General features: G+C 37.6%; 1 long non-coding RNA gene and 2 pseudogenes across 1 annotated transcript; 1 reads left to right on the top strand and 2 right to left on the bottom strand.

Annotated features, from left to right (window-relative positions):
- Positions 1 to 26,727: 26,727 nt before the first annotated feature.
- On the top strand, positions 26,728 to 27,456 carry LOC138834435 (ankyrin repeat domain-containing protein 49 pseudogene; annotated as a pseudogene).
- A 10,329-nt stretch (positions 27,457 to 37,785) lies between these two features.
- Positions 37,786 to 71,455, bottom strand: LOC138834441 (uncharacterized). The gene is made up of 3 exons (XR_011374107.1): positions 71,189 to 71,455; positions 50,673 to 50,789; positions 37,786 to 38,175 (listed from the first exon to the last, which is right to left on the bottom strand). It is a non-coding gene; the product is annotated as an uncharacterized lncRNA (long non-coding RNA).
- LOC138834455 (U6 spliceosomal RNA) lies at positions 38,793 to 38,892 on the bottom strand (annotated as a pseudogene).
- Positions 71,456 to 72,089: the final 634 nt, after the last annotated feature.

Genomic DNA, 72,089 nt, shown 5'->3' with positions numbered 1-72,089 from the left:
CTGGAGTATATTAAGTTCAAATTTCCTAAGTGCTCTGGGAAGAAGGTTCTCAGAAACATTTTTAGTCAGTGTTTGTGTTGTGCATTATTACCCCAAGTGTACATAAGTTAAAAGAAGGTGAAATAATAGGAATAGGAGAAAGAGAAAAGTTCTGTGTTTAAGTATAATGGTTCAATACACTATAGAAGACTCTGCAAATAAGACAGCTTTGAAGCAATAAAGCCAAGGCCAGTATGTAGACTTATGGGAGTGATATAGAGAAAGCATTACTCCTAAGTGGAACATGATGAGGCCACTCTCTTTCTTCTACTAGCTCTAAATCATGGTAGCTAATCATTCAAATTTGTAAAAAGGAGAATGGAAGAATAATTCCAGTTCCAATCAAGTCAGTTATAAGAGCATGGACTTAACTGGAAAAAAGGCCATGTTGAGAGAGCAGGAATTATACAAGCAATGAACTGGTGGCTAAGATCACATTTCTTTTCCTTTTTTTCTTTTTCTTTTTTGTTGGTAGTGGGGCCTGAACTCAGGGCCTGGGCACTGTCCCTCTACTCTTGAGCTCAAAGCTTGTGTTCTACCTCTTGAGCCACAGAACCACTTCCACTTTCCTGGTGGTTAATTAGAGATAAGTGCCTCAGAAACTTGCCTACTCATGCTGGATTTGAACTGCAATCCTCAGATCTCAGCCTCCTGATTAGCTAGGATAATAGGCATGAGCCACTGGCACCCTGCCTAGGATTACATTTCTAAAAGTGTACACTCAGCGTATGTTATGTGTATGTTCATCTATCTTTATATGAACTCGATTTTAAAATCTGGGCTACAGCTCAGATTTTACACTCAAAAAATGTTTGCAGTTCAAAAGTTGATACTGCTTGAGAAATAAAACATAAGAATGTAAAGGAGTCTGTGAAGTTAGGTTTGTATCCAGCCTGGAAAGAACAGTCTTTGAGACACTATGTATAATTAACCAGCCAAAAGATGCATTGGAAGAATGGCTCAAGTGATGGAGTACTATTTATGAGCAATATTGCTGAATAAGAGTTTGAGGTTTTTGCATACATATATACATACAAACATGCACATACACACATAGGCACTTATATGTTCAAACACACATATGAAACAATTCTCAGATTCTGTAGAAAAGTTAGAAAAAAATAGAAAATATGTCCCGAGTAACAATAGAATCAAGTGATAATTTTTAATATTAGAAAGTCCTCAAGAGAAATTTCCCCCAAAAAGCTTGAGAATATTACATAGGGGGGAACAGAGATAGTAAGAAACTCAATCATCATTAATAAATTATACTTCATCAATTCTTGGCACATTCTACTTTAGGCCTTTTTCTTCTTTGCACATTCCTTTTGTGTTCGTAGTTGCTCTATTTCCATTTTATCTGTAAAAACTGCTAAGAAAATTGTTCAACTTCCACTTCTTCTTTGCACACTCCCAGTCTATGTATGAAGGAGGTACTTTGTCCATGTTAAGCAATGGGGTAGTACTCACTTTCTAAGGAGAAAAATTCCACAATTTAACCCTATGCCCACATTAGAGTGTGTAGAATTTAAAGCATTTTGAGACAAACAGTAATATTAGAATTGAAAGAATATCCTTAGGGACATTTCCTTGGAGCTCATTAGTTTTCCCAGAAGAAATATAAATATCCACAAAATTTGGAGCTAATTAGTTAAGTATCTGAATTAAAACTAGATGTTGTGTTATACAAGTCACTACTCTATTATTGTTACATCAGAATTCTTCACTACTTCACAATATGTATGAGTAAATGAAAGAGAGGCATTAAACATAATATATTATCTTTTTAAGCATTTAATCCAAGTGGTGAGGGTAATGTCTGAACTCTATTCAATAAAAGCTTGAAGTTTATTGAAGCACTTCCTACATATAAGAATTTGTGGCAGGTTGATTGAAAGAGTTATTTCAGGATGGAGATATCCCTAAAAAGAACTACACTTAAAAAGAATATGTGGCAGTTATGATGTGTCAATGCCTATTGAGGCATTTTTTATTCTAAAAAGAATCAATTTGAGGAGTCTTCAGTCACATCCATAAAGCTCTATGTTCAACCTAATACCTGATGTTACTTGTCCTACATTTATAATGAGTAGTTGATAAAATATACAAACATATCTAAAATATTTCAATAAAATTCCAACCTGATATATATTCATTGGTCACTCACTGGAACTGTAGGATACGTTAGGCTTATTTGTGTTGTAATTCAATCTATGGTCTCTTGCCTAAACAAATCTTCAAAAATATTCACAGAATACCTCTAAGTAAAGTTCATGACAGTTATATCTGTATAATTCTTCTAAGGTTAGGATAAAAGCATTTTGTCCTAACATTTAAAATCAACAGGATCTGTTGAATTCATGGATCCCCAATTTTATGGCTTCACATTCATATCTCAAAATTTTATTAATATGACTTTCACCAAAACACTGTTCTTATTGAACTTGTCTATGTCCCTTTAGTTTTCAAATCCAGATAATATATTTCCTACAATATCTTCCTGAAAATTCTTTCCTTCTGCAAATCTGTGTTTATTACTTTTTTGTTTCCTTATTTATCTGTTTCTTCCTGTCTTGTCCACACTGGTGCGCACATTGCTCACACTTGTGTCAGAACTTTCCTTTTCCCCTTCCCTCCAATAATGCCCCCGATTTTATTATTCTTTTTCACATTAATGGTCATGGATATATTGATGATGTCTAAACAGACCTATCTTTGCATCTGTTTAACATAAATTTTGGAACTATCAGAATTTTTACCTCTAAATCCATCTTTTTCACCTGTAATCCTTATCACAAGAATATCACTAACACAGTTGCCAGCCAGAGATGTGGAAGCACTTCAGATTTCTTCTTATCCTTCTACTCTCGCCATTAGATAAGATAAATGATCAAGATGTTCTCAGTTTCTGTCACTAATATGATTTCTATGTACTCCTTTATATGCCCCTAACACCAGCGTATTTCAAATACTTATCACTGGTCACCTAATCCTAAAACAACCATTTACAAAGTATGCTTTTCCCCCACAGTCTTTTCATATTTGTCCTCTCCATCACTAAATTACTCTCTTTGTAAGCATATGGAGTGAAGAGCTCAGACACAAATTCTAGTATCATTATTTACTCACTATATTGACTGTTAGCCTTACATTTCTCATCTGTAAATGGATGTAATTTACCAGAAATACTGTTGACTTCTAGAGCAGGAAATAGAAAAAGTGAAGATTCCTTACATTTTCCACCTTAGCTTGCAAATAATGAAAGAGTCAAATTCAGTTTGTTGGTATAAAGTTACAAATTGTTTCATGCAGAAATAAAAATAAATTTTACCTCCTTGCTCTATGGCCTGTGGCCTTTTAAGACAACTACACGCATGTAAGTGCTATTATGTAAATAGTGTCATGTGTTCACAGCTGTATTGAAGACCATAATCTTAACATATCATTTGTTTTTGAATAGTATCTATATGAGAATGTTATTTGAACTAATCACCATAAGTTGAAAACTATACTTTAGTCCATCAAAATGTGGAAATAAATTATTTGATGTATTAAAAAACAATACCACCAAGCCAGGCACTGCTGGCTCACAGTGAAGTGCCTAGATTTCAGATGCCCCCCTCTCAGACCACCAGAGACCATGATCAATGCAAACATCAACGAGTCTTTATTGCAAGCTCGAGCTTGGTCTTCCGCGCACTTGGTAACCAGTGATGCTAAGAGGCCCCAAGCTCAAAATTAGGACAGCTTTTATAGTATCAAACAAAAAAGTGTAGGGGGTTTCCACACAAGCAAGTTCACAAGTTCAGGGGGTTTCCACACAAGTAAGTTCACAAGTTAGGGGGTTTAAGTCCTCCCTGATCACACTTCCCTTTTTATGCTGGAAAACCTGGGCAACTGTTCTGTTCCTTAAGGATGGGCAGGGTTGGTGGCAACCTGCGGTTTTTCTGAGAACTATTTTTCTCTTTGGCAGCACAGCTCTCTTTGGAGGTTACTCTGAGGGCATCACAACTCAAGGGGCTTCATATTAAATTGGAGTTACTTTAGCTCTTCACATACGTGTAATCCTAGCTACTCAGGAGGCTGAGATCTGAGGATCACTGTTCAAAGCTAGGCTGGGCAGGAAAGACCTTGACACTCCTATCTCCAATAAAGCAAGAGAAAATCAGAAGTGGAGCTATAGTTCAAGTGGTAGAGCTGTCCCTTTAAGCTGAAAAGCTGAAGGACAGTGCCTAGGCCCAGAGTTCAAGCCCCAAGACTGACCAAAAAAACCCCAGAAAAACAACAAAAAAATATACGACCAAGAAAAGTGAGTATACAGGAGTATGTAGGAATAACATTAGGAATTCTCTTGTCCCTACATGTTTATATGATTGTATTACTTGATATTAAATCTCTCCTCTTGTTATTCTTTTTTTTTTAATTTTTATTTTATATTATGAAAATACTTTACAGAGGAGTTACAATTACATGAGCCAGATAGTGAGTACATTTATTATCAAGCATTGTAGCCTCTTCCTTTGTTTACACTTCCCATTCCTTCCCATCCTCCCTCCCCCCCCAATCTTTCCCCCCCAAGTTGTAAAGTTGGTTTTCGACATTACCACTTGTACTTGTCATTTTTGCAACAGGTCCAACTGTATCCTTATTTAAATGATTTGCTTTTCCCCATCCCTTCCACAAATTATACATACATCAAATACAGTAAAAGCAGGGGTTATACTGTGGGGGAGGGACATACAAAGCAACAAAGAAATAATCTTATAATTGCGTTAGAAACAAATGCATGAAAGAAAAAAACATTTAAAATACATATCTTAGGGTTCATTTTCCTAACATCACATTATCTGACCTTTTCTGCTTGACTCATACATATACTAGATATTGCAAATCAGGGAAATCATGAGACCTATGTTACTTTGGGCTTGACATACTTCACTTAATATAATTTTTTCCAATTCTTTCCATTTCCAAACAAAGAGGGCAATGTCATTCTTTCAGATGGAGGCATAGAATTCCATTGTGTATATATACCACATTTTCTTGATCCATTCATCTACTAAGGGGCATTTGGGTTGGTTCCAGATCTTAGCTATGGTAAATAATGCTGCAATAAACACAGATGTGCTGGTTGTTTTAGTGTGTTCTTGTTTGTAAGCATTTGGCTAAGCTCCAAAAAGTGGGATTGCTGGGTCATTTGGGAGCTCTATGTAAAGTCATTTGTGGTATCTCTACACTGCTTTCCAAAGTGGTTGAACAAGTTTATACTCCCATCAACAATGCAGTAAGGTTCCTTTCTGTCCACTTCCCCTCCTGCATCTGTTGTTATAAGAGTTCTTGATTTTAGCCATTCTAACTGGAGTGAGGTGGTATCCCAATTTTGTTTTGATTTGCATTTCTTTTAGGGCTAGGGAGGTTGCGCATTTCTTCATGTGTCTATTGGCCATCCTTCTTTCTTCTTCAGCGAAGTTTCTTTTTAAGTCATTAGCCCACTTATTTATTGGGAAGTTGTTTCATTGAGAATTTGTAATTGGGTGATGTAATTTTTTGAGTTCCAATTATATTTTAGATATGAGACCCTTGTCCGTTGTATGGCTAGTGAAGATCTTCTCCCAATCCGTGGGCTTTCTATTGATCTTGCTAGCTATGTCCTTTGCCATGCAGATGCTTCGCAACTTCATGCAATCCCATTTGTCCAACCTTTCTTTGATTCGTTGTGTTTGCGGGCCTCTAGTAAGAAAATTTCAGCCTGAGCCAAGGAGACCTAGGGTTTCTCCTATTCCATCCTATAATGTTTTCAGAGTGTCTGCTTTGACTTCGAGGTCTTTGATCCATTTGGAGTTGATTCTGGTGCAGGGTGATATATAAGGATCTAGATTTAGTTTTCTACAAGTAGTTAACCAATTTTGCCAGCACCATTTACTGAAGAGGCTGTGTTTCTTCCATTCTATTGTTTTAGCTCCCTTATCAAAATTAGATGGCTATAGGTCTGTAGGTTTGTTTCTGGGTTTTCAATTCTATTCTATTGGTCCTGAGGTCTGTTCTTCTGCGAGTACCAAACTGTTTTGATTACTATGGCTTGATATTAGAGCTTGAAATTTGGTATTGATATTCCCCCAACAATGTTCTTTCCGTTGAAGAGCATTTTTGCTATTCGGGGTCTCTTATTGTTCCATATGAATTTTTGGATTTCCTCTTCTATTTACTTGAAGATTGAGGTTGGCATTTTGATAAGTATCACATTGAATTTGTAGATAGCCTTGAGAAGTATTGTCATTTTCCTGATGTTAATTTTTCCAATCCAGGAGCATGGGAGTTTTTCCCATTTTCTAAGTCTGTTTTGATTTCCTTTTTCAAGTTTTTTAAAGTTTTGATCATAGAGGTCCTTCACTTCTTTGATTACCTTAATTCCTAGGTATTTTATTTTTTGTGGGGCTACTACAAATGGAGTTGCTTTCCTAAAATCAGCCCCACTTTTCGCATTGTTGGCATACAGAAAAGCGATTGATTTTTGAGGATTAATTGTATACCCGGCTATTTTGCCAAAGATTTGCATCAGCTTGAGTAATTTGGGAGTGGAGTCTATGGGATTCTTTAAATACAAGATCATGTCGTCCGCAAAGAGGGAGAGTTTTTATTTCTTCTTTCCCTATTTGGATACCATTTATGTCTGCATATTCTCTTATTGCTGTAGCTGGGCGTTCTAATACTAGATTGAAGAGAAGTGGAGAGATTGGTCATCCTTGCCTTGTTCCTGAGTTAAGAGGAAATGGCTTTAGTTTTTCACCATTAAGTACAATGCTGGCTGTAGGTTTGTCATATACAGTCTTTATTGTATTGAGGAATGTTCCATGGATTCCTAATTTTCCCAAAACCTTCATCATAAAGGGGTGTTGGATCTTGTCGAATACTTTTTCTGCATCTATTGAGATAACCATGTGGCTCTTATTCTTGCTCCTGTTGATGTGATGAATAATATGAATTGATTTGCATATATTGAACCAGTTTTGCATTCCTGAAATGAATTCTGTTTGATCATGGTGTATGATTTTTTAGATGAATTGTTGAAGTCGATGGGCCAAAATTTTGTTGAGAAGTTTTGCATCAAATTTCATCAAAGAAATGGGTCTATAGTTCTCTTTTTTGATGAGTCCCTGCCTGGTTTTGGGATGAGGGTTATGATGGCTTCATAGCATGTGTTCTGTAGTGAACTTTCTCTTTCAATTTCATTGAAGAGTTGGAGTAGTATTGGTGTGAGCTCTGCTTTGAAGGCCTTGTATAATTCCGCTGTAAAACCATCTGGTCCTACACTATTCTTAGCTGGGAGGTCTCTTATTGCTGTTTCTATTTCAATGCTTGATATGGGCCTGTTAAGATGGTTTAACTCATCTTGGTTTAAAAGGTCCGTTTCTGCCAACTTCTCAAACTTATTAGAATAACGTTTTGAGAAGTATTCCCTTAAAATCTTCTGAATCTTGGTTGTTTCCGTGGTGATGTTTCCATTCTCATCTGTGAGTTTATTGATTTGGCTGTGTTCTCTTCTTTTCATGAAAAGATTTTCTAAGGGTCTGTCAATTTTGGTAATTTTTTTGGATGAACGAAGTCTTTGTTTTGTTGATTCTTTCTTTTTTTTTGTATTCTAATTCATTTAATTCTGATTTAATTTTAATTATTTCTTTCCATCAACTGGATTGGGGTTTACCGTGCTGCTCTTTTTCAAGGAGGTTCAGATGTCTCATTAAATTGTTGGTTTCAGATCTCTCCAATTTGTTGATGTAGGAACTGAGAGCTATAAACTTGCCTCTGAATACTGCCTTTCCTGTGTCTCAGAGGAACTGGTAATTTGTTTGCTCATTTTCGTTGAATAGCATGAACATTTGAATTTCCTTTCTAATCTCTTCTTTGACCCTCTCGTGATTCAGCAGTGTATTGTTCAGTCTAGATGTGTTACCGGACTTTCTTTGGTGGCTTTTATTCCATTGTGGTCAGAGAGAATGCAAAGTATAACTTCAGTGTTTCTGAACTTGGACAAGTTGTCTTTGTGGCCTAAAATGTGGTGTATTTTAGAAAATGTTCCATGTGCTGCTGAGAAAAACGTGTATTCTGATGCTGTTGGGTAAAATATCGGTAGATGTCTGTTAAATCTAGGTGATTGATGCAGTTGTTTAGATCTGCAGTTTCTCTGTTGAGTTTTTGCCGAGTTGATCTCTCTAGTGGGGAGAGTGGTGTTTTAAAATCTCCAACAATTAATGTCTTTGGATGTATGTGGAATGAGGTAAAGTAGTGTTTCTTGGATAAATTTGTGTGTGCCATTGTTTGGCCAATAGATATTTAGAATTGTAATATCCTCCTGAAGGGGAGATCCCTTAATTAGTATGTAGAGACCTTCTTTATCTCTTCTCACAAATTTTAATTTGAAGTCTATTTTATCTGATATTTGGATTGTAACTTCTGCCTATTTATTTGACCATTTGCTTGGTAGATTTTGTTCCAGCCTTTAACATTGAAAATGTGTTTGTTTTTATGGGCAAGATGTGATTCCTGAAGGAAGCAGATAGAAGGATCTTGTTTTTTAATTGAACTAGACAGTCTATGTCGCTTAATTGGAGAGTTAAGTCCGTTAATATTAAGAGATAGGACAGAGAGGTATTTGGGAGTTCCTGCCAAGTAATCCACCTTCTTGGGAGCTGCGAATCTGGGTTCTTCCTATATTTCTTAGATTCTCAGTTTGGGTGTAGTTTCTTGGCCTTTTTTGTGGTCTTGTTGGTTTTCTAGGTTTAGGATATATTTAAGAATCTTTTGTAGGGCTGTTTGATGCAGATGTATTGTTTCAATTTTTCTTTGCTATGGAAGGTTTTTCTTTGGCCTTCAGTTATGTAGGAGAGTTTAGCTGGGTACAGTAGTCTTGGTTGATAGTTGTTTCTTTTTGGACATGGCATACATCATTCCAGGCTCTTCTTGCTTTGTTTCTGCTGAGAAATCTGAGTTCATTCTAATTGGTTTCCCTTTATAGGTGATTAATGTTTTCTCTTTGACAGCATTAAGGATCTTTTTTTTTGGTCTGAATTGATCCTGTGTGGATTATAATGTGACAGTAGGATGTCCTATTCTGGTCTCGTCTATTTGGAGTTCTAAAAGTTTCTTGTATTTGAATAGGCCTATATTTTTCATGTTTGGGAAGTTCTATGCTAGGATTCTGTTACACAAATTTCCTAGACCATTAACTTCTGTTTCTAGGTGCTCCACTACACCCATTTTCCTTAGATTAGGCCTTCTGATGGTTTCTTCCATGTATTGGCTAGATCTCTCATATTTCTTGGATTTGTCTAGGATGGTTGTATATTCTTCTCAATAATGTCTAGGCTGTCTTCAATCCCCGAGATTCGATCTTCTGCATGATCTAACCTGGTGTCGAGCCTTCTACTTTGTTTTTTTTTTTTTTTTAAATTTCTTTTTCTTCTAGTTGGTCAGCTTTGATGTCTTCAAATTCTTTGTTGAAGCTTTGTTTTAGATCTCGTAAGAACTCCTTTACTTCCTTAATTTGGTGTTCAGTGTTTACTCTCAAATCACTTAGTTGATTGGTTATGGTTTCCTTGGATTCTCATTCTTTACATTGGTTTCCATTCAGCATTCTCTTTGTGGTCGCCCTGACTTCCTTCAGCTCTTTGTTAATGGATTCCATGAATGCCTTTAGTAATCTTTGTGTATTCTCATCCTGCCCTCTCAAATCCTGTATTACTCTTTGATTATCTTCCTCCCATTCATGTGAATCCTGTAGTTCTCTTTGAGTCTTCTCAGCCTGCTCACGTCATCCCTGCCTTTCTCTTTAAGTATTCTCATGCTGCTTTCGCAAATCCTGTATCAGTTTTTGAGTAGCTTCCTCATGCTTATGATATTCCTGTATAAACTTTTAGATTGCCTCCTCTCTCTCCCTATCACGCTCATACAGAATCCTTTCTGTGTTTTCATCTATCCCAATTGCCAGCAGTGTTTGTAGAGCTATTTGGGAACTCTCCTCTGGATTATTCATTATCTGTTCTGTCCCTTGATTATCATGAGTGGGAGTTGAGATAGCCGGACTTGCCATTTTTCTTGTGTTTTTCCGGCTTACTCTGCCCATTTGCGATGAAATTAACACCAGTTTTGTGCTACAACACTGTCTTAAGGCAAGCATCAACTACTGTCTGTATTTCCACAGACAATAGTCTGCAGATACAATCTAGTTCAACAGATACACCTTTTTAACATCAAACAATTATATATTAATGGGCTCTGAACCGCAAAGAAAAATTTGGTAAATCAGAAATTATTAGTTTTAGGAGGAGATGTCGGTAAGAAATAGGAATAGAGTGATGTGGGAAGGCACAGGGAGTGTTAACTAAGTCCTAATCTCAAAGCAGGAAATAGGTTGCATAGGATGAAAGTAGATAGAGAGAGAGAAAAGAAGAAAGAGAAAGGGAACAAAAAGAAACCAGAAACAATAGAAAGGTTAAAATGAAAAATATAATACTGATCTAAAACAAACTATTCAGAGAAAAACATGAATATAATGAGAGAAGGGGAGGGATATAAAGGAGAGGTAACTTAAAAATAAAAATACTTAAAATATTATATAGGTATAAAGAGGTAGTACTGCTATTAAGGAATTTAAATCTAAGGGGTTTTGAATTGAGTAACAAATTTGTGGATTAAGTGTGTACACAATGGGGGATAAAGTCTAATAATCGACTCTGGGTTTATCTGAGGATGTGCAGAACAGCAATTAAGTCACATAAAGAAGAACGAAAGAGAAGAAAATGTGAAAAGGATAAGAAAGAAAGAAAAAAGATCAGAAGTTCAGTAGAGCTAAACAAAAAAAAAAAAAACCAAAACAAAAACAAACAAAACAAGAAAAAAAGGAAAGATAGAATAACGCACACACAATCTTATACCCCGAAAATAAAATTCTAAGAGGAAAAAAAATTACTAGAAAACAAGTTTTTTTTTCAAAAGAGGTAAAAATTAAAAATTAAAAATTTTTTGAAAAAAAAATTTTTTTAAAAGGTACAACAAAAAAAAATATTCTGTGATTTTTTTGGGAGGGGAAGGAAAAATCCTGTGTCTCCCCTGAGTCTGTAACCAGCCTCTTGTTGGAGTCTGTTCTGCTTGTGTTTCTGTGGCTTGGTTGGTTACTTTAGTCAGTTTCTTTGAACAGGCAGAAAAATGCTCTGCAATCCTCCTCCCAGATTAGTTCAATGGGAGGGAGATCTGCTTTGAGTATCACAAAAGAGGGAGATGGCTTTTTCCTCGAGTTTGGAGATGCTGTGATGAGGCTAGGTTCTGGGTAGAATTGAGGCCTTTCAGCAAACAGTAGCTTTTCCCGGGGGCCGGTTTGTGAGAAACTCACAGAGCCCAGCCTATAGCCACTCTCAGGGTTTCTGTTTACTGGATTTCAATTGATTGTCAAGGCTGCTAAAGGGAGGGGCAGCCTCTTGCTCTGACTACCCAGTGAAGAAACCCACTCCTGGGGCTGGTGCCCGAGATCGGTGACTTTTTCCTGGGTAGAGCTGAGTCTGGCAGGTCAGGTTAGGCTCTTGTGACCTGCTAGATGACTCCAGATTTATCCCAAGGCCTGAGTTGGAGTTAGCAGCTCCACCGAGCTTTGTCGGTATCCAAGATGGAGATCTCCAGTACAGGGAGTCGAGGGGTGGCCTTCTCTCTTCTGCTCCCTGAGAAGGAGTGAGGAAGTCAGGCTTCTACTCACACCGAGTCTTGGTTCCTGGGTCATCTCTGGTCTGGGAACTACAGGATGAAGATGTCCACTACTTGTCGGTTCTGGCTGGTGTTGAGTACAATCCGCTTGCCTGCCACCTCTGGCTCCTTTGTCCCGGACTCTCTGTGATTCAGGTATGGCAGCTGCAGTCGCCACCAACACCACTGCTGCTGCCATGGCGACTGCTGGCAAGAGCTCAGATCTGTCTCCTTGGCTGGATTTTCCCTCTCTGGCCTAACTCTCTGTCCTGTGATGGCACACTTGGTGTGATTCTCTGGCTTAGGACTGTTCACTGGAACTCTAAAATTGCTTTCTATGTGACAGCTTGTTTAGCCTCCAGCTTCTCCTCTGCCATCTTCCCGGAACTCTCTTGTTATTCTTATTGTATGTAATCCAATGCCATTTATTACCATGAATTCAATGTGACAATCTAGCTTTAAAGATGTCTAAAGTATCTTCCTTTTCAATCAGAACATTGTTGTCATTATCATGATACACTGTGGTCATCATCATCATCTTCATCAAAATTATTAGCATCAGAAGTGCTAATTAATGAAAGTCTTTTTTGTGTCTATGATTTTGTTATTATTTGTCTTTTTATTAATAAGTTTAATGTCACCACAGGGAATGCACCCATATTAAAATTTTGAACAAATATAGAAACAAAAACTAAACCATATCAGATAGCTTGACTCTGTGCTTATAACAAATTATGGAATAGATTTTTGAAACATTGCAAATTCCTAACCAATATGAATTAACTTCTTCTCTCCCCATCACTATACACAAATATTTAAGAGTTTCAACAGAAATTTTTCAAGTGATATACTTTAAGTGTTACTAAAATATCAAATGCATATTTAAAATTTCCTTGAAAGTAATAAACTCTACTTTCTATTGAAATATTTGTTATTTTATTCTAAGGAACTTTTAGAAAAATAGACTATATATCTTTGAAATGAAAAAGGTCAAAATAGTAGCATAAAAGTTTTAGAGGTTGTCTGTCTTCTCTGTCTCTCTCTCTTTCTCTCTCTCTCCATATATATATGTTATGTGTAGAAAGATACATTTTTAGAGATTATTTGTAAGAAATATATACATATATCTAAATTTATGTGTAGAATAATATACATTACAGTGAAAAAAACATAATCAATTTTTTTTAATTCATCAAACCAAGTGTCGGTAACTCACGCTTATAATTCAAGCTATTCTTGTGCTGAAATCTTAGAATTATAATCGAAACTAGTCCAGACAGAAAATTATTTGTTAGATTCTTATCTCCAATTAACCAATAAAAACAGAAATTAGCTCTGTGCCTCAAGTTGTAGAGTGCTTTCCTTGAGCATAAAAAGGCTTAGGGACAAGGCCCAGGCCTTGCAAACAACAACCACAACAAGAAAATGTATCACATTAATTTCACAAAAGCATCTTTTAACTGCTGTGAACATTTCTTAGAAACATGAATACATGCCCTTGGAAAATGTTAAGTTAAAATGTATACAATATTTATGTCTATGTTAAAGACATGACTATTTAGATTAAGATATTTAGGTAATGATTAGGAATTAAGAATAATGATGAGTAGGGAAAATATTGGGACTGGTCTTTTATTCTATTTTACGATAGTAATAAAATGGTATTTTTAATGATTATATAAAATTACTCTTGCTTGTTACTTGAATTATAATAAGTGATAAATGTTTTTAAATGATTTAGAATGCAAAGGAGTATCAATTTTTGTAATTTCAAAACAATTAAGAAAATGATTGCAAGACTGGCTCACTCTAAGAGTATATTTGTTTTCTTGTTCTAGTTTTTATATTTGAAAAAATTCCAAAAATTCAATAGATGTTGGCATTCAGGAACCGCTTCATTGATACTAATATTGGAGCCCCTTATGTGGAATTGTTTTTTTTCATTTGTTATTTTCACAAATAAATCAAGATGATTGTGTATTTTGTTTCTTTTCACTGCTTTTGGCTCTTGTCTTGAGAATAATTTGATTTCCTAGCAAAGTAGAGAAAAGCAATTTGATTGAGCAAGTAATGTATGGCTTTCATAAATTGCAGATGCATACATTTGTGTCTTCTGTCATTTGATAAAAGTTTCTTCCAGAAAAGGTTATCAATTACTTATAAATGATGCATAATTCCTAGGTATTCCAGTTATAACATAGATTTTTGATTGATTTATCTCTGTATAAACTCAAAATAACAGACAAAAAACCTCAAAATAAACAGAAATCACATCTTTGTTTTAAACGCTGTAGTTTACAGAGTTTTTAGCCAACACCAAAAATATCTTTTTAAATATTGTGGATTTTGTGTGAAGAATTTTTAACAATAGTTTTTTTGCTGACATGTAATTAACTTACAATATATTATATCCTTTTATTGTATACAGTTTAGTGCTTGGAAGTGAATTGTACCTTCATAGGTTTCAAAGCCTAATTTTCACAAACTTGCATTTTTTCAAATAGAAATGCTATAAATTTTAGAACAGACATTAAAATAGATATAAAATTCTGTTACAGGAATTTGTCCAGCATGCATCCTCTATAGTGTGTCTTTTCAAAATTTGTTTTTGGGGATTATTTCCCGGGTCTCATACATACTATTCAAGTGGACTATTCAAGTGTCTCTGTCCAAACACGTTTCTTATTTCTCTTTAATACATTCATAGAAGTATAATGATTGGATCCTATACAATTCTCTTTGACCTTTTGAAGTCTTGAAAACTTGCTTACTAAAATGATTGCAGTATTATACAAATAAAATCACTATGAGGAGTATATCAGTTTCTCCACAAATGCATTACTATATTTTGTGTCATCTTTTTATATTAGGGTCATACTAGTGAGTTTTCTTTTTCTTAGATACTAAAGAGGAGCTTATTTCATATGCTCCTCCTCTTGACTATTAATTTACATATGTTCTTTAAAGAAATATCCTATTCAGGCAAAACTTTATATAGAATTAGAAGATATAAAAATGCTTAAGGTTCAGAATCATTGTAGCATTAACATTATAGCATTAACAAATATGTTCCGTCCATCTGTTGGATGATTTCACTTGGATTATAGTGTCCTTTGAATTATGAAAGGTTATCACTTGATATAATCCAGTTTATTCTTGCTTTTCTTTAGCCACTAATGCTTTCCAGGACAAATTTTTAGAAACCTTTACGGATCCAATGTCATGAATTTTTACATTTATGTTTTATAGGCTTTTACATCTCACATTTATAGGTTGATAATCATTTTTTATTTTAAATTTTTGTATAAGGATTGAGGTAGGCCGGGTGCTTGTGGCTTATTCCTGTAATCCTAGCTACTCAGGAGTCAGAGATCTGAGGGTTGTGGTTTAAAGCCAGCCTGGGCAGGAACGTCCATGAAACTCTTATCTCCTGTAAACCACTAGAAAACCAGTAGTGGTACGGTGGCTCAAGTGGTAGGGCTCTGGCATTGAGCTGAAGAGCACACGTACAACGCCTAAGCCCAGAGTTCAAGCCCCATGAGTGACAAAAAACAAAACAAAACAAAACAAAACAAAACAAAAAGATTGAGGTAGTAGTCTAAGATCATTCTTTAAATCTCGAGAGAAAATAGTGCCAATACACTCATTTAAGATTCTATTTTTATTTCATAAAGTCATGGGATAGTTTTCAAAATCTATTCACCATAAAACTAAGAATTTATTTTTGACAAATCTGTTACATTCTTCTATGTGTCTGCTCTTATTGTAGAACTATGTTTCCTTCACTACTAAACATGGTAATAAGATTCAAAGCTAGTATGAAGGCTCAAGCTACACCATTTACAAGGTTGTTCTGACTGACCTGTATTCCTTGAATTTACATACGATTTTATTGAGCAGGTGAACCAATATTCTGCAGAGATATCTAGATATTTGATAGTCACTCATATTTTGTACCTTGTGAAAATACAAGACCTCAGATATTATATATAGAATATATATAGGGATATGCCTTTAGAGAATACTTGAAACAACTAAAATTAATTTAGGAATGAGTTAAGATTTAGATAATGCTGTAGCATAATAAAGCTGAATGATAACAACTTGAGCTGTAAAACAGAGGAGAATGAGAGTGGAAAAAATGATGGACCTTATAGGAACTATATGTCGTTGCTCTTGTGTTTCAAAAAACAGAAAGACTTCAGAGAAGAGAAGGAGAAAAATAAAGTGTCCTGAGTCAAGTTTCTTTTTAGCCCATCTAACAGTTTGGAATAAAAGTCAGTGAAAATGGAAAAAAATAAAATAGAAAACAAAGCATTTTATATACCTGTTACAATGTAAAGAAATTGTAATAGGAATATGATAATTAATTTCCAAAGATATAAGAGAAAGAACAGGTAATCACAAAAGGGCAAAAGAAAGAATAGAGGAAAGAAGCAAAGTAAAACCTTTATCAAATAACAAACACAAGATTTTGGAAGTGGAAAGGCAGTGGAAATATTCAAAATAGCAATAAAACTTGCTAGTGTGGATAGACCATGGATCACATTTTATTATATATAATTTTGAAAAAGCATACTAGGAATGAAAGTTTAAAAGTCATGATTTAAAATATTATTTGGATTATAACTAGACATTATAGCTCAGTGGTCAAACATTGGTCTAGCATATGTGAAGCAATGGTGTGATCTTGCACGCATTACAAAGGACACACAAAGCACACACACACAGAAACCACATAAACATGCGCATACACACACCACATACACACATTTGGAATGTTGATATTATCATATTAAACGGGGGAAAGTATCACAAATAGTAAAGGTATGTTAATATATGAAATCATTATATTGCTCGTACTATTTAAATGTTTAGTAGAAACAAAATAGTCACAATATACTTGGATTTTAATAGATTAAGAAAATTGAAATTAATAGAAGACATGAGAATCTTTGCAAATAAGTTTTAAATAATAAACATTTTGAATCATGTGTCCTTTTACTTTGACAAAAGATTGATGTTACTGGTGTTTTTTAACTAAAGATTTAGAATATGATAGCGAGGTGCTTTATATAACGCTATGGATTGCTTATCTCTAATCATTTCACTCTGAATAGTTTTATAATAAGGTCTTGTAGTTTCTGTCTCTCCTGAATTACAAACCCTATTTACACCTCCCACCATAGCTACAAAATGGATGCCACAAATCACCATGCTGAGCTCAAAAATTTCTTTTTAACACAAGTACAAATATTTCCAAAAAGAGACCAGGTAATGAAGCGTTTCTTAATAAAGTATGTGCTTCTTGAAAATACAGTAAGTATTTGCTACCTGTACAAATATGTTCATAGCTATAAGAAAATAAATTTATTTAAAACCACTAACCATATAAAAATTAAGAAAATAATTTTTAAATAGTCACATGTTAAATATTTTAAGAGCAAAATATATGTATCTGAATAATTTGCATGCGTAAAAATCATGCAAAATTAAATTAACTAATCCTACAACTCTTCAAAAAGAATTACCCTAAAGAAACAAAACATTTAAGCTCAAATTTGAAATTTAAAAAATAAAATGAAGTGTACTCTTTTTTTGGCGGGGGGGTCCGGTCGTGGGGCCTGAAATCTGGGCCTGGGCGCTGTCCCTCAGCTCTTCAGCTCAAGGCTAGCACTCTACCACTTGGGCCACAGCCACTTCTGGTTTTTTGCTTATGTGGTGCTGAGGAATTGAACCCAGGGCCCCAGGCATGCAAGGCAAGCGCTCTACCACTGAGCCACCTTCCCAGCCCGAAGTGTACTCTTTAGTTGACTTAATTAAGTGTAAAAGACCTGTATATCAATTTTATAATAAAAAATGCATGAACAAAGAAAACACAAGTACCCATTGATCAATAGCAACAGCAAAAGCATCAGTAGTTTTTGTTTTGCGTGTACAAAAAAAATCGATGGAAGAGATAACAATGTTTCTTCCCTAAGAAATGTACTCATTACCATATTTATGTAACTGTAACCCCTGTGTACATTTTTATTACAATAAAATTAAATTTAAATTAAAAATAAACCAAATAATATACCAATTAAGAATTCTTAGAAGCCATTGGTTAAAAACTTTGTAAAAAAAAAACTGCCCTAGGTACCCAAGGAATATACTTTGATGATACTATTTAAATATTTCAACTTCAGCAGAGAAGCAAAAAGTTTAAAAACTGTTACAAAGTTAAGCAATAAATGAGAATATATTACTATTAATAATAATCATAAGATGAATTTATAGTGGTAGTCAAATATGTAAGAAATGAGGCAATTTGTCATTCGTTTGCACTTAATAAGTGAGAAAGAATTTTCTAGGTCTTTTTAAATTATCATAAGTTTAATGAAGAAACTATACTATTACATCATATGATAATCAGATAAAGCTGATATTATAGCAAAGAACAGATTTTACTAAGTTTTGGGGTGTTAATGAATATACTTATTTTGGTTGTGGGAAATTGTGGGGATTTCAACTTGGGTATATTGTTCTTGCTAGGCTGGAGTCTTATCATTGGTGAATTTTAGGAGAGGGGTTCCCTTTCCAAAAGAACATGCACCTGATCTGTCCTTTTAACCTTCCCTTCATCAAGGCATCAGAGTTGCACACCAACATGTCTAGCTTGCTACCTTGACTGGTCTGGATTCCCAGCCTTTCCAAACTTAGTCTCTAGATTGTGCAGGATGGTGGAAATGATACAATGCACCCAGCTATAGACTGAGAAGGAAGTTCACTAAACTTTCTGCTTGGGTTCTGTTCTAAAGCCTCCTAAGTAGTTAGGAGTACACATGGGAGCCCCTGATGCCAAGCAGTAAGAGTATTTTTTTAAGCAACTAGACATATATATATGACTTAGGCTTGTGAATACCTCAAGAAAAGAATAAAAGAGCAGTGAAGCATAGAGGACAGGCAGAATTTTAAATAGCTACTCAGAGGCTGAATAAGTTTAGCTAGCTACTAGAGAGTCTGAGATCTGAAGACCACTGTTCCAAGCCAGTCCAATCATGAAAATACAAGCAATTATCTAAAAGAAATCCATAAGTGTAGCAGTGGCTGAAGTGGTAGACCACTATCCTTTGGCACAGAAGTTTAGGAATAGTTCCCAGACACTATTAAGCCTCAAGAATGATGAATGCATGCATGAGCACATGCACATGTGCGTGTGCGTATTCACACGTGCATGAACACAGACACAAATGAGTATTTCCATGTGAAATTCTTTAATTTTTTTCCTTGCTGTAATTTATTCCCCTGTATTATTTCACAAATTAACAAAATCAGCTAAGGACCTATTTGCATAAAATTCATGTTTCTCTAAAATCTACTCTCTTTTTGGAAGCCTGCTTTTATTTGACCCAAAAGTAAATTATTCAGGAAGTCAATCCATCACTCTCAAGTCTGTATTATTAGATCATTGTTTAGTTTCTTCCTAGCAATATGATTTTGTGAAATCCTGAATCAAGCCATATACTTCTTTCACTAGAAGGGAAGCCACTGTCAAACAATTAATTATAGGTTTTTCTCCTCCTGGCATGCATCTGTAATTTTATTATCTTCATATATTTCATAATCTGTCAGTGTATGCCAAAGGCTGCTGTCAAAATAAAAACACACTTCTCAGAGCTTAGCATTTGTATATCATTTATAGATATGAAAGTGTTTAAGTGTTACTGAAATTGCATTGAAATAAATAATGTTCACCCGGACTATCTTGAGAAAGAATTGGTTTCCAAGCATTTTAGATAAGAACTTGAGGGAAAGAAACAAAAGGAAAAGTGAGCAATTCAACACATAGATTCAAATGAAACAAAACAACCAAAGAAAACACAAATAAACTCAAGAACCTGTAGGAAATGTAAAGATTTAAAAATAATCAGCTATGACAAGCTTATGAAAATCCTGACTACATGGGAGTGCACTGTTGTGAGGACAGAGGCTAAAGCCCAGACTGGACAGAAAGATCTGTACACAATGCCATGCACCTGTTTTTCTGAATTCCAGGATTAATAGCATGAAGTGAACTGAGGCCAAGATCATACACAAGTAGGAAGCCAGTTTTTATCTCAAAAATAATCAAGATAATTTAGGGCTGGGCACATGAAAAAGTGGTAAGAACACCCATATAGGGAGCACAAGACACTGAATTCAAACTCTAATATTAGGGGTATTAAAGAAAAAAAGCTATGATTTTAAATACATGGAATAATTGTAGCACATGAGTATTTGAGTGGAGAAAAATCCATGAGAGAGATAGAATGAACCCACGTTCCAATGCTTTCTACTTAAGTAATAATATTTATTGGTACTTCAGACAAAGCAGAGTTACCTTGAAAATGAGCATGGATGTGCATTTGGGTGATGGAAATACTCTACTTACACAGGTGTAAGTTAAATAGATTTTCTTTGGTAGATTGTAGGTCTTGAACTAAGAGCCTCGGTGATGTTCTGAGCTTTTTCTCTCAAGGCTACAACTCTACTACTTTGAGCCACAGTTCCAATTCTTATTTTCTGTTGGTTCTTTGGAGATAAGAGGCTCATGGACTTTCCAGCCTAGTTTGGATTTAAACCATGATCGTCAGATCTCAGCCTCCCGAGTAACCAGGATTCCAGGCATGAGCCATCGATGTTTTTAATAATTTAGTAAATTGTACAGTTACAGAAGTTATAAATTATCATTGTAACCTGTGTAATAAATATGTGTATGTATGTATCAATGCATTTGAATAGAACTATTTTAATATATTTTTGTATCTACAGTAGATTTATGAAATCATCCTTCATTATAAAATAAAATGGAAACAAAAGTTAATAAAGTGCAAAACAAAGGGAATTGTTTCTTTTTGTTGACTGGAATATGAATTGTGAGAATCAGTTTGGGAAAATCATCTCTACTTTACCAAAATGGATAATTGCTATTAATTTCAATCCATCTATTTGCCCATATTGTGCATCCTCAAACATGAATGTCACAATCAAACCACACTTTTTGCCTTTGTATTTAACTCACCTGTTATAATTTAGGAGATAATCAAATAAAGATTAAAATAACAGTAAGTGAGGCTATGAGTTAGAGCTTAACAAGATTTTAAATATGATAATAGCTAATTAAATTGCATATACCTTACTTTTGCTCTGTTGTGATGTCCCTCATTCCCACATTAGGAAAGTACATAGAAAGTTCTCACTAAATTATATGTACAATTATTAAAAATGTATTGAAAGAATATGGGCACAGTGTGGTTTTAGCTTATTGAGACCTGTATGGGGTAGTGTGTTTTTGAGGACTTGCAATACGTTGTGATGGAGATGAAGGGAAGGATGTGCTTATTCTGGAAAACAGGTTAGAGGATTGCTCTCAGAAAGATAGTGATGAATTCTTCCAAAATGTAACAGTAAAAACACTTTCACAACCATATACACTACTGCACTATTCACCATAGCCACGTTATGGGAACAGCCCAGATGCCCTTTGGCGGAAGGATGGTTGGAGAAAGTGTGTCATATATACAAAATTGGATTGCACCTATCAATTATGAAGATTGTTACATAATTTGCAAAGAAATAGATAGATCTAAAAATATGTTAAGTAAACTAGGTCAGAACCAGACACACAAAGGACCGCTGTCCTGTCTCATATTTGGAAGCTAGAACTTTATACAAGTTTACACAAGAATATTAACCAAAGCATGCTAGTTGCAAAGGAGTATTTAAAAGGTGTAATTTTTTATAAAATTGAAATTTTAATCCAACAAAATGAATACCACGAAATTATCACATGGAAGATATGAGGGGAAATCAAAGGGAAGCAATAAACAGAGTTATGGAGGAAGAGAGTGAAGACAGTATATTCAATGCAGATAGTATTAAACTAGTAAAAATGAAGGTTGGGTGAAGTTTGGAAGGGTAGGGACAAGTTATATAAAGATCTATTATACTTAAAAAATGATTTATTGAATGGAAATTTCTTGTACAATTAGCTAAGATAATAAAAATATACTTAAAAACAATGGAGATATCTTAAACTGCGTTCTTTTAAACCATGAGTCAATATAATAGTTTTCGCCTCAGTAATTTTCTTTGCAGGACTGGGAAGGTGGCTCAGTGGTGGAGCGCTTGGCTTGCATGTATGAGGCGCTGGGTTCGATTCCACAGCCCCACATAAGCAGAAAAAAAGCCAGAAGTGCCGCTGTGGCTCAAGTGGTAGAGCGCTAGCCTTGAGCTGAAGAGCTGAGGGACAGCGCCCAGGCCCACAGTTCAGGCCCACGACCGGACACAAAAAGAAAAAAAAAAGAAATTTTCTTTGCAGGTATTTTCGTCATAGTGACAGAAAAGTGATCAATGCAATGAATATTAATAAATCACATTGCACATCATAAAGGGACACAATATAGAATCACGATAAAAATGTTAGAATTCATCAAATGATAAAATAACAGGTAGAATGTGCCAAATGCTAATTGATTGTTTTTCCACGTACTTTAACTAGGGTATCTAATTTAATCCTCAAAATAATTCCATAAAGTGGAACTATTTACATTATTAATTCTCAGAAGATGATACTGAAGTCTTCAGAGTTGGAATTACTAGTACCACATTGCACGCATGGTAAGTGTTATCCTGAGATCCATCTCCCACTGCAACAATTAACCTCATTCTATTTTATGACTAAAATACCAGCACTTAGTCTACAAATTCTAGGAGAAATTATCAGAATTATTGTGTACACTCATAATATTTCACTTTACCTTTGTTAGAAAAGAGGTAACGGTAATATGAAAACTCAAAATTCATAATCAGTGCATACCTCCCTGATGAAAGGAACTGCTAAAGTATAACATTCTTGATCTCTAGCTGAAAATAGTAGAAATCATATTGTATCCCTTCACTCAACACTACACTGTCTAGGAACCCTATCACTGTTTAACAAAGTCTTACTGAAAGAATGACCTCCCCAATTCCTGATGGAAACAGACTGCAGGTCTTATGGACCAATCATTTCTACATTGTAGCTCACCTAAGTTGTTTACCATTAGAAGTATTTTGATTGTTTTTTATACCCAATATTTTGAGAGAAAAGTAATACTTTAAAATGTCATTAAAGCAAGACTGATATAAAAATCACCTTTGACCTCAGTAAAATATTTTACCTTTCATATACCCAAAAATGCCGTCTCACCTATCATTAATGTTAGGAACGAGAGTTTAAAAATCATAGACACCAAAACTTAAGCAAGAATTAAAGATTCTCCAACGTGTGAATACAATTTGTTTAAAAAGACATAAAGGGCTGGGAAGGGGCTCAGTGGTAGAGCGCTTGTGTTGCATGCATGAGGCCCTGGGTTTGATTCCTCAGCACCACATAAGAAAAAAGAAAAAAAAACTGCAAATGGTGCTGTGGCTTAAGTTGTAGAGCTCTACCCTTGAGCTGAAGAGCTGAGGAACAGCGCCTAGGCCCAGAGTTCAGGCCCCGCTACCGGACCCACCCCCCCAAAAAAAGACATCAATACTACTACATTTTTTCAAAATTTCTTATGATACTGAAGATTCACTCATAAACTATTAACACTTGAAAATAACTCATTTTCTTGGGAGTAGGACACAAAAGACAAGATTATTCCAAATCATTTTCAAAGACCGTTATTTATACTACAAATTCACTCTTATAACTACAAAGATTCTAAAAATAACTAAAGCACAGTGACACAAAGGACATAATTTAACGGCATCAGCTACATTCAAAGGACTATGTTAATAGAAAACAAAGTTATACTAATAATTAGCTTACCCAATTCACATATTCTTTTATTCTATTTCTTTTAGTTTCATAAAAACTGGCTTTCCATAAAATGATGCATAAAAGCCTATATACCCACTTACTTTTTCAGATTTTAACAATGTTTATTGTAGAAATGTCTTTAGCTCTATAGTCAATTAACTGAAATAATACTAAAATATTCAAAGGGTTTTCAGAAATTGCAAGACTAGCCCTGAGATGTTATTTATATACAAAAATAATCAAAAAGCCTTATTTGTTAAATTTGTTATCATTACTCCCACAAAAGAACTATTAATGAAGAAATCTTTGTATGTACAAAACAACTTCAAATGCATCCACAATCTGGAGATGACACATGCTTTTTTTTTTTTTTTTTTTTCTGTCAGTCGTGGGGCTTGAACTCTAGGCCTGGGCGCTGTCCTTGGGCTCTTCAGCTCAAGGCAAGCGCCCTACCACTTGAGCTACAGCGTCATTTGACACATGCTTTTTGTTTCTTTATTTTTGAAATGTATATCTAACAAGCATATCCACAATATTGATTTTCATTCAATATGATGGAATATTAAAATCTAAAAAATATGGGGTTTAGTATATTAGTGTGAATAGATACGATCTTACAAAAAACGTTATTTTCAACAGAAATCCATAAGGAGTTTATCCACCTTGTGTTTCACAGGAATAACCAGAAAGTAATACCTGTTTGGTCAAGTCAATCTAAATCACTCCATGAGTATATCTTAAAAGTATAACCAATTTAAGAGGTCAAACACATATTTTGTACTGACCGTCATCTTACAGCAATAACTTACTACCTAATTATATATGTATATTCTTACCTAACATATACTAAGAGCTGAAAGTGATCTCTTTTATCTAACTTAATGGTGTAAATGCTTTGATAATGATATTGTTATCATTTGACAAATAAAATGTACAGAAGTGTGGTTCCACTGAAATGACAGAATGGAACCTGATTAAAAAAAAAAAAACATAACAACACAGCTCTTTTCAGCCTCACCCTGTACACATTGGCAAGCAACATTGCAACAGCACAAAGCACACATATACACATACACACAGTTGTGCACATCCACACACACATATACCCACATGCCAAATTCAGGGTTTATTTTACAAAAAAGTTCAAATAAAATGTTAGTGATTAGGACAAATGATAATTTGCCTTATTATAAAATAATACATAAACCAGTCACCATGGATGTTACATTTTACCTTCCACTCCACATGTGACCACTTAATTCATTTTTAGTTAATTAATTAATTAATTCATTCATTAGTTTGTTGATAATACTAGAGCTTGAACTCAGGACCTGGCTCTGTCCCAGAATTGTTATTTTTTTTTGTTTTAGTTTTCTCAATGCTAGAATTTTACTGCTTGTACCACAGCTCCATTTCTAGCTTTTGCTGGTTACTTTTAAATCAAAATCTAATAGACTTTTTTTTCTTGGTCTGATTTCAAACCATAATCATCAGATTTCATCTTTCCGATTAGCTAAGATTAAAGACATGAGCCACCAGTGTGGATCCTACTATTTCCTATATTAATCTATGCACATACTTATATAGTAATTTAAAACTGAGAGAATAGAAGCAAGATGTACAGTGATGATATTGTCCTGTCAGAAATTCAAGTTAGTAATGTAAATTTCTTCTTAAGAATATACACAAAAAATACTTAAGAAGAAATCTGATGATGTGTGTGTATATGTGTGTGTGTGTGCTGTTGCAATATGTTCCACATATAAGCACTGTGCAAGGTATCCAGCCATTCACAGTTATTGCATGAATATCTGCCTTGACTACCAACACATGGACAATGTCTAAGAATCCACTCTAGGTGTCCCTATGAAGAGGTATATACTCATCCTCATCCCTAGCATTCATATGAGTGTCATTTTGGAAAGTAGTCTCCGCACTTTAGTAAGCTGCAAGGCAAGCACTATACCATGAGCCACCTTTCCAGTCCAAGGATTAAGATTCTTGTCTGTAATTTGATCAAAGGTATGTCTCTTTATGTAGGCTACTAAAAATGTGTTTACTAATTTAAAGTCAATACATAAATTCTATTTCCATCTCTTTAAAAAATTGTTCTGTAAATTGATCAGAAGCATGGATTTTGTGGCTAGATAGGTCATTGCACATCTGTATCTTTCTTCTTCTCTCTCTTTCATGTTTCTCATAAATAATATGATTGCTCCATAATTATCCTAATTTGTATTGCTTTTATATTTTCAGTGATATCATTTCACTTTCTGTCCTGCCATTTCCCAAATCAGCACCACATAAACAGAAAAATATGGAAGTGGTGCTGTGTCTCAGGAGGTAGAGCACTTGCCTTGATTTGAAGAGCTCAAGGACAGTGCCCAGGCCCAGAGTTCAGGCCCCACAACTAATTTTTTAAAAAATGTAAATCCTTTATAATTCTACTACCAGATCTGACTGAAATCAGTGGAATCACACTTTTCCTGTACAATGAAGGAATAGGTCCAGGCTAGGAAAGCAACTAGAGAAGGCAGGCTGATTGTATCTGTGAAAAATCTTTTTGGAAAATGGTATCGAGTATTACTTACTGGTTATCCGCTTGTGCTGGAAGCATGATTCTGAACTATTGCTTGCTGATTCTGAACTATTGTTTCGATCATTATATTCTCCAAGAAGAAAAGTGAAATTTAATTGATAGCAAAGGACTACTAATACATTTTGACTTCTCATTAAGCATCTTCAATAATCAAAATCACCTAAAGATAATAAACAGGACTACGTTTTTAGATGAAAACAAGTGTCTTTTTAAAAAACAAGGAATTTAAGTATTTATGCAAAGGACTTGTATTGTACTACTGAATTATACATTTATTTCTCATTTGAATACCAATAAATTATGGATCTATTAGAAAGCTCTTAAAGCTCATATGTTGAATAGTGAGTTCTCTTACAGAATATCATGGTATTTCCCAAATCATTTACATAGAAGGTATTGTTTCCTATTTTCTCATTCCTAAGAATAAGCTGTACATGAAGATACCACTGGTCCTCATTTTCAGTCTGTACTTTGAATATGGAGGAAAATCTTTCTCTGCTCTTTATCAATCCCTACTCTCCAAGTAGAATAATTTAGAATAGTAAAAATGGAAAAAGAGAAAATAAATCATGGTGAAAAAATATATACCGAAAATTCACCGGATTATTCTGACCAGTTCAACCGACGTGAACTATACGGGAAACTCATTGACACCTCATTCCAGCTGGTACTCAAAGTCTCTGGTTAGGCAATTCTGATGAAGACAAGGAACAAGATGAAAAATTGAGAAATGTTATCAATTACAAGACAAAAATGGAGAAGTATCCAAGTAAATTTCTTCTTTGGGATGCCGAAATTAATCGGCTTACTACAGTGCGGAGACTACTTTCCAAAAAGGCCACTCATATGAATACTAGGGATGAGGATGAGTATAACCCTATTCATCGAGAAGCCTACAGTGGACAGTTAGATATTTTCCATGAGTTGGTAGCTCAAGGCAGGTAGCCATGCAATAACTGTGAATAGCTGGACACCCCTGCACAGTGCTTATATGTGGAATAATACCAGAGTGGATTCTTTCTTACTTCATCATCATGCAGATACAAATGCCCAAACTAAAGTACTCTTGACCACATTGCATCTTGCTGCTGGGAATAGAAATAGCAAATATATGCTGTACCTACTTCTGTTGAACCATTATATCAAACCAGGTCTGAAGAACAGCTTGGAAGAAACTGCCTTTGATATTGCCAAAAGGATAAGTATGTATCACTACCACTTTGAAGTTGTGAAAGTCTTTACAAATTGTTCTCCTAAATCGAAATGGTTTGGTTAAGTTCCTTAAATTTCAAAAATGCCAGTTCATACTTTGTGTCCCTAGAAAAGTCATAATGGTTTGGTTAAATTTCTTTTTTTAAGTTTTATTTTATTTATTTATTTTTTGTGAACATACTGTACAGAGGGGTTACAAATATATGGGGAGGATAATGTGCACATTTCTTATCAAGCATTGCAACCTCCTCCTTTGTTTACACTTCACATCACTTCCCAGCCTCCCCCCTCCCCCCCAACCACCACCTAATCCTCGCCCCCTCTTCCCACCCCCCCCCGCACCAATGTTGTAAAGCTCGTTTTCGACATGACAACTTATACTTCTCATTGTTGCAACAGGTCCACCTGTACACTTAAACGACTTGTTTTTCCCCATCTCCTCCAAAAGTTATACTGACATCAAAAATAGTGAAAGCAGGGGTTGAACTGTGGGGGAGGGACATACAAAGCAACAAAGAGGTAATCTTATAAATGCGTTAGAAACACATGCATGAAAGAAAAAAAAACATTAAAATACATATCTAAGCGTTCATTTTTCTGACATCACATTATCTGACCTTTTCCGCTTGACACATACATATACTAGGTATTACAAATAAGGGAAACCATGGGACCTATGTTTCTTTGGGCCTGATTTACTTCACTTAATATAATTTTTTCCAAGTTTTTCCATTTCCTAACAAATGGGGCAATGTCATTCTTTCTGATGGAGGCATAGAATTCCATTGTGTATATATACCACATTTTCTTGATCCATTCATCTACTGAGGGGCATCTGGGTTGGTTCCATATCTTAGCTATGATAAATAATGCTGCAATAAACATAGTTGTGCTGGTAGCTTTAGTGTGGTCTGGTTTGTAAACATTTGAGTAAATGCCCAAAAGTGGGATTATTGGGTCATAGGGGAGCTCTATGTGAATTCTTTTGAGGAAACAAAGTGGATGAACAAGTTTACATTCCCACCAACAATGAAGGAAGGTTCCCTTCTGTCCACATCCCCTCCAGCATCTGTTGTTATTAGAGTTCTTCATTTTTGCCATTTTAACTGGAGTGAGGTGGTATCCCAATTTTGTTTTGATTTGCATTTCTTTTATGGCTAGGGATGTTGAGCATTTGTTCATGTGTCTATTGGCCATCCTTATTTTTTCCTCAGAGAAGTTTCTCTTCAAGTATTTAGCCCACTTATTTATTGGGCAGTTGTTTCTTTGAGGATTTGTTGCTGGCAGATTTAATTTTTTTGAGTTCCAAGTATATTTTAGATTGAGACCCTTGTCCATTGTATGGCTAGTGAAGATCTTCTCCTAATCTATGGGCTTTCTATTGATTATGCTCACTATGACCTTTGCCATGCAGAAGCTCTACAACTTCATGCAATCCAATTTGTCTAACCTTTCTTTGATTGGTTATGTTTCCAGGTCTCTATTCAGAAAATTTCGTCCTGAGCCAAGGAGAGCTAGGGTTTCACCTATACCATCCTGTAATGTTTTCAGAGTGTCTGCTTTGACTCTGAGGTCTTTGATCCATTTGGAGTTGATTCTGGTGCAGGGTGATATATAATGATCTAGCTTTACTTTTCTACAAGTAGTTAACCGATTTTGCCAGCACTATTTAGTAAAGAGGCTGTCTTTCTTCCATTCTCTATTTTTAGCTCCCTTATCGAAGCTTAGATGGCTATAGGTCTGTAGGTTCATTTCTGAGTTTTCAATTCTATTCCATTGGTCTTGAAGTCTATTCTGATGCCAATACCAAGCTCTTTTGATTACTATGGCTTTATAGTAGAGTTTGAAATTTGGTACTGATATTCCTCCAGCAGTGTTCTTTCCGTTGAGGAGCGTTTTTGCTATTCGGGGTTTTTTATTGTTCCATATGAATTTTGGATTGCCTCTTCTACGTACTTGAAAAATGAGGTTGGAATTTTGGTAGGTATCTTATTGAATTTGTAGATAGCCTTGGGAAGTGTTGCCATTTTCACGATGTTAATCTTTCCAATCCAGGAGCATGGTAGGTTTAACCATTTTCTAAGTTCTCTGTTAATTTCCTTTTTCAAGATTTTAAAGTTTTCATTATAGAGGTCTTTCACTTCTATGGGTAAGTTAATTCCTAGGTATTTTATTTTTTGTGGGGCTATTACAAATGGAATTGCTTTCCTAATTTCAGCCACACATTTCTAATTGCTGGCATACAGAAAAGCCATTGATTTTGGAGGGTTAATTTTATTCCCTACTACTTTCCCAAAGTTTTGAATCAGCTTGAGTAATTTGGGAGTGGAGTCTGTTGAATTCTTTAAATACAAGATCATGTCGTCCGCAAACAGGGAGAGTTTTATTTCTTCTTTCCCTATTTGGATCCCCTTAATGTCTGCATCTTGTCTTATTGCTGTAGCTAGGCATTCTAATACTAGTTTGAGGAGAAGTGGAGAGAGTGGACATCCTTGTCTTGTTCCTGAGTTAAGAGAAAATGGCTTTAGTTTTTCACCATTAAGTATAATGTTGGCTGTAGGTTTGTCATATACAGCCTTTATTGTATTGAGGAATGTTCCATGGATTCCTAATTTTCCCAAAACCTTCATCATAAAGGGGTGTTGGATCTTGTCGAATACTTTTTCTGCATCTATTGAGATAACCATGTGGTTCTTATTCTTGCTTCTGTTGATGTGATGAAAAATATTAATTGATTTGCGTATATTGATCCAGCTTTGCATCCCTGAAATGAATCCTGTTTGATCGTGGTGTTTGATTTTTTCAATGAATTGTTGAAGTTGATTGTCCAAAATTGTGTTGAGAAGTTTTGCATCAATGTTCATCAAAGAAATGGGTTCATAGTTTTCTTTCTTTGATGAGTCCCTGTCTGGTTTTGGGAAGAGGGTTGTGATGGCTTCATAAAATATGTTCGGTAGTGAAGGCAGCGATAGAAGGGTCTTGTTTTTTAATCCAACTAGACAGTCTATGTGGCTTAATTGGAGAGTTAAGTCCATTAAAGTTAAGAGAAAGGAATCAGATGTATTTGGGAATTCCTGCCATGTTATCCACCTTTTTAGGGGGTTCGAAAACTGGCTTCTTCCTATGGTTCTAGGAATCTCAGTTTCGGTGCAGTTTCTTGGCCTTTATTGTGTTCTTGTTGGTTTAATACGTGTAGGACATTTTTAAGAATCTTTTGTAGGGCTGGATTGGTGGAGAAATATTGTTTGAATTTTTCTTTGGTATGGAAGGTTTTTCTTTGGCCTTCAGTTATGAAGGAGAGTTTAGCTGGGTACAGTATTCTTGGTTGATAGTTGTTTATTTTTAGGGCATGGCATACATCATTCCAGGCTCTTCTTACTTTGATTGTCTCTGCTGAGAAATCTGAGGTGATTCTAATTGGTTTCCCTTTATAGGTGATTATCCTTTTCTCCTTGACAGCTTTAAGCATCTTTTCCTGGGTCTGAGTTGATCCTGTGTGGATTATAATGTGACAGTGGAATGTCCTATACTCGTCTGGTCTATTTGGGGATCTAAAAGCTACTTGTATCTGAATAGGCCTATCTTTGTCCATGTTTGGGAAGTTCTCTGCTAGGATCCTGTTAAACAAATTTCCTAGGCCATTAATTTCTGTTTCTAGGTGGTCCTCTACACCCAATATCCTTAGATTAGGCTTTCTCATGGTGTCTTCCAAGTGTTGGATAGATCTATCATATTTCTTGGACTTGTCATGGATGGATATATGCTCTTACTCTATAATATCTAGGCTGTCTTCAATCCCTGAGATTCAATCTTCTGCATGCTCTAACCTGCTGTTAAGACTTTCTACTTTGTTTTTTATCTCTTTTCCTTCTAGTTGGTCAGCATTGATGGCTTCAAATTCTTTGTTGAAGCTTTGTTTTAGATCTTGTATGAACTTCTTTACTTCCTTAATTTGGTGTTCAGTGTTTATTCTAAAATCACTTAGTAGATTGGTTATGGTTTCCTTGGACTCCCATTCCTTCTGTTGGGTTCCATTCAGGATTCCCTTTGTGGTCCCCCTGACTTCCTTCAGCTCTTTGTTAATGGATTTCACTAATGCCTTTAGTGATATTTCTGTATTCTCTTCCTGCTTTCTCAATTCCTGTATTACTCTTTGATTAGCTTCCTCCCGTTCTCGGAATTCCTATAGTTCTCTTTGAGTGTTCTCAGCCTGCTCATGCCATTCCTGCCTTTCTCTTTGAGTATTATCAAGCAGCTCTTGCAAATCCTGTATCAATTTTTGAGTAGCTTCCTCACGCTTATGATATTCCTGTGTAAACTTTTGGATTGTCTCCTCTCTCTCCTTATCATGCTCATACAGAGTCCTTTTTAGGTTTTCAATCTTTTCCTGCATTGACCTTTTGTTTGCCTCCTCTCTTTCCATATCACGCTCATGAAGAGTCCTTTGTATGTTTTCAATCTTTTCATTTATCCCAATTACCAGCAGTGTTTGTAGAGCTATTTGGGAACTCTCCTCTGGATTATTCATTATCTGTTCTGTCCCCTGATTATCAAGATTGGGAATTGAGATACCCGGACTTGCCATTTTTCTTATGTTTTTCTGGCTTTCTCTGCCCATATGAGATGAAAATAGCACCAGTTTTGTGCTAGAACACTCTTTTAAGGCCAGCATCAAGCAATGTCTGAATTTGCACAGTCTATAGTCTACAGATACAATCTAGTTCAACAGATACATCGATTCAACATCAAACAATATATGTTAATGGGCTACGAACCGTAAAGAAGAATTTGGAAAACCAGAAATTATTAGGGTTAGGGAGAGATGTGGGTAAAAAATCTGAATAGATTGATGTGGGGAGGCACAAGGACAATTAACTAAGTCCTAATCTCAAAGCATGAAATAGATTGGGTAGGATGAAAGTAGAGAGAGAGAGAAAAAGAAGAAAGGGAAAGTGAAAAGAAAATAGACCAGAAAGAATAGAAAAGTAAAAATTAAAAATATTATGCAGATCCGAAATCAATCTATTTAGAGAAAAATGTGAATATAGTGGGAGAAGGGGAGTGATATAAAGGAGATGTGAAAAACTTAAAAATAAAAATGGTTAAAATATTGTATAGGTTTAAAGAGGTAGTACTTCTATTAAGGAATTTAAGTCTCAGAGGTTTTGAATTGAGTAATAAAGTTGTAGATTAAGTGTGTACATAAAGGGGGATAGGGTCTAATAGTCAACTACTGGTTTATCTGAGGATGTTCAAGACAAGAGTTAAGTCACATGAAGAAGAACGAAAGAAAGGAAAAGGTGAAAAGGATAAGAAAGGAAGAAAAGAAGATCAGAAGTTTAGTAGAGCTAAACAAAAAACAAAAAGATAATTAAAAAAGAAAAAAAGAGAAAGAAAACAAAAAAAAGAAAGAAAAACGCACACTCACATATCACTAAAATAAAAATTATGAGGAAAAAAAGTTACTGGAAAACAATTTTTTTTCAGAAAAGGCAAAACTTAAAGATTAAAAAAGTTTTAGAAAAGAAAAAAAACAATTTATATAAGGTACGAAGAAGAAAGAAGAAGAAGAAGAAGAAGAAGAAGAAGAAGAAGAAGAAGAAGAAGAAGAAGAAGAAGAAGAAGAAGAAGAAGAAGAAGAAGAAGAAGAAGAAGAAGAAGAAAGAAGAAGAAGAAGAAGAAGAAAAAGAAGAAGAAGAAGAAGAAGAAGAAGAAGAAGAAGAAGAAGAAGAAGAAGAAGAAGAAGAAGAAGAAGAAGAAGAAGAAGAAGAAGAGAAGAAAAGTTCTTTGATTTTTTTGGGAGAGGTGGGGAAAATCCTGTATCTCCCTTGTGTCTGTAACAAACCTCTTGTTGGATTCTCTGGTCTGCTTGTGGTCCTGTGGCTTGGTTGGTTTCTTAAGTCAGTTTGTTCGAGCAGGCAGAAAAATGCTTTGCTTTACCAATGATTTTGTGATCCTCCTCACAGGCTAGTTCAATAGGAGGCAGATCTTCTTTGAGAATCACAAAAGAGGAGGATGTAATGATGAGGCTAGTTTCTGGGTAGACTTGAGGCCTTTCAACAAACAGTAGCTTTTCCCGGGGATTTGTTTGTGAAAAACTCACGGAGCCCAGCTTGGAGTCATTCTCAGGGTTTCTGTTTACTGAATTTAAATTAATTGTCGAGGCTGCTAGAGGGAGGGGCAGCCTCTGGCTCTGATTACCCAGTGAAGAATACCACTCCTAGGGCTGGCACCCAAGCTGGGTGACTTTTCCCTGGGTGGAGCTGAGTCTGGCAAGTCACGCCGCCGTTAAGTTCTTGTGACCTGCTAAATGACTCGTTTTATTCCAAGGCCTGAGTTGGAGCTAGCAGCTCCACTGAGCTTTTTCGGTTTCCAAGATGGAGATCTCCAGTACGGTGGGGCGGCCAGAGGCGGGGTGGCCTTACCTCCTCTGCTCCCTGAGAAGGAGGGAGGATGTCGGGCTTCTACTCATGCTGAGTCTTGATTCCTGGGTCGTCTCTGGTCTGCAAACTGCAGGATGAAGATGTCTGTTCCTTGTCGGTTCTTGCTGGTGTTGAGTGGAATCCACTCGCACGCTACATCTGGTTCCTTCGTCCCTGACTCTCTGTGGCTCAGGTATGGTGCCTGCGATCACCACCGACGCCACCACTGCCACCGCCACAGCGGCTGTTGGCAAGAGCTCAGATCTTTCTACTTTCCTGGATTTTCCCTCTCTGGCCTGACTCTCTGTCCTGTGATTGTAGGGAGCCGAGGCGAGACTCCGCCCACTCCCTTGCAGTTTTTGAGGATTACCACTCCAGACGGTGCTTGAGTGACCGCCTACTCGACCAGCGAGGAAAAACGACCACCACACCAGGAGTCTTCTCAGATCACGCTTTATTGGAGAGCCTTTTAGTTGTAGGAGAGCTTGGGCGCGAGAGAGCATGCACCCGAAACACAGCCGCTTATATAGGGAATTCGAACACGGGTCTTTTCTATTGTTGGTCACCTGCCTTTTACCGTCACCAGTTGTCATGGGATTGGCTGGGGACACTACCGGGCTCGCGCACGCGCACAGCCCAGGGGTCCCGCCAAGCACCGTCTGGAGTGGTAATCCTCAAAGCTGCAAGGGAGTGGGCGGAGTCTCGCCTCGGCTCCCTACAGTTCCCCCTTCTTTGTTTTATGGCAACAGGTAAGAGTAGAGGTTGGGCCTCTGTCTAAGACATTAATGAGAGGACCTTGCACTGGCCTTCGCCTGAGGGGCGCCTTGCCCAGTGATGACCAGGCCCGTCCGATGCCTTTTTTGCAGAGGTGGGATCTTGGGCATCAACCTACTTGCAACCCAGCATGCTCGTCTTGAGGAGATGAGAACCATCTCCTCAAGTGCAGTGCACTTGCCTTGCACCCTGTCCCAAATTGCAAATTGCATACCTGTCCCGGTGCAATGGGATCCCCTGATCCCTCGGGGTGCTAAGGCTATGCAGAATGGTAAGGCTTAACTGCCTCTTAGGGCCGACAGCCAGATCTGGGGTGAGGATCCACTCTCCAAAGCGGCTAATGCTTGCGAGATAACAACCTTGTCCCTTCTGGTTTGGGCTCGAAGGCGACAGACCAACCATAGGCAGACCATGCATCCTCCCAAGCAGCAGGCTAAAAACATTCCGACTCCCACCCGCTCTTTGAAAAAGGACACCGCAGAGGCAATCCAGTCAGTAAATTGTAACAGGCCACAGCATCATCGGTTTAGCTATCACAGGGATTGCTATTAGCACTGTTGCTAACAGCAGGAAGATCAGCTGAGTGGATGGCATCTTCAAGATGGGGTTCTTCTGCAGTCTCCACTGGCCTGGTCAGTCTCGTTGGCACCCAGTGAGGTACTTCTTGACTCTGTGGAAAAACACAAACAGCTCCCCTGGATCTCGTTATTACCGGATCCGGTCCATACCATTTATTATTAATAACATCCTTCCACATGACCATGTCTTTAGTATCCATGGAGTCTCTTGTCATATGCCGATCTGCGGCAGACTGATCGTTGTCATTTAGAATTAAAAAATTAAGGGTAAAGAGCGCAAGAGAAAGTCTTTCCCTGGGGGACGCGGACTCAGCAACTCCCCCTTTTTGTTTTTGAAGCATTTCTTTTATGCTTCGATTAGCTCTTTCCACTATACCTTGTCCTTGAGGATTGTAGGGCAATCCGGTGGTGTGGGCAACCTGCATTTGTGCGCAAAAGGCGCGAAAACCATGGGAAGTATAAGCAGGGCCATTATCTGTCTTAAGTCTAAGGGGCTTTCCCCAAGCTGCCCAAGCTTCTAAGCAGTGTATTCTGACGTGAGACACCTTTTCTCCTGCCAAAGGTGTGGCATGAATGACACCAGAAAAGGTGTCCACAGACACATGTAAATATTTCAACTTACCAAATTCTGTCAGATGAGTAACATCCATTTGCCATAGGGCGTTTGGTCTCAACCCCCTGGGGTTTACCCCCACATGGGGAGGATGAAGAAAGGTAACACAAGATTTACAGGCTTTAACAATATCTCTTGCCACATGCCTGGACAAATTATATCTTTTCCTAAGGGTATTAGCAGGTACATGATACAATCTATGAAAGTCTTTTGCCAATTCTACAGGATCAGCAGCAACCAGAGCCATAGCCCGAGTTGCCTGGTCCACCAAATCATTACACCTTGCCATCGGGCCCGGCAACATAGAGTGGGCACGAATATGTCCAATATAAAAAGGATGTTTTCTGTTTAAGATAAGGGACTGAATCTTTAACAAAACATTAGAAATTGTACTGGCCTGCTTAATTGAAGCAGCAACTTCAAGAGAAGCAACGACATTTACAACATATAATGAATCAGAAAATAAGTTAAAAGGTTGATCAAATCTTTTAAAAACTTCAAGCACAATTAAACATTCAACAGCCTGTGGGGTATTCGGCCGAAAATTAAAGACTACCGGCTGTTTGTGTCCTTGAACAAAAAAGGCACCTTGTCCAGATTTTGATCCATCCGTAAAGATGGTCAGAGCATCAGCCAAGGGCTCCTTTGAAGTGACAACAGGAAAATACACTAAATTTTTGTTAACTATGGCAAGCAGAGGATGCTTAGGATAATGATTATCAATTACATTTGGAAATGAGCAAACAAGAATTGCCCACATATCCATTGTGGCTGCTAAAATTTCAACTTGCTCACGGGTGTATGGAACAATTAATTTATCTGGAATTTTTGCAAAGTGCATTAAACAACACTTTATACCCAAAATTGCCTCTTTTTTTAATTTTTTTTTATTTTTTTATTTTTTTTTAAATTTTATTTTTTTTTCTCAGATCAAAATTGCCTGTTTAGCCACTAATTCAGGAAAATACTGAACAGTTTTTGCTCCCACAGAATCATAGCATTAATAGTTAGCCTTTGAAGCAAGGCAGTGGTATAATTGGCCGTCACTCCATAAGTCCGGACTGCCTCAACTAAATCCTTAAGCTGGAAGTAGGAAACCGGCTCAAGAATTCTCTCATTAGTAATGGGATTTTCAAAAACTGGAAAGGCGGCCGCTAACGGCGACCAGGTGCTGCCTTTTATAAAGTGACTCTTCCCTGCCGGCGGGCATGGCGGGGGGGCTGACGGGTGAGGGGCAGCTCCGTTTCCTCTCCCTGGCTGGTGCGGTACTCCCACCCCTAGGGGGCGCCACCCTCCATATCTGTCTGCCACGTGCTCCGCTGCAGCCTCTTCTAACTCTTCACTATCAGCTGGATCGAGCTGCTCTCCCTCCTCCTCTAACATTTCTTCCTCTGAGTCACTCACAAGATTACTATATTCTTGGTCCCGCCCTTCCACATGTAGGGCTGAGAACCGGTTTGCTTTTAAAGAAGGGCGCGGGAGTCTCCTTGAGACCCCCTCCTCTCTGAAACCCTTCTCCTTTTGTGAGGGCTGCAGCCCCTCTTGCTTTAATTCTTTAGGATCCTTTTGTCTTTTTTCCCTTTTTCTTTTAGGCCTATTTTCCTCCCCCTTACTGTATGCTGACTCTGATAGACTATCCTGATGCCGTGTTAGTACTTTGCATCCTTCCTGGATTAAATCAAACCCTCCCTCCTCGAGGCAAGTGCGCACCATCAAAAAGACAAGCCACAAGGGAAGAAGCAATGCAAGCAACCAATAAATATCTAAATCTACAGTGAACAGCATACCGGGGGATATTTACCGACGTCCCCTCTCCGCGTGTTGAGTTCTGGCTCCAATTCGGCCTCTCGCGCGGGCCCCGTCCCAGGTTCGTTCCCGGGTTTCGGCACCAGTTGTAGTGACCGCCTACTCGACCAGCGAGGAAAAACGACCACCACACCAGGAGTCTTCTCAGATCACGCTTTATTGGAGAGCCTTTTAGTTGTAGGAGAGCTTGGGCGCGAGAGAGCGTGCACCCGAAACACAGCCGCTTATATAGGGAATTCGAACACGGGTCTTTTCTATTGTTGGTCGCCTGCCTTTTACCGTCACCAGTTGTCATGGGATTGGCTGGGGACACTACCGGGCTCGCGCACGCGCACAGCCCAGGCGTCCCGCCAAGCACCGTCTGGAGTGGTAATCCTCAAAGCTGCAAGGGAGTGGGCGGAGTCTCGCCTCGGCTCCCTACATGTGATGGCACACATGGTGTGATTCTCTGGCTTAGGACTGTTTACTGGAACACCAAACCTGCTTTCTATGCAAGAGCTTCTTTAGACTCCAGCTTCTCCTCCGCCATCTTTCCGGAACTCTGGTTAAGTTTCTTCAATTTCAAAACTGCTCGTTCATCCTTCATGTCCCTACAAAATATTTTCACAATGCAAAGCAACAGCAATATCTTACTTTAAAAAGTCATGGATTCCATGTTATTCTTCCAAGTGAATTGCCTGACATTGATGTCAAAATGTATTCAAGAGTTGTTTGTATACATCTATAATGTTTTCTGCAGAGTTTGTGATTTTTTTAAATCAGAAATAATTTTAACTTATCTGTGGAAATGAATAGTACAGAAACTAAAGTTATTCCTGATGCTTGTCTGAAAAAAGTATATTTATGTTTGTATAATGCCCATAATCTATTTCCTTCTCTCCTAGATATAATATTTTGAATTCTACGTTGTTTTATAATATATAGGTTAATTAATAAATGTGTCCATTCAAATTGCATTCCATATCGAAAAAATTTAAGATTTTTTTCCTAGGTCCTTATAGTATTTTATTTCTTTGGGATAAGATGACAATGTTATCTAATTTCAAGTTTTGTAAAGATTATGCTATGTAAAGGTCTTTCTAAGGTGAAGATTTAAACACTGATTTCAAACTAACCTTTAATTCTATGAATTATATATGTTGTTACCATTGTATTCTTGTAATCAACTTTTTAATAACTGTTTTTCATTTCTTGCATCTGAAAAATGAAAAATATGGAATACTTCACAAATTTTTATATGATCCTCGTGCAAGAGCCATGTTAATCTCTGTGTTGTTGTCATTTGGTTAGACCAGCTGCTGAAGCACATAGTATGCTCTAAATTTAAGTAGTTAATGATGCAATCTTTATACAGGCATATATCCTTGGTTGCCTATTTGTAACAATGAACCCTTATTGTTCCTAAAAATGTTATTGATCATATTTCTCTAAATTTCTGTGTATAGTGGAAAAAAACTTACATTGTTTGGTGTATTGCTTATATTTGAAATTTTTCTGTCAATGACTATTTTGTCTTTTTCATTTTAAATTTTGAAGCCTTTATAGCTAAGTCCAAAGGTGATGGCTTTTCAAGTATTTACTTATCAACTGAGTTAGCTTTGTGGAGCTAATGGATTCAAAGTAAGCCTTCTTAAAAGCTACTTCTAAACTTCCGCAGCTTAAAATTTCCCAAATGAGGTCTCAATGGTACAATTGTCTACCTGACCCTTTACCCTTCTTCCATGTAGGAAGAGACCAACCAGAATATCTTACCGTAGCAGCATAGATTGTCTTACTGGAACAAAACTAATCTTAGTTACAAGGGATCATAGAGAGATGAACAGTTGAGAACGAATTGTTCAGAAAAGAAGGTATTTTATAAAAAAAGGCATGAGGATGAATATACCCCTCTTCATGGGGAAGCCTACAGTGGACACTTAGATTTTGTCCATGAGTTGGTAGCTAAAGGCAGATATTCAAAGTATTTTTTAAATACCTTTGTTTATTATACCAAACATTTCAAAAGTAACTAAAGCCAAGAAAGTGAAAATATTGTTCATATTGTTACATTTCAAAAGTAACTAAAGCCAAGAAAGTGAAAATATTGTTCATATGCATGATTACCTAATGTCTTAGCCTGTCTACAATCCAACTAGGCAGTAACTTACACTACTGACTTTCTACCAACAAATATTTCCATAGCTCCTGGACAAGTCCTTATGTTTCTCCTCGATATTAGGCCTTAAATTGGTAATGTTTTAATCACTGTGTTTCCTCTTGTCTCTAGGCTGTAAATCTCAAAATGGTAAATCTTTAGATCTAACTCTACCAAAAACTGAGGTAGAGATAATGGAACAATACTTTAAAACAGAGTTGACTTTGATACCCTAACCACAACAGAACAATGGAAAATAATTTCTTATATTATATACACTTATATATTTTTATTTATGTGTGCTGATCTTAAATTTCACACAGTGAAACTTACTAGAATTAGATGATAATTTGACAACTAAATTGATATTTATTCCCATAAATAGATTTGAATATAAATAATTAGGTTTAGAATATTAGAATATAAAAAGTATCAATGCAATGTCTTAGGTATAAACTTGTGATACCTTCTAAGTGTTCTTGGTCTTCTGAATTCACATGGTAAAAACACAGTATTGTTTTCCTCTAATCTATAAAGGATTTTAATCTGCTGCTCTGTTTATTGTTTTAAGTCGCTGGTCCCAAACTTTTTTTCTCCATATTTCTGAAACATTCTTACTGATTATACCAAAATTTTGCTGATATGATGTCTAAAAGCTATTATTCTTCTGCAGGACCCACGGGTCCTAGGATACCAGATCCCAGTTATCTGCATCATCAGATAACGAGAGCAAAACTTCTCACTTAGGCCCATGCAACATGCCAATAGAAAGTAATTGAAGACCCGTCTCAATTTCTCATTTCCTGTAATATTTCAGGTCCTTAATTCCTTGGAGGATTTAGCAGTAAGCTATTGTGAAATGCAAGTCTACTTAAAATGAAGATGAGATCATAAAATATGAGAGAATGTACTGTAATACAAATTTCAAATTACAGATGACAAGCCCATTTGAGTGAACAAAATCACAAATATCACAAGATTATTTTTAATACCCCTCTCCTAATGATTAATGAAAGATTTTAGCCCAGCATAAGTAGGTCAAAAAATACTTCCTGGAATGGTCGATCCATATTTGTTCTACCAAACCTAGGAAATCTTGACTTAGAGGTGAAATATAATTTAGAAAAACTTTAATTGAGAAGATCCTTAGTGCTGCAAAATCCTGTTACTTCAGTAAAACTTGGTTCTCTAGTACAAAAATATTGTCATTCTCAAACCAATGATAACCTACATTTAATCTTCTGAAAGTATATTCCTTTTCAAATAAACCTTTAAAAATCGCATTCGCCAGAATAACTCTTGACAAGTAGATGATAGTGACATTACAAGTTTTTCAATGTAAGGGTAAGTTACAGTACAATTGATTTATTTAGCCAGCACTAATCCCAAACAAGTTCAACCATTCATTAAAGTGTAGAAATATTACCCCCCCCACACCATTGGCGTTGTTCCATAGGTGCCTTCCAGAAATGTGTTAAACAGAACAGCATCCCATAATTTCAAACCCAAATACTAGCTAATAAAGTAAACTTCATCACATAAGAAGGTACATTTTAAAAAGTCACTAATAGTTGCCTTATCATGTGTTGTTTTATGTTTTCCCTGTCTAACATAGTAAGAAATATGACTTTAAGTATTGAATATGGGTACTCATCAGAGATGTGACAAATATAAAATCTGTCTTCTATTTCTATCATATTCCTCTATAGTAGTAAATCTTAGTTTTCTTCTTTTTCCAAAACTTATAGGTAGTAGAAAATATTAACCCATGTAGAATAAAATAATCACACCATTTTACAAAGCCATTTATAAAAACTGGTAGGAATAAATTCTAAGCCATTTTTAAATTTTCTTGTTGACTAAAGATTAATTTTCCAAATGGATGAGAATAAAATCATGTGTAGGTGCTTCACATCTCCAGTCTTGCAAATGAATTATGGAAATATAAGCTGACATCAGTTCATGTATATGTGGGATTGAAACTGCATGGGATGTATATAAACCTTTCAAAATATTAACAGACAGTTTAACAGAATGACTATCAAGAAATTGAAACCCGAGAGGAATAATGGTAAAGACATAGAATGAATGAAAAATGGAACAAGGGACAAGTATATCTAGAAAACTCAATATACGCATGAAGTGGTAAATCTGAAATGAATCTTGGAGAAGGGATTGGTTGAGAATGCTAGAAGGAGTGACTCTGATCCTGGAGCATTTGACAATTAGATGGACATATTTAATTGTAACAAATTTGCACAACCTTTGAAATTCAGTTAAAAAACAAAACAAACAAAAAACAAAAATCACAACTAAACAGAAACAGCAATCTCTAGACAGTATGAATATGACCTATCAAAATTTTAGACAGTTAATGAAGGGCAGTCTTGGGAAAAGCAAACAAAGCTGTTCAAAGAGGGCAGTTTGGGGTAGGGGAGAATTTAGAACAGATTAAGTACATTGTCAAAGGTTATAAATGACCTACATCTACTGCAAATATTTTCATCTGCAAGTGCTCTTTGTCTGAACTGGACACTCCAGTCATGAGGCACACTTGATAGCTTGTGAAGATAGAATGGAAGAAACAAGATCAAGAACGCATTACTCCACTGGAGAGAAAACATTTCTCTATGTTTTCTCTCCTCTGTCTTCATTACTCTTTTTTCATACTTTTAATAAACTCAAGTGATTTTGAATTATATCTTTCCTTCTTTGTTCTGGCAAAGTAATTGTTCAAAATATTTCACTAAATTTTATTTCCCATTATTTACTATCATAGTGTTTACTTGTCCGAGTGAGTCCATTAAACTTCCCCTTTGCATTTGGTTGCCAGGAAAACTCAACATTTATGTTAATGAGGATAAACTGTAATGCAAAACTTTGTCTCCAAAAAACCAGTCCAAGAACCTGTAATCACAAATATTTAGCTATAATTTTTTTTCCTTTTTCTTTTACCTTGCAAATCTTCTCGTGTCTAAAGTTTCCTCAAAAATAAATACTCTACCTTGAGCGCATTGGCACCCACCCCTAGGTGTCTGGACAGGGAACAGACCTAAGAAAGGAGACATCCAGTTTCAAAGGTGAATCATCTGGGGTTGAGGAACACCCGAGAACTCTTCATTTGTTTGTTTAGCTTTACTTGATAATGTAACCCAGTTCTTGAATGTCAGTAGATTAGAATAAATTTAGGGCATTAAATATTAAAAATAAAACAAAAATAAATAAATACTCCACCACTTTTTGCTTCAATCACTTCTAACCTCAAAGATATATTTGCTAACAAGATGCTTAGAAGAAACCGAAGAATACTCCACTTTTATCTTCTTTCTTAAGACTCTCCTTAGATACCATATCAAGAACAGTGAAGTTATCCTTTGCAGAATTATTTCAATAGATTATTTTTCTCATGGTCTTGCATTTGGTCAACAAGATGTATGGAGCATAGAGTTAAATCACCCATTCCTTGGATTACAGTGTCTGTTAAAAGGCAATACTTCTATGTCCTACTTCTCTGTTCTCCTCTTAGCTCTTGACTGATTTCCAATTAATCACAGCTTCTTGGCTTCAGGTCTAGTAAAGCTGAAGGACTATAAGGCCTCCCGCACTGCTATATCTTCATGGTTTCTCTTTCAAAACTCTTTTATTTGGATATGGAATTTATTTTCATGTCTTCAATTTGTTCTGCAATACACTGAGCCAAATAGACTCTAAAATCACTTTAGGTTGCAAAAACATTAAGACAATCTATATCAATAAGTTTTGGCCTCCCACCACTGCAGAAGACAATACGCTTAGCTAGGGCTTCTAAGAACGCGTTTGCTTACCTTTTCAATTTTCCCAATTCTTTTCTGATCCCAAAAGTTTTTGGCTTATGTAATAAGAGAAGTCTTCACTATCTCATGTTAATAAGGATAATATTCTTGAGCTACTTAGAAATGTGAAATCATTGGTTTGAAGTATCCAATCAGATTTTTTTCTGTGTTTCACTGCTTCATGAGGAAAGACATTGTGGAAAGTATTACAAACAGAAAAGTGTAAACCCAATACCTTCTTTCATTGTGGAGGACACTCTCTCCCTAAATAATTTGAACCAAATTATCTTTTTCAGAAAATTACTGTTTGGTAATTGAAGTCAATTCACAAATTTTCATTTCTTATTTTTTTAAAAAACTTTGAGTTTAAATACCACTACAACCTTGTTTTTACCCATTAAGAGTATTTTTCCTGGTTAAGGACAATTCTCAAGGGAACTTAAATGATTTACAGCAAGGTTTGTGAGGTTTGTTGGTTTGGTGTGAAAAACAGCCATCTTCACCCACATTGCTCCCTCTCAGCTAAGTCTCTATGGATTTCTTTACATGAAAGCCTATTTTTCCAAGTAATTTTAAACTTTCTTAATAGGCTAAGTTGTGAAAAATTTGACCAATTAAAATTTACCTGTCATAAATTTTTAAACTTTTTTGAAATTCCTTTATCAGAATCGCAAATTCACCAATCCTAATTCCAACTTTACCATAAAAACAGTTAATATGTTTTTTCCTGATATGCTCTCCATGAAACTATTATTTTCCAGTGGCTGTGTTATGCATGTATATGGTCATATGAGCGGATGCTGAGCAAAATGAACTCCAAGCTATGGAAACAGACATATTTATTTACAGTTGTTGTTTCTAATGTACAATGTGATTTCTATTTCCTCTATGGTTTATCCCCTGCTGTATTTGATTTTGGTACCCTGTGTATTGTGCATACATTTACCTTAATTAGGGAAGGGAACATGAACAACAAAATGGCAAGACAAAGGACAAAGGGCAAACCAATGCAATAGCAATACTCACAAGAAAATAAATTGGAAATGTACATTACAACTTGTGAGGCGTATTGGGGTGAATTAAAACTGTGAGAAAAATGAGAGAGGGGGTAACAAGTTTGAAAAGTTGTGTATTTACTAGCTTACAATTGTGCTTACCACTGCACATAACTTTGACATTATAATTAAATTTAAAAAATAAGCTGCATGAAATAAAATTTCACTGTATTGGTATAGTAAATATTATTCTTTATGTAGTAACTTTTTAAAAATCAGTACTATTTGACATCTAATTTGAATTAATTACCCATTTTTAATCAAAGGGCCATCAACTTGAATGTTATCCAACTAGGCAATATTTTCACAATATACTTGCCAATATTTTGAAAAAAGAATAAATTTAGTACTTTCTCATACTAAAACAGAAAACACTTTAATTCTACGGAAACCCAGAACTTTTGAAAGTAAATAAGTTGTTAAGAGAACAGAATATATGTGTTCTTCAACATTCATATGAATAATAACTACTCATTTTGAAATAATGAACATTCCATACCTGAGAGATTCAAAATAGTATTTGTGTGCATGTTATGAAATTCTGCATTAGATGCATTTTCCAATGGGGTGTTACAGATAGAGAAATGAACAGAAAAATATCCACATTCTGGTATAGTATAAAACTATGAAACGTCAGTTAAAATTTGCCACGCCGACCCCAGTAGAGTCTGCTTAGCATGGGAAACCATCTATCAGACCATGATAGGGGCTTCGAGACCTATCTCTGAGTTTTGGGACTTCACCGAAGTCTACCTCAGAGAATGGGGCTTTACAGAAACCTATCTCCAAGTTTTGGGACTTCACCAAAGTCTACCTCGGAGAATAGGGCTTCTAAGAGGCCTACTCCTGGGAAAAGGCTGGCAAAACCCCTGGAAAAGATGTGTTTCTGCCTATCTTTTCCTCATAAGAGTGCCTATTAATCTTTTACTGCTTGTACTGCTCTTTGTACTTACTCATTGTCAACGTTCCCTTATTCAAAGCTCTTTCTTAAGAGTGTTGACGACTCCAATATCTGACGAGTGTCTTAAAAATATGACTGACTCACCAGAGTTAAGTGCTACCCTGAAACCCCTCTTATGGAGGCTAGTAGACAAGTTATAAGTAAATATAAAAGTATTGGGGGTTTCACAAAGTCACTTCAGCAGAAGGAATTGTTTGTAAGAGATTTACAAAAAGTTGTAGGCGCGGCTAGAACAGAAAGAACGTATGGCAATTGCTGAGATAACTACTTAGTAGAAAGAACTTCCTCATTTACTAAGAGACTTGCTAAATCTAAGTCTCCTTGGTGCTTACTATTAAAGAAGGAACAGGAAAGATCTTAATGGGACAGTTAAGGCCTCTATAGAATAAAGTAGTGGTTAATTGGTGACAATCATCGAAACCAATTGTATTTCTTAAAAATAGAGGTAAAGCCGGAAACAAGTGCCTATCAGGCGACCAGCTGGTGACCGCCCAAGAATGAAGCCCTGCAGCAAGATTATGTAACCTTTTTGCCCTTTCTTATGGAGACTTTTTGCTATAAAAGTTTGTTATCCTCTGCATTAAATCGCACTCAGCACTCAGCACTCAGCATCCACTCCTAATGTGTGTGAGTTGTCTGTTTGCCATCTCCCCGTCCTATTCCAGATTCCTCCCCTAGGTATCCTCCGTCGTCCCCACAGAACCCGGTCCACGGCAGGTGGTACCCAACGGGAGCGGGGGGACACCAGGTTGCCTAAGGAGGGGTGAACCGGCCCAGGTCGGAAACGGAGTCACGGCCTGCCAAGCCTATGTATTACTTGCATCCTTAACCACTCTGTGTAGGAATTTGCAGCCCAGCACGAGAGACCCTGTTGCTGCTACTGCTACTGCTGAACACCTTAATGGGTAAAGTTCAACGACGGCCTGACAGTCAACCGGAGATACTCCTGCTTGATTCCATCACCTGAGTCGGCTTCCTGGTTGAAAGCTGCTAAATCTAAGATCTTGTGGGACATTCTTTTGGGTGATATCCAGAAACCCTCTCTTCCCACAGTGGGTATTGGGGACAAGGATATCACTGGCTTGCTTGTTTTAGGCACTTCAGTGCATAGTGACTGGAAATCCACTCTATGGTCACAGCCTAGTTTGACTCTGGTATGGTAATAACCTGAGTGTGTTATCAATGGAGGTAATACTCTTAGCCTTAAAATCTAGCAAGCTTCTGCATCACGGTGGTGCCTTAAGGCTGTTCTAAGATAAAGGTTCCGCAAGCCAAAGAAAAATTGGGCAGTTTTAAACTACAGCCACAAGATGGTCAAGAGATTGTAAAGAAAGAGGGAAGTAAAGAAAGCCTTGGAAAGAGAATTGGGGAAATTTGAAAAGTAAGGATTGTCTTTAAGACAAACCTCAGAAAGTTTAAGTATGTCGCAAATGGTATGACTATGTCTTAAAATTGGAGCTTACAAGTACAGCTGGTATAAAATTGAATTAACTGATACACGGAGTCAGGACTGGCAAAAATTAAAAAAAAAAAAAAAGGGACAAATGCCACGCCGACCCCAGTAGAGTCTGCTTAGCATGGGAAACCATCTATCAGACTATGATAGGGGCTTCGAGACCTATCTCTGAGTTTTGGGACTTCACCGAAGTCTACCTCGGAGAATAGGGCTTCTAAGAGGCCTACTCCTGGGAAAAGGCTGGCAAAACCCCTGGAAAAGATGTGTTTCTGCCTATCTTTTCCTCATAAGAGTGCCTATTAATCTTTTACTGCTTCTACTGCTCTTTGTACTTACTCATTGTCAACGTTCCCTTATTCAAAGCTCTTTCTTAAGAGTGTTGACGACTCCAATATCTGACGAGTGTCTTAAAAATATGACTAACTCACCAGAGATAAATGCTACCCTGAAACCACTCTTATGGAGGCTAGTAGACAAGTTATAAGTAAATATAAAAGTATTGGGGGTTTCACAAAGTCACTTCAGCAGAAGGAATTGTTTGTAAGAGATTTACAAAAAGTTGTAGGCGCGGCTAGAACAGAAAGAATGTATGGCAATTGCTGAGATAACTACTTAGGAGAAAGAACTTCCTCATTTACTAAGAGACTTGCTAAATCTAAGTCTCCTTGGTGCTTACTATTAAAGAAGGAACAGGAAAGATCTTAATGGGACAGTTAAGGCCTCTATAGAATAAAGTAGTGGTTAATTGGTGACAATCATCGAAACCAATTGTATTTCTTAAAAATAGAGGTAAAGCCGGAAACAAGTGCCTATCAGGCGACCAGCTGGTGACCGCCCAAGAATGAAGCCCTGCAGCAAGATTATGTAACCTTTTGCCCTTTCTTATGGAGACTTTTTGCTATAAAAGTTTGTTATCCTCTGCATTAAATCGCACTCAGCACTCAGCACTCAGCATCCACTCCTAATGTGTGTGAGTTGTCTGTTTGCCATCTCCCCGTCCTATTCCAGGTTCCTCCACTAGGTATCCTCCGTCGTCCCGACAGAACCCGGTCCGTGGCAAAAATTAATTCTTCAAGAGTAAGCAATTGTTTAACAGATTAAGCTATTATTTCTATGACCATCAATCCCAAGGTTTATGCAATAAAGTCATCCTAGACCAACAGTTTCCAACTTGTAGGGTGCACTTCAAAATTCCCTTAATTCACATCACGAATAGCTTATCTCCATAGTGAAAAAATACTACACCTTTGCTAATGTGATGCCCTCCGTGTTCTGGAAAAAGCACCACAATAAACTGGGTTGCATCATTTTTCCTCCACTGGTATTCTTGCAAATATTATTTATATTTATACTTTTTAACTATCATAGATAAACAGGATGCTAATATCAGAAGATTACATTTCAAAGCCCACCCAGGCAGGAAGGTTCCCTAGATTCTTATCTCCAATAAACTTCTCACCAAAACCAGACACAAGTGGTACTGATGTTGAAGTGTTAGGGCATGAGCCTTGAGCATAAACAGCCTCAGAGACAGTGTCCAGGCCCAGAGTTCAACACCTAGGACAAACCAATAAAACAAAAACAAAAACAATCCCAAAACGTAGCATTTTTCTCATTGTATACAGAGACATGTCATTAAGGAAATTGCTTCCTGTGTTACATACAGGTCGAAGAAAGAAGAAGTCACACAATTATTCTCTTCATACAATGTTATACCAAAGCCTCAAATAATTGCTCTTTTTCTAAATTTATAAATTAATATCATCATTTGTTGGCAACTCTGTCTACATTATTCACATTATCATTTTATACATAAACTGTTTTTTAATATCTATTAACGGAGTTCTTATTATAACTCCCTTGAAAGTATATTCTAGGCAAATAGAATGCAAGAAACATTTGTAAATTTGTCAATTAAACCCTCTACTTAAAAAGAATTTTGTAGTATCCTATAGAATATGAAATTACAAACAAAACCAAAATATATATTTTAAATCTAAACTCTAATTTAACAAGGTCTATAAAGTCCTACATTAGACCAAGTTTGCTATATGTCCAGGCTTAAGCTTTTGCAATCCTTCATCCTTTCCTTGGAATCTAACAGAATGAAGATTACTTAATTTTTCAAATTTTGGATGGGAATCATGAGCCATTTTGCATCTAAGAATGTTTCTAATGAAGAGAGCATTTAAAAGCACAACTGAGGATTATATATGAGTTGCATTTCAATAGGAAATTACTTCTCAAAACATAATGACAAAATTAGCCCAAACTTCCAACTGCGTATTCCTTTCTTGTTTGGTTACTTTTATTAAGACAAAATTATACTACCTGGTCCAGGGAAGGTATCACTATGTAATTCCAGTTTCTAATCTCCTGTCAGTCTGAGTGCTAGAATTCTAGGCTTGTATCACATTGACCTGCCAGAGTTTCTTGGTTTATTTAATCTAGATACAGACTAGCAATTCTGAACTTCTCCAGTGATATCATCCACTAGACTGCTCAGACTGTTCATGGACTATATTAAAAGATGTTCTAACATTTCACAGAGGATATGATCATTTTCAGATACACCTGTGGGGTCTCTGATTCATTCCTACATGGATCCGATCCCTTTCATAATGATTACTTGTCTCTCTTACTATCTCTGGTCCATATCTATGTAATATTCTTAAACTTTTTTGAAGAAACTTCACTTGAGGAATTTCTAACATTAAAAATTATCACTTGATTCTAGTCTTACTGAGGACATATTATCTATTGTGTCCTAACTTTTCTATATCTTCTGAGAATTGCTTCATTTGTGTATTTGTGTGTGCACATATAAGTGCCTCTGTGTTTATGTGTAAGTTTTTATGTATATATGCAAAAGCCTCAAGCTCTTATTCAGCCATCTTGCTCATGACTGGTATTCCATCACTTGAACCATTCTTCTAATACAGCTTTTGGCTGGTTAATTATAAATAGTGTCTCAAAGACTGTTCTGCCCAGGCTGGATGCTAACCTGAGCTGAATAGCAGAGGGACAGAGCCAAGGACCAGAGTTCAAGTGCCAAGACCACCATCAAAAAATATATATATATAAGTAAAGGAAAGAAAAAAAATGTGATCTTATCCACCAGTTCATGGCTAGTATAATCCCTGCTCTCTCAAGATGGACTTTTTTTCCAGTTAAGTCCATGCTCTTATATGTGAATTGCATTGTAAACAGAATTATTCTTCCATTCTACTTTCTACAAATTTGCATGATTAACAAGCATGATTTAGAAAGAGAGTGGCCTCATATTTCGTGTTCCACGTAGGATTAATGCATTCCCTATAGAGGGAATGCATTAATAAATCTACATACTGGACTTGGCTTTATTGTTTCAATGTTGTCTTATTTGTAGAGTCTTCTATAGTGTAATGAACCCTTAAACTTAAACACAGAACTTCTCTTTCTCCTATTATTGCTATTGTTTCCCTTACTGTTAACTCGTGTAAACTTGGGAAATAATGTGCAGCACATACACTCCTTAAAAAATGATCTGAGAACCTTCTTCCCATTTAAAATTCGCCTTATTTACAGAGGACTTAAAAAGTTTGAACTCAATATACTCATGAATAATGTATTTATAAGCAATATAAATGGTATTTTCTCTTTACTATGTTTCTCTGAAACATGTGTTACCTCAGGTCCAAAGGTGTCCTTGGGTTATTTTGGTGAAGCTAGAAAACATTCATTATACCTCAAGCATCACCATCGATTGTTCCTGGAAGTAACTGTTACTGGATGTGGAAACTGATCCTAGGAGAAAAATGGAACACAGAGGATTGACAAAGTTCAAGTTAACTTGTGTTTTCCTTTTTACTGTATAAGAAAAGGACAAAGATGGTAACGAGGCAGTAGGGAAATACCAAAGCTCTCCCCAACCAAAAAGAGAGTTTGAGTTCCAATGCTTAATCTCCCCAAGAGACCAACAATAACAAAAAGATGAACATTCAGAGAAAAACAGGAGGTGGAAAATAACAAAAAAGAAAGAGAGGAAAAGAAGAATTTCAGAACAGAGAAGAGCGAATACCCCTCCCCCAACATTCACTGGCCACACGGCAGTGTGCCAAGCCATGGCCAGCCGGCGCTGCGGGGGCTTCCCGTATCCAAGAGACACAGGGGACTGCCTGCATATCACCTGCTCAGAAGCCGCCTGAGGTACCAGTTTACAGACCCGCTGATCGCCACAAATAGAGAAACCTACCAGCTGTGAGTCTCCACTATGATCCCACACCCACCCCTCACTTTCCACCCAAGCAGAGAGGCTCCATCCCGCCAAAGCCACCCAGCACCAGCAGCACATCAAAGGGAGCTGTCTGCAGATAGCACAGAAGTGACCTGAGGTACCGGTGTCAGCCCCGCCAATTGTGACGACATGGTGGGGGCCACTGGGGTCCCAGAGACACAGAGGGCTGCCTGCAGATCACTCATGCAGAAGATGCCTGAGGTACCGGTGTCAGACCTGCCGATTGTGACAACCTGGCGGGGGCTGCCAGGGTCCCAGAGACACAAGGAGCTGCATGCACATAACTCGTGCAGAAGCCGCCTGAGCATGGACACTGTGGACCCGACAGCTTCGACAGAAGCAGACACAGAAGAGAATCACACAGAGCCACCACTGCCCAGCCTAGCCCGCAACCACCCCAACTGAACTCGGATTGCAACAGCAACTGACAACCTACACCACACAGAAAGAACTAGCTCCAGGGTGAATACCCCACAGGGGACAGTGTATCCCTCAAGGGAGACCAGAGCTTGAGGGAATCTTGAGACCCTGACCCAGACTCCCCACCCCAACACCCGGACCACAGGACCCACTGAAACTGGGAACTGCTCGAGAACTCCACCGGCCCTTGGAGCACACTCTGCTGGGCAGGCTAGAGCAAGAGCACCCCTGGAAGGGAGCTTAAACACCCAAGCCAGGAACAGTGCCGCTGGGTCCAGACAACCAACAGTAGAAGAAATGTAAACTGTGTACCCCAGGCTGCATAACCTAGGTGGTATACACAGCAGCACAGGCCTAACCAGCATGCCCCAGGTGGGGGGCCAGAACCAGGCCTGGCAATCCGGTGCCTGAACAACACAACCAATTCCTCCCAACTGAGCATAAGCCTCAGCAGAGAGATGAAAAACAGGGAACTGCACCCCGTGGGAAGCACACCTGTGACAACAAAAGACCTGGAGGCTCAGTACAAGAGAATCCAAAAACCCACCAAAACCCGACCCATAAATTCTAGGCTGGGATTGGGCAACACAGGCCACCTGCACCTGTTAGTAGGCAGGAGCTCAGGCTGGTAAGGTGGCTCAGCAGTAGAGTGATAGTCTTGGATGCATGAGACCCTGGATCTGATTCCTCAGCATTACATGAGCAGAAAGGGTCAGAAGTGGTACTGTGGTTCAAATGGTAGGGTGCCAGCCTTGAGCTGAAGAGCTGAAGGACAGCACCCAAACCTAGAGTTCAAGCCAACAACTGGCCCCCCCCAAAACCAACCAACCAAACAAACAAAAACATCAGGAGCCCATAGCCGACTCAAGCATCTGGGAGAGTGCATCCAGAGCATCTGATCTTGCCAAGAGCACCCATAGGAGCAAACATGAGCAGTCTAGGGTGCACAACCCTTCTAAAGGCGGGAATTACCAGCAATCTACAGCAGAGAGCTGAGAATCCTATATAGATCAGACCAGCAGCTGGAGGTACGCCCCCAACAGAACCCAGATCAGGCACAGACTCTCTCTACCAATACAGAATCAGCAACCAAGCAAAGACAGACACACCAAAACAAAATTGCAGATTAGTCTCCAATAATACCTGAACCCCCATGAGAAAATCACAGAGAAAAATTACAAGGTTTATCACTACCCAGGATAGCAAGCTATCCTCAATAGCCAGCAGCCACGCAGGGGATAGCCCCAGTGGGAGCAAAGCAGGAATGGAAGACAAAAGCTACATCCAAGGGATGCTGGAGGCAATGACTCAAGAAATAAAGTGAGAAATAGACCAGAAATTGAAAGAGCACAAGGATGAGCTATCAAAAGAGATACAAGATATCAAACAGGAGATGCTTGCAAAAATAGAGTCTGCACAAACCTCAGTAAGAAGTGAGATAAATGCCAAATTAGAGGTAGAACATACCTCATTAAGAGGTGAGATCAATAGTTTGAGAACCAACATCGAATCTATAAAGGAATCCGTTTCCTCCATACAAAACACAATAGAATCCATGGTCAACAGAGTGAACGAAATGGACTGTAGAGTGTCAGATACAGAAGACAGAATACACCAACTGGACCAAAAAGTGACAGATATGGAAAAATCACTCAAATTAAGCAAAAGGGAAATTCAAGAGAAAGAAGATAATGCAAAGAAATTTTACCTTCATATAATTGGAGTGGATGAAGGTGAGGAATTTCAGAGCAAGGGAAGGCAAAAGCTAATCAACAAGATAATCGGTGAAAAATTTCTCCACCTCAAAAAAGAACATCTTACCTACATAACAGAAGCATATAGAACACCCAACAAGCAAGATCCCAGGAGAAACATTTCTAGACACATTATAGTAAAAATGATAGATCTGAATAATAAGGAAACAATCTTGCATGCAGCAAAAATCAAGAAGTAGCTATGCAACAATGGGAAGAAATTAGAATCATTGCAGATCTCTCCACACAAACACTGAATGCAAGAAAGGCCTGGGAAAGTACCATACGAACCCTGAGAGCCAATAACTGGCAACCCATACTGATATACCTGGCAAAGCTATCATTCACATTCAATGGAGAACTGAAAAATTTTAATAGCAAAGAAAAACTAAATGAATATATAAGCGTTAAGCCAGCATTACAAAGAATACTAAGAGGTGGGACATAACCTGAAGAAAGAAACCAGGAACTGGGACCTGCACCCAGACAGACATTAATCAACTTCTAACTGAGCAAGCACAGGAGGAAAGGAAAGAAGAAAAACTCAGGAAAACAGGGAATGACAGGGACAACAATGCATCTCTTTATACTTTCTCTTAATATTAATGGGCTTAATTCACCAATCAAAGGAAAAAGAACTGCAGACTGGATCAGAATTGCCTTCAGGAGACCCACTTCTCAGCCAAACATACAAACAAATTCAGAGAAAAGGGTTGGAAAAGGATCTACCAATCAAATGCCCCCAGTGAGAAAGCAGGTGTAGCTATCCTGATATATGACAAAATAGAATTTTCATTAAAATCAGTACAAAAAGACAAGGACGGACACTCCATATTAATAGCAGGAACAATCCAAGAGGATGTATTACCATCATCAACTTATATGCCCCAAATATTTGTGCACCCAGATATGTTAAACAAATACTCTCAAACTTACAGAATAAAATAGATCCCAATATGAAAATACTAGGAGAATTTAACACACCACTCTCACCAAAGGACAGGTCTATCAACCAGAGGATTGGCAAAGAAGCTACTGAATTAATTGAGGACATACTTCAAGCGGAATTAACTGACATCTACCGAGTATTTCACCCTAAAACAACACAGTACACATTCTTCTCAGCAGCTCATGGAACTTTCTCCAAAATAGAACATATCATAGTTCATGCAAGGAACTTAAGAAAATACAAAGGGATTGACAAAATCCCCTGTACCCTATCAGACCACATTGGAATCAAGCTAGTTCTCAATAACAAAGCATACTGCAGAAATTTCTCTAATAAATGGATATTGAACAGCACACTCCTTATCAATGCCTGGGTAACGGAAGAGATCAGAGAAGAAATAAAATATTTCCTACAACTCAATGAAAATGAAAACACTTCGCAAAGAAACTTGTGGGACACAACAAAAGCAGTCCTGAGGGGCAAATTTATTGCCCTCAGTGCCCACATCAAGAGAATGGAGACAGACCAAGTAAATAATCTCATGTTGCATTTAAAACAGGTAGAAAAACAAGAAAAAATGGAAACTAAAGTTAATAGACGGAGCCAGATAACCAAATCAAGAGCAGAGATTAACCAATTACAAAATCAGAAAATTATAGCCAAAATTAACCAAACAAAAGCTGGTTCTTTGAAAAAATAAAGAAAATTGATGGACCATTGGCAAGATTAATTTAAAAAAGAAGAGAGGAAACACATATTAACGGGATTAGAGATGCCACAGGAAAAAAATCACAATATGTAAACAAGATATCCAAACAATCCTAATGGACTACTTACTTTCAAAATTTATAATCTTTAATGGAAGAAAACCTGGCAGAAATGGAAGCATTTTTAGAGAAATACAAGTTGCCCAAACTGAGCAAAGAAGAAATAAACCAATTAAATAAGCCAATAGCCTACAACAAGATACAGAAAGCTATCAAAAGTCTTCCAACAAAAAAAAAAAAAGCCTCAGGGTCTCTATTCAGAAAAGTTCGGCCTGAGCCAAGGAGACCTAAGGTTTCTCCTATTCCATCCTGTAATGTTTTCAGAGTGTCTGCTTTGAGTTCAAGGTCTTTGATCAATTTGGATTTGATTTTGGTGCAGGGTGATATACAAGGATCTAGCTTTAGTTTTCTACATGTAGTTAACCAATTTTGCCAGCACCATTTACTGAAGAGGCTGTCTTTCTTCCATTCTATTGTTTTAGCTTCCTTATCGAAGATTAGATGGCTATAGGTCTGTAGGTTCATTTCTGGGTTTTCAATTCTATTCCATTGGTCCTGAGGTCTGTTCTTATGCCAATACCAAGCTCTTTTGATTACTATGACTTTATAGAAGAGTTTGAAATTTGGTATTGATATTCCTCCAGCAGTGTTCTTTCCGTTGAGGAGCGTTTTTGCTATTCGGGGTCTTTTATTGTTCCATATGAATTTTTGGATTGCCTCTTCTATTTCCTTGAAGAATGAGGGTGGAATTTTGATAGGTATCGCGTTGAATTTGTAGATAGCCTTGGGAAGTATTGCCATTTTCACGATGTTAATCTTGCCAATCCAGGAGCATGGGAGGTTTTGCCAATTTTTAAGTTCTGTGTTGATTTCCTTTTTCAAGATTTTTAAGTTTTCATCATAGAGGTCCTTCACTTCTTTGGTTAAGTTAATTCCTAGGTATTTTATTTTTTGTTTGGCTATTACAAATGGAGTTGCTTTCCTAATTTCAGCCACACTTTTCTCATTGTTGGCATATAGAAAAGCTATTGATTTTGGGGGGTTAATTTTATAACCTGCTACTTTGCCAAAGTTTTAAATCAGATTGAGTAATTTGGGAGTGGAGTCTATGGGATTCTTTAAATACAAGATCATGTCATCTGCAAAGAGGGAGAGTTTTATTTCTTCTTTCCCTATTTGGATCCCCTTAATGTCTGCATCTTGTCTTATTGCTGTAGCTAGGCATTCTAATACTAGATTGAAGAGAAGTGGAGAGAGTGGGCATCCTTAACTTGTTCCTGAGTTAAGAGGAAATGGCTTTAGTTTTTCACCATTGAGTATAATGCTGGCTGTAGGTTTGTCATATACAGCCTTTATTGTATTGAGGAATGTTCCATGGATTCCTAATTTTTCCAGAACCTTCATCATAAAGGGATGTTGGATCTTGTCAAATGCTTTTTGGGATTGCATACGGTTGCAGAGCTTCTGCAGGGCAAATGACATAGCTAGCAAGATCAATAGAAAGCCCACCGATTGGGAGAAGATCTTCACTAGCCATACAACAGACAAGGGTCTCATATCTAAAATGTACTTGGAACTCAAAAAATTAAACCACCCAACAACAAATCCTCAAAGAAACAACTGCCCAATAAATAAGTGGGCAAAAGGCTTAAAGAGAAGCTTCTCTGAAGAAGAAAGAAGGATGGCCAATAGACACATGAGGAAATGTTCAACATACCTAGCCATAAAAGAAATGCACATGAAAACAACATTGAGATATCACCTCACTCCAATTAGAACAGCAAAAATCAAGAACTCTAACAACAACAGATGCTGGAGGGGATGTGGACAGAAAGGAACCTTACTTCATTGTTGGTGGGAATGTAAACTTGTTCAACCACTTTGGAAAGCAGTATGGAGGTTCCTCAAAAGACTTCACATAGATCTCCCCTATGATCCAGCAATCCCACTTTTGGGCATTTACCCAAATGTTTACAAACAAGACCACACTAAAGCTACCAGCACAACTATGTTTATTGCAGCATTATTTACCATAGCTAAGATATGGAACCAACCCAGATGCCCCTCATTAAATGAATGGATCAAGAAAACGTGGTATATATACACAATGGAATTCTATGCCTCCATCAGAAAGAATGACATTTCCCCATTCGTTAGGAAATGGAAAGGTTTGGAAAAAATTATATTAAGTGAAGTAAGCCAGGCCCAAAGAAGCATAGGTCCCATGGTTTCCCTTATTTGCAATATCTAGTATAGGTATGAGTCAAGCGGAAAAGGTCAGATAATGTGATGTTAGGAAAATGAACCCTTAGTTATGTATTTTAATGTTTCCGTTTCTTTCATGCATGTGTTTCTAATGCATTTATAAGATTATTTCCTTGTTGCTTTGTATGTCCCTCCCCCACAGTGTAACCCCCGCTTTCACTATATTTGATGTCAGTATAACATGTGGAGGAGATGGGGACAAACAAGTGGTTTAAGGATTCAGGTGGACCTGTTGCAACAATGAGAAGTACAAAATGTCATGTCAAAACCATCTTTACAATGTCGGTGTGTGGGGGGGAGGGGGGTATAATTGGGTGGGGGGAGGGGGAGGCTGGGAAGGGAGGTGAAGGGTAAACAAAGGAGGAGGCTGCAATGCTTGGTAAGAAATGTATGCATTATCCTGCCCATGTAATTATAGCCCCTCTGTACAGTATGTTCTCAAATAAAATAAAATAATATTAAAAAATAAAAAGCCCAGGACCAGATGGACTCAGCAGAATTCTATAAGACCTTTAAAGAAGAACTAATAGCCATATTCCTCAAGCTCTTCAGAGAAACAGAGAAGGAGGGAGCTGTCCCAAACTCATCCCCAAACCATGCAAAGACCCAACCAAAAAGGAGAATTACAGGCCAATTTCCTTGATGAACACTGACACAAAGATTCTTAACAAGATTCTAGATAACAGAATCCAGAAACACATAAAAAATCATACACTATGACCAGGTAGGCTTCATCCCAGAGATGGAGGGATGGTTAAAAATACGTGTCAATAAATGTAATCCAACACATCAACAGAGCCACATGATTATCTCCACAGATGCAGAAAAGGCCTTTGATAAAATTCAACATTCATTCATGCTAAAAGCTCTGGAGAAAATAGTAATAGAAGAAACATTTCTTAAAACAATGAAAGCCATTTATGACAGACCAATAACCAATATTATACTGAATGGGGAAAAGCTACAATCAATTCTTCTAAAATCAGGAACAATGCAAGAATGCCCACTGTCTCTACTCCTCTTCAATATAGTCCTGGAACTCTTAGCCAGGGCAATAAGGCAAGAAAAAGACATTAAAGGTATCCGCATAGGGAAAGAAGAAGTTAAACTATCGCTTTTTGCAGACGACATGATACTATACCTTCAGGATCCCAAAAATTCCATCCCCAAACTCTTTAAATCATAAATCACTTCGGCAAAGTAGCAGGATAAAAAATAAACCCACAATAATCAGTTGCCTTCCTGTACACTGACAATGTAAAGAAGAGAGGGAAATAAAGGGAGCAATCACATTCACAATGACCGCCGAAAAAATAAAATATTTAGGAATTAACCTAACCAAAGATGTAAAAGAACTATTTAATGAAAACTATAAAAAGTAAAAGAACAAAATTGCAGAAGACTCTAGGAAATGGAAAGACCTCCCTTGCTCTTTGATAGGCCGACAATATAGTGAAAATGGCAATACTGCCCAAATTAATATACAAATTCAATGCAATTCCTATTAAAATCCCAATGATGTACATCTCTGAAATACAGAAAACAGTCCAAAAATTCATATGGAACCACAAAATACCTAGAGTAGCCAAAACAATTCTAGGGAATAAAGACAACATGGGAGGGATGTCCATGCCTTCCTTCAAACTCTACTATAGAGCCATAATAACAAAGACAGCATGGTACTGGCACAAAAACAAACCTGAAGACCAATAGAATGGAATAGAAGATCCAGAAATAAATTCACATGCCTACAGTCAGCTGACATTTGACAAAGGAACCAAAGACATACAATGGAAGAAACACAGCCTCTTCAACCATTGGTGCTGGGAGAACTGGGTGGACACATGCAGAAAGCTAAAAGTGGACCCCAGACGATTACCATGCACCAACATCAACTCAAAATGTATTAAAGACCTTAACATTAATCTTGAATCTCTAAAACCACTGCAGGACAGAGTAGGATAGACACTTGAACTAATAGGCACAGGAAGGACTTTCCTGAACAGAGTCCCAGGGACACAACAAATTGGAGAGAGACTCGACAAATGGGACTACCTTAAAATAAAAAGCTTCTGCACAGCTAAATTTATCACAACCAAGCTAGAAAGACAACCAACTAATTGGGAAAAAATATTTACCAGCAATATATCAGACAAGGGGTTAACATCCAGTATATACAGGGAACTCAAGAAACTAATCCCTCCCAAGCCTAACAAACCAATTACTAAATGGGCAAGGGAACTAAAGAGAGACTTTTCAGATCAAGAAATAAAAATTGCAAAGAAACATATGACAAAATGTTCATCATCCCTGGTGGTGAAGGAAATGCAAATAAAGACAACCCTGAGATACCACCTTACCCCAGTCAGAATGTCTCACATCCACAAATCAGCGAACAACAAATGCTGTAGGGGATGTGGAGGAAGAGGAACCCTACTACACTGCTGGTGGGAATGTACAGTTATACCACCACTTTGGAAAGCAGGCTGGAGGGTACTTAGAAAACTAAAATTGGACCTCCCTTATGACCTAGTCATACCACTTCTAGGCATCTACCCTGAACAACAGGAACCAATATACAAGGACACATGCACCTCCATGTTCATTGCAGCACTCTTCTCAATAGCTAGGATATGGAAACCATCCAGATGCCCCACCACAGATGAATGGATCCAAAAATTGTGGTATCTATAAACAATGGAATATTATGCAGCCATTAGAAAATGACAAAATAATGGCATTTGCAGGGAAATGGATGGAGCTAGAAGGAATCATGTTGAGCGAGGTAAGCCAAGAGCAAAGACAAACGATATATGGTCTCCCTGATAAGTGGATGCTAAATCCAAAATGTTTGGTGATATTACAAAATTAACAAGACTTAAGAAACAAGGAACTCCCACTCATCTGGTCGAACCACTACTAAAAGTCCCGATGCTGCTGATCACATGTATGGTGGATAGTGTACACTGTTTTATGTTATAGATTGTGATAGACAATTTGCTCCAGGAAAGTTAGAATGAACTTGTGACTTTATATGAGCATTAATATTCCACAATTCTGTGAAATTTAGGAAATTATGTAATCACTTAACCACAATTTAAAAAAAAAAGAACTTCAGGGAAGGTAGGGAGTGAAGGGATGGTAGGGGGAAAACAATGGAAGGGGTAACAATACTCAATAGGAAGTGTACTCATTACCTTGCTCTTGTAACTGTAACCATCTGTATAGTGTCTTTACAATAAAAAAAAAATTAAAAAAAGAAAAGAATCTGAAGGCTTGAAGAAAACTCTGTCCCTGACTTTTTCGAGTGTGTTTTTACTCATACATAAGTTTTCTGTAAATTTCTAGTTGAGCGTACTACAGAAAGAAATAATTTCCTGGGAAGTTCCGGGAAGATGGTGGAGTAGAAGCTGAAGCCTAAACAAGCTCTCACATAGAACACAGATTTAGAGTTCCAGTGAACAGTCCTAAGCCAGAGAATCACACTAAGTGTTCCATCACAGGAAAAAGTGTTAGACCAGAGAGGAAAAATCCAGGCAAGGAGACAGATCGGAGCACTTGCCAGGAGATGCCACTGCTGCAGGAGCTGTGGCAGCGGCGGCCATACCCACCATACCTATAACAGAGAAAGTCCAGTACGAAGGAGCCAGACATGGTGGGCAAGCAGATTCTACACAACACCAGCAAGAACTGACAAGGAACAGACATCTTCATCCTGTACTTCGCGGACCAGAGACGACCCAGGAACCAAGACGCTGTGTGAGTAGAGGCCTAACATCCTCACTCCTTCTCGGGGAGCAGAGGAGGGAAGGCCACACCCCCCAGTACCGGAGATCTCCATCTTCGATACTGAAAAAGCTCGGCGTAGCTGCTAGCTCAAACTCAGGCATTGGATGAAAACTAGAGACTAAAGTGACCTGACAGACTCGGCTCCACCCAGGGAAAAGTCACCCAGCTCAGGCGCCAGCCTCAGGAATGGCTTTCTTTGCTGGATAATCAGAGCCAGAGGCTGCCCCTCCCTTTAGCAGCCTTGACAATCAATTTAAATTTATTAAACATAAACCCTCAGAGTGGCTCCTGTCTGGGCTCTGTGAGTTTCTCACAAACTAACCCCCGGGAAAAGCTACTGTTTGCTGAAAGGCCTCAACTCTACCCAGAACCTAGCCTCATCACAGCATCTCCAAACTTCAGGAAAAAGCCATCTCCCTCTTTTGTGAAACTCAAAGTAGATCTCCCTCTCATTGAACTAGCCTGGGAAGAGGATCACAAAAACCTGGGTTAAGGTGAGCATTTATCTGCCGGTTCAAAAAAACAGACTTAATGAACCAACTAAGCCACAGGAAATTCAAACACCACAAGGAGACCAAAGAATGCAACAAGAGGCTGGTTATGAACAAAAGGGAGATACAGGATTTTTCCCACCTCTCCCCCCCAAAAAAAAAATTCAGTATTTTTGCACCTTTTATAAATTTTTTTTCCTCCTTCATAGCAAAGCTCACACCAATGCTCCTCCAACTATTCAATGAAATTCAAAGAGAAAGTTCACTACAGAACACATTTTATGAAGCCATCATAACCTTCATCCCCAAACCAGACAGGGACTCATAAAAGAAAGAAAACTATGAACCCATTTCCTTGATGAACATTGATGCAAAACTTCTCAACACAATTTTGGACAATCAACTTCAACAATTCATTCAAAAAATCATACACCACGATCAAACAGGATTCATTTCAGGGATGCAAAGCTGGTTCAATATACGCAAATCAATGAATATTATTCATCACATCAACAGGAGCAAGAATAAGAACCACATGGTTATCTAAATAGATGCAGAAAAGCATTCGACAAGATCCAACAACCATTTATGATGAAGGTTTTGGAAAAATTAGGAATCCATGGAACAATTCTCAATACAGTAAAGGCTGTATATGACAAACCTACAGCCAGCATTATACTTAAAGGTGAAAAACTAAAGCCATTTCCTCTTAACTCAGGAACAAGACAAGGATGTCCACTCTCTCCACTTCTCCTCAATCTAGTATTACAATGCCTAGCTACAGCAATAAGACAAGATGCAGACATTAAGGGGATCCAAATAGGGAAAGAAGAAATAAAACTCTCCCTCTTTGCAGATGGCATGATCTTGTAGCTAAAGAATCCCATAGACTTCACTCCCAATTTAATCAAGCTGATTGAAAACTTTGGCAAAGTAACAAGGTATAAAATTAATGCCCGCAAATCAATGGCTATTCTGTATGCCAACAATTAGAAATGTGTGGCTGAAATTAGGAAAGCAACTCCAATTGTAATAGCCCCACAAAAAATAACATACCTAGGAATTAACATAACCAAAGAAGTGAAGGACCACTATGATGAAAACTTTAAAACCTTGAAAAAGGAAATCAAAACAGAACATAGAAAATGGCAAAACCTCCCATGCTCCTAGATGGAAAGATTAACATCGTGAAAATGGCAATACTTTCCAAGGCTATTTACAAATTCAATGCCATACCTATCAAAATTCCAATGTCATTCTTCAAGTAAATAGAAGAGGCAATCCAAAAATTCATATGGAACAATAAAAGACCCCGAATAGCAAAAACGCTCCTCAATGGTAAGAACGCTGCTGGAAGAACATCAATACCAAATTTCAAACTCTACTATAAAGCCATAGTAATCAAAACAGCTTGGTACTGGCACACGAACAGACCTCAGAACCAATGGAATAGAATTGAAAACCCAGAAGTGAACCTACAGACCTATAGCCATCTAATCTTCGATAAGGGAGCTAAAAAAGAGAATGGAAGAAAGACAGCCTCTTCACTAAATGGTGCTGGCAAAATTGGTTAACTACTTCTAGAAAACTACAGAAAGATCCTTAAATATCACCCTGCACCAGAATCAACTACAAATGGATCAAAGACCTCGAAGTCAAAGCAGACACTCTGAAAACATTACAGGATGGAATAGGAGAAACCCTAAGTCTCCTTGGCTCAGGCCGAAATTTTCTTAATAGAAAGACAACGAATCAAAGAAAGGTTGGACAAATGGGATTTCATGAAGTTGCAGAACTTCTGCATGGCAAAGGACATAGCTAGCAAGATCAATAGGAAGCACACAGATTGGGAGAAGATATTCACTAGCCATAAAATGGACTAGGGTCTCCTTCTAAAATATACTTGGAACTCAAAAAATTAAATCTGCCAACAACAAATCCTCAAAGAAACAACTGCCTTATAAAAAAGTGGGCCAAAAGTTTAAAGAGAAACTTCTCTGAAGAAGATAGAAGGATGGCCAATAGACACATGAAGAAATGCTCAACCTCCCTACACATAAAAGAAATGCAAATCAAATAACATTGAAATACCACCTCACCCCATTTAGAATGGCAAAAATCAAGAACTCTAATAACAACAGATGCTGGAGGGGATGTGAACAGAAGGGAACCTTACTTCCTTGTTGATGGTAGTGTAAACTTGTTCAACCACTTTGGAAAGCAATATGGAGGTTCCTCAAAAGACTTCACATAGAGCTCTCCTATCACCCATCAATCCCACTTTTGGGCATTTACCCAAATATTTACAAACAAGACCACACTATATCTACCAGCACAACTTTGTTTATTGCAGCATTATTTACCATAGCTAAGATATGGAACCAAACCAGATGCCCCTCAGTAGATGAATGGATCAAGAAACTATGGTATATATACACAGTGGAATTCTATGCCTCCATCAGAAAGAATGACATTGCCCCATTTGGTAGGAAATGGAAAGTCTTGGAAAAATTTATATTAAGTGAAGTAAGCCAAGCCAAAGAAACATAGGTCCCATGGTTTCCCTTATTTGCAATATCTAGTATATGTATGAGTCAAGCAGAAAAGGTCAGATAATGTGATGTTAGGAAAATGAACCCTTAGCTATGTATTTAAATGTTTTTTTTTTCTTTAAAGCATTTGTTTCTAACGCATTTATATGATAATTATTTGTTGATTTGTATGTCCTTCCCTCACAATATAACCCCTACTTTCACTATATTTGATGTCGGTATACTTTGTGGAGGAGAAAGTGAAAAACAAGTCGTTTAAGTATACAAGTGGTCCCGTTGCAACAATGAACAGTACAAGTAGTCATGTCAAAAACGAACTTTACAACTTTGGTGGGGTGGGAAGGATAGGGTGGGGGTGGGCGAGGGCAGGCTGGGAAGGGATGTGAAGGCTAAAGAAAGGAAGAGAGTGCAATGCTTGATAAGAAATATACCCATTATCTTGCCCATGTAATTGTAACCCCTCTGTACAGTATGTTCCCCCCCCAATTTTTTTTCTAAAACTTTTTTTAATATTTAATTTTTAGCTTTTTTCAAAAAAATGTTTTCTAGTAAGTTTTTTTCTCTTATAATTTTTATTTTCGGTGTATGCGTGTGTGTGTGTTTTTCTCTCTTTCTATTTTTTCTTTTTTTAATTACTTTTTGTTTTTTTTTAGCTCTACTGAACTTCTGATCTTTTTTCTTTCTTTCTTATCCTTTTCACATTTTCTTCTCTTTCGTTCTTCTTTATGTGACTTTATTGTTGTTCTGCACATCCTAAGGCAAACCTGTAGTCGATTATTAGACCTTATCCTACGTTGTTGTGTACACACTTAATCCACAAATTTATTACTCAATTCAAAACCTCTTAGACTTAAATTCCTTAAAAGCAGTACTACTTCTTTATAGCTATATAATATTTTAAGTAATTTTATTTTAAAAATTTTCACATCTCCTTTATTTCCCTCCTCTCTCTCATATTCATGTTTTTCTCTAAATAGATTGTTTTCATTTCTGCATAATATTTTTAATTTTTACTTTTCTATTTTTTCTGGTCTCTTTTTTTTCATTTCTCTTTCTCCTTCTTTTACTCTCTCTCTACTTTCATCCTATCCAACCTAGTTCCTGCTTTGAGATTAGGACTTACGTTAACTCTCCCTGTGCCTTCACACATCACTCTATTCCTATTTTTTACCCACATCTCTCCCTAACCCTAATAATTTCTAGCTTACCAAATTCTTCTTTGCTATTCGTAGCCCATTAATATATAGTTGTTTGATGTTGAATAGATGTATCTGTTGAACTAGATTGTATCTGCAGAGTATTGACTGTGCAAATAAAGACTTTGGTTGATGCTTGCCTTAAATTAGTGTTCTAGCACACAAGTGGTGTTATTTTCATCCCAAATGGGCAGAGTAAGCCGGAAAACCACAAGAAAAATGGCAAGTCCCGGTATCTCCACTGCCACTCATGATAATCAGGGACAGAACAGATAATGAAAAATCCAGAGGAGAGTTCCCAAATAGTTCTACAAACACTGCTGGAAAACATAATAAAGGAAAAGATTGAAAACATACAAAGGACTCTGTATGAATGTGATAGGGAGAGACAGGAGGCAAACAAAAGGTCAATGGAGGCAAACAAAAGGTCAATGCAAGAAAAGATTGAAAACCCACAAAGGACTCTCTATGAGCCTGATAGGGAGAGAGAGGTGGCAATCCAAACGCTTATACAGGAAAATCATGAGCGTGAGGGAGCTACTAAAAAACTGATACAAGTTTTGCATGAGCAGCTTGAGAATACTCAAAGACAAAGGCAGGAATGGCGTGAGCAGGATGAGAAAACTCAAAGAAAATTACAGCACTGGCAAGAACATGAGGAAGCCAAGCCAAGAGTAATACAGGAATTGAGAGGGCAGGATGAAAATACACGAAGATCACTAAAAGCGTTCATGGGATCCATTAACAAAGAGCTGAAAGAAGTCAGGGAGACCAAAAAGGGAATGCTGAAAGGAATCCAACAGAATGAATGGCAGTCCTAGGAAACCATAATCAATCAACTAAGTGATTTGAGAATAAAAACTGAACACCAAATTAAGGAAGTAAAGAAATTCATTCAAGATCTAAAAGAAAGTTTCAACAAAGAATTTGAAGCCATCAAATCTGACCAATTAGAAGGAAAAGAAATAAAAAACAAAGTAGAAAGTCGTGACAGCAGGTTAAACCATGCAGAAGATCGAATCTCGGGGATTGAAGACAGCCTAGATATTATAGAGAAAGAACATACAACAATCCAAGACAAGTCCAAGAAATATGATAGATCTATCCAACACTTGGAAGACACCATCAGAAGGCCTAAACTAAGGATAATGGGTGTAGAGGAGCACCTAGAAACAGAAGTTAATGGTCTAGGAAATTTGTTAACAGGATCCTAGCAGAGCACTTCCCAAACATGCAAAAAAATAGGGCTCTTCAGATACAAGAAGCTTTTAGAACTCCAAATAGACCAGACCAGAATAGGACATCCCACTGTCACATTATAATCCACACAGGATCAACTCAGACCCAGGAAAAGATGCTTAAAGATGTCAAGGAGAAAAGATTAATCACCCATAAAGGGAAACCAATTAGAATAAACTTAGATTTCTCAACAGAGACAATCAAAGCAAGAAGAAAAGTCAAGCAGAAAAGGTCAGATAATATGATGTTAGGAAAATGAACCGTAAGATATTTATATAAATGTTTTTTTTCTTTCATGCATTTGTTTCTAAGGTATTTATAAGATTATTTCATTGTTGTTTGTATGTCCTTCCCCTACAGTATAAATCCTGCTTTCACTGTATTTGATGTTGGTATAATTTGTGGAGGGGAAAGGGAAAAAATCGTTTAAATAGGATAAATGTGGACCCATTTCAACAATGAGAAGTACAAGTTGTCATGTCGAAAGCGAACTCTACAACTTTGGTTCGAGGATGGGGGAGGATTAGGTAGGGGGTGGCAGAGGCTGGGAAGTGATGGGAAGGGGAATCAAAGGAGGAGGCTACAATGTTTGATAAGAAATGTAGTCATTATCTTGCCCATGTAATTTTAACCCCTCTGTACAATATTTGCACAATAAAAAATAAATTTAAAAAAAGAAATAATGAGCCATTTGAAGGCTAGCATAGAACAAAAGGAAATAACGTTGTTTTAAACATGTTTCACTCCAGGGACTGGGAAGGTGGCTCAGTGGTCGAGCGATTGCCTTGCATGCATGAGGCCTGGGTTCGGTTCCTCAACACCACATAAGCAAAAATAAGCCAGAAGTGGTTCTGTGGCTCTATTGTTAGAGGGCTAGCCTTGAGTTGAAGAGGTGAGGGAGAGTGCCCAGGCCCAGAATTCAGGCCCATGACTGAACCTCCCCCCCAAATAAAAGCTCTACTTCACAGAAACAAATACATGGAGGTTTTAAAGACTTATCGATGTATATTTCACCCCTGAGATGATTTTCTTGTTTCAGGAGTCATTTATCAATTCCTTTAATTCAGTCCTGAGTTCTCCAAAACAAGAAGGATTCCAAAGAAGCATCTAGTGAGTATGATCAGGAAAAGGAGCCTCTTCTCAGATCACTACTCCTTTAAGGAGGGTTTCAATGAAATACCTGCGTTTTTTTTGTTTGCTTGTTTGTTAAGTTTGTGTTGGTTCTGGGGCTTGAACCCAGAGGCTGGACCCTGTCTCTGAACAGTTTTCTTTCCTGCCCACCAGCCCCCAAATCTAGTATTCTACTGCTTGAACCAAAACTCCACTTCTGGCTTTTTGCTGTGTAATCACAGACAAGAGTTTGACAGACTCTCCTGCCAGGGTTGGCTTTGAATTAAGATAATAAGAAAGCCAAGTGACATCAACTGTGTAGATTTCTCTTTTCAAACATGAAATATTAGATGAAGTTTATTTTAAAGCTAATATTTGACAATTTTTTCTTTTTTTATTGTGAGCATACCGTTCAGAGGAGTTACAATTACATTGGCAAGAGAACAAGTACTTTTTTAATCAAGCATTGTTTCCTCCTCTTTGTTTCCCCATCTCATCCCTTCCTGTATTATCCCCTCCCCCCTCTTGGTCTTTCCCCTCCCACCAAAGTTGTAAAGTTCTTTTTTCAACGTTACGACTTGTACATCTCATTGTTTCAATGAGTCCACCTGTATCCCTAGTTAAACGATTTGTTTTTAGAGAATATGTCCAACAAATAATCCATAACATTACTCAGCAAAATTAGGTGCACTGAATCATTTTGAAATTATTTGTATTGCTTGGGAAGATTATTGATATTTTCGTTCCTTTTGGGGAAACTTAAAGTCATATTTCACCTTTTTTATTGGTTTTAGGGCTTGAACTCTGATTCTGGGCAATGTTCCTCAGCTCTTCAGTTCAACTTGAGTGCATTACCACTTTAGTTACAGCACCACTTCTGGATTTCTGGTGGTAAACTGAAGATTAGTGTCTCATGGACTTTTCTGAGCAGGCTGACTTTGAACCACAATCCTCTGGTCTCAACCTCCTGAGTGGTTAGGATTACAGGTGTAAACAACCAGCACCTGGCTCATATTTGCATTTATGTGCACTGAATGACACTGTGTTGACAATAAATGGAAATTTTAACCAAATGATGACATTGCAGCTTTTCTAAAATTGAGATAGCAATAAATATGTCCTCCATTTCCATTTTGTTACATTAATGACTCATGAGCTAAGGGACCCTTACACTAGCATCCTCTGACATCTGTGTGGGTGAATTTAGTATCAGGAAATGTTCATAGAGAAATATAGAAAGACTGTGATTTTTAGAAAGCAAAGGAGATCACCTATGAAAGAACAGCAAAGAGGAGATTTATCACACAGAGATTAAGAACGAGACTAAGAGATTTAGAATGCTAAAGACAATGAGGAAAAGCCTAGTTGACAACAAGTTCTTCAATAACCAAAAATGGTTCTTTAGAACAGTTTCTGTTATACCTTAGTTACTATCATTTATTCCTTATATCTGCAGTTATTCTTTATCTTCTCTCACAACATTTAATTAGCCCTGCCTTTTTGGTGCCATAATTGACCAAAAGGTTTAAAAGTCACACTTAGACTACCCTTCTCTTCGTGATTAGCAGTGATGACACAAAATCCTGGAATGGTTGAATTTCCAGAATTAATCTTCACCTGACATCTAAGCACATTCCTGGCATTAATAGCTGTGACAATGAACAAAACTTTTTTCAACACAGTATCCTAATATAAGTACATGAATTAGGGACTATTGTCAAGTGTCAATATGGAAGGAGCAATTATATACTACAAGTATGGGTTCTTTATTTTGCTTTTACTAACTAAATGTTTTTGTATTGTTTTGTATTGTTTTGTTTTGTTTTTTTGTTTTTGTTTTTGTTTTGCCAGTCCAGGGGCTTAAACTCAGGGATAGGGAATTATTCCTGAGATTTTTTTTTTTTTTTTTTTTTTTTTTTTGCTCAAACTAGCACTCTACCACTTGAGGCACAGAACCACTTCCAGAATTTTTCTTTTTATGTGTTACTGAGGAATTGAACCCAGGGCTTCATGCATGATAGGCAATCACTGTACCATGAAGCCACTTTCCCAGAGCCCTAAATGACTTTCTTAAGATGGCATTACATTTTTATTCAGTAACGATGTATCATAATTTTGGCCAGGTGCTAGAAATGATGTCAAAAGCAATACAATACAATAAATCCAGTAAGGCTGGATGGACAATGAAGAACTGTCATGGTCTAGCCAGGGCACAGAGGGGCTTATCTCATGGAGCTGTTTCAACAGGCTGAGCAAGACAGCACCTGAACTACAGCCCACCTCCAGAATGAGAGGGTCACCTTGGGTTCTAGCCACATGCGGATGCCCAACCCCTTCCTCCAGCACCCATTCAACCAGTTCTTGTGAAAGAGGGAGAAAAAAAAAGTCACAATTACAATTAAGAAGGTTGCTGGTGGCTTAGAGCTCTAATCCTAACTACACAGGAGGCTGAGATACGAGGATCATGGTTCATAGCCAGCCCCGGCAGGAACGTCTGTGAGACTTTTATATCCAAAGAACCACCAGAAAACCAGAAATGGTGCTGTGTGATCAAGTGGTAGAGTGCTAGCCTTTTGCTGAGGAGCTCGGGAACAGTGCCTAGACACAGAGTTCAAGCCCCACGACTGACAAGAAGTGGACTTCCTACCACCAGAAGTCTACTGAATAACAACCATTGTCTTAGGGAGCACGGTAGCAAAGTCAGGCTGAGCTTCCTGTGAAGTTGAAGTCATAAGTAGGTCACCTGGTTTCTCTGTGCCTCGGTTTCACCAGCTGCAAAACTCCACAGAATGAAGGATCCCCTTCCATATGGGGATAGGGTAATGATGAAAGAGAGCCATGTTTTGCTTCATAATCCCACATCTGTTCCACGATTAATAAAAGGCCCCATCTGAGCCCTTTCCAGGTATCTTCTTGTCATTTGCTCATAGAACTGCAGAGAATCTTATCTGAAGGCTGCTCCCTTTGTGCCTAGCTGTGTTCCCGAGATCCCTCTGCATAAATCCCTAGTTTCCTAACAACTGTCCTGTGAGGAAAATGAGGTCTGATGGTTGCCGCCCTACCCAGAGCTTCACCTATGGTCAAGAATCGGCTACTGTGGACTAAAAGTTGGGGATAAGCCATCTAAATTGATGACTGCGCATGTTGCTATATGTCTACCATCCCAACTACAGAGGACCAGGCCTGGAAGAGCATACCTGTCACAAATACGAGAACCTCGATCCAGCCCATCCAGAGCATATATTGAGTCTCTGTTTCAGAAATGCCCAGGACAAAATGTTGTTTCCTCAGAGCCAGGGAGAGGAAACAAGCAGGGGTTATGGTGCTCCCAGGGGGGGTCTGACCTCGGTAGGGGTGGTTTGGGGGCAGCCACTCACCTGTGCTGCTGGGAGAAGCTGCTGGAGGCTGCTCCAGGTGGGGCGAGCAGTGATGGCAGTGGTATTGTGGACAAATGGGCCCAAAGTAGAGAACCAGGTCCAGGTATCAGGTTGGGGCTTTAATCGGGCTGGCAGGGGGACATTGCCTGATATTTGAAATCTCGAAACTTGGGAAAGGGGGAAAGCGGCTTGGGTGCAGGCAGGCTTCTCAATTTCCTACTATACTCCGAAGTCAACTTGAGTCTCATCCTCACCACTCAAACACCTCACCTTCCTCAACTGCTGGTAGTGGTGTAAACTAACAGTGAGAATCCCAGTTCTACCAAGCAGCATGGAATGTTGGGGTGGCCACAATTCTTGTATCCCATTGGTCAGAAAGAACAATGAAAGAATGGGGGTGTGGCTGGAATCCTGTGATGCAAACAGCATGGGCAGAGTCAAGAAGTTAGCATCTCCCCAGCCCTTTTCCCAGGGAAGAATGTCAATTCAGTTGGAGACAAGAGGGTGACCAGCTTTAACCAGATGGTTGCACAGATTATTGTGTATGTCTGTTTGTTGCTAGTCCTGGACCTTGAACTCAGGATCTGGGCACAGTCTGTGAGCTACTTTTGCTTAAGGCTGGCCGTCCAATGTTCAGCCACAGCACTTCTGGCTTTGTTGTCACTGAAGTTGGAAAGGGGTCTCAAGGACTTTCCTGCCTAGGATAACTTCAACCATGATCCTCCAATCACAGCCTTGTAAGTATCAAGGAGGACTGCTGGGAGCCACTGGTGCCTGCTTAATCATCGGTCTTGCTGATGTTCTTGGACAAACAGGTTAGTTCCCTATCCTTGGGTTTAAGTGGTATGAGCTGTAGCCCACAGTTCATATCCTGGTCCTGCCACCTCCAAATGGCAGGAGA

Source organism: Dipodomys merriami, unplaced genomic scaffold, assembly GCF_024711535.1.
Source record: "Dipodomys merriami isolate MVZ:Mamm:240054 unplaced genomic scaffold, mDipMer1.0.p SCAF_215, whole genome shotgun sequence".
In the NCBI taxonomy this organism is placed as follows: Eukaryota; Metazoa; Chordata; class Mammalia; order Rodentia; family Heteromyidae; genus Dipodomys; species Dipodomys merriami.
Note: the sequence above shows the minus strand (reverse complement) of the source record. Positions and strands in the feature narration are given on the sequence as shown.